General features: G+C 37.2%; 1 protein-coding gene across 1 annotated transcript; it reads right to left on the reverse strand.

The window, feature by feature from the left end:
* Positions 1-4,532: 4,532 nt before the first annotated feature.
* On the reverse strand, positions 4,533-47,765 carry CLCA4 (chloride channel accessory 4). Its single transcript, XM_037816035.1, has 14 exons — positions 47,607-47,765; positions 43,675-43,815; positions 43,394-43,541; positions 40,897-41,005; positions 20,980-21,157; positions 20,413-20,631; positions 19,312-19,539; positions 15,020-15,197; positions 13,546-13,652; positions 9,723-9,938; positions 8,851-9,118; positions 6,831-6,998; positions 5,322-5,552; positions 4,533-4,960 (listed from the first exon to the last, which is right to left on the reverse strand). Exons 1-14 carry the CDS (start codon positions 47,763-47,765, stop codon positions 4,533-4,535), a joined length of 2,778 nt encoding a protein of 925 aa, XP_037671963.1.
* Positions 47,766-72,089: the final 24,324 nt, after the last annotated feature.

The raw sequence follows: 72,089 nt of genomic DNA on the forward strand, positions 1-72,089 counted from the left end.
TTCTTAAAGTTAATCCATTCCTGTAGGTATGAACCCATTGTAAGGAGGCCCTTTTGATGAGGTTACTTCAGTTAAGGTGTAGCCCACCTCAATCAGGATGGGTCTTAATAGGATTACTAGAGTCCTTTAAAAGAGAATGAAATTCAGTCACAGAGGGAGCAGCTAGAAGCTGAACATCAAGAGACTCCAGAACAGAAGACAGTGTCCAGGAGACACCTCCATGTGCCTTGCCATGTGACCTAAGGACCAAGAAGCACCAGCAGCTATCCCCAGAATGCCACAGTTTTGGGGAAGAAAGCGTTGCCTTGATGGTGTCTTGATTTGGACATTTTTCCTACCCTCAAACTATGAGTGATTAGATTCCCAGTGTTCATAGTGACCCATTTCAAGCTATATATATATAGCTTAAAATATCAAATCGTTTTATAAAGCATAATAAAATTTAACAGCCCCTTGATCCACAGAGTAAATCTCTCTCAGCCATGTGTTACTTATTTCAGTTACTACTCTTTCTCTGTGCTCTACTTAATAGTCAAGATTCTTGAAAGACTGGTTGAATACACTTTGTCTATTTACCCACACACCACTGTTTATTTCTCAAAATTGCGCCATTAAGGTCTCCAATTGTCTCTTTTGCTAAATTCAGTGACTACCTCTTTGCAATAGTCAAAACAGTTTACTGCTCCTTTCTTCTTGAATCATTTCCTCTTTTCTTACCTGTGATATCACACTCTCTTGACTTTTCTCGTATGTCTTCAGAGGCTCCTTTTCAGATTTGTTTTTTTCCTTTGGGCAGCTTCTCCTCCCCTATGCAATCTTTAAATATTTGAGTACCACAAGGAATCAATCCCAGGCTGAGCTATGCCATACCACAATGGAGATGGGTGAGAATGGCAACTTGGACTCAGCTTACATTCATTTTACTAGGGTTCATTACTGAATTAGCAAATAAGCAGTATCAACAATAAACAAAATATGAATTAAAATGGATATGTGGGCACAGTGCCCCAATGACTCCATACTTCCTCATGGAGGTAGGCCAGAAGTTAGTTCTGTAGTCCATGCATCAAATGTGGAGTGGTTAATTTATCAGGTCACCCAGGTCCAGCTTGCTGCCTTATGAAAATTATTAGGCTGGGGGAAGGGTCCACTTACAAAAATTCCTTGCAATGCTATAACATGTCAGAGTTGCAAGTTTCCATGTTTGTAGTGGCTTTGCTGAATCAACATGGATTAACTAGTTCTACATTTCCCAGGAACCCGTATGATTTGGGTTGGAGTTGTTGAAAAGGAAACTTGCATGAAATTCAGAAGGCAAAAGTAAACAACAGCCATAACCGTCAGAGGGTGAAGTGATTAGAGGAGGTGAGAAACAGATGCAGATGGGCTGGCATTCTTGCTCTTTCCTACTCCATGCCTTAATGGATCTTAAATCCTATTACTAAAAGGCTTATAGGGAAGGTAACACAGAGAGATTTTGGGAGGGAGAAGCCAGAAGCTGAATATTAGTGAAAACTGGAAGAGAAGGGAGAAGCCAGAAGAGACCACCATGTGCATTGCCATGTGACAGAAAAACCAAGGACCAAGGATCACTGGCATCCATCCCAAAATGCTACAGCCTTCTGGGAGAAAGCATTGCCTTGATGATACCTTGATTTTGGATTTCTCCCAGCCCTAAGACCATGAGCCAGTAAATTCTCATTGTTTAAGCCAACCCACTGCATGGTATTTGCTTTAGCAACAGGGAAACTAAAACAGAAGGACACAGGGAAGGTATATGTGTTGTGTAGTGTTTCTCTTACTGACACAGAATTTTGGTTCTTCATAGGGAAAGGGAGTGGATATATGCTTACATTGAGCTGAAATAAGGAAAAAGTGTGACAAATATACCTGGTGTAATGCTCTTCCCTTCTCCCAAACTTCTTCCAAATTCACGTGTGCATCCATAGTCATTAGTACTTGCTGAGCTGTTGCCAGCCCACTGTGTAACTAAACATGCAATAGACCTTCTGCCTCAATAGCCACATCCCCAAATGCCCTAGTGGACACTCATTCTCCAGTGAATAGCATGAGATTACATCAAACCATCTCATAACCGGGGGTCTCCTATTTATCTCCTTTTCCCTTTCTCCTCCGACAGTTCCTATTTAACTACAAGTTCTTTCTTGTTAAGCCTGCTAAGCAGGCCAAAAAGTCTGGTCTGACTTTGCAGACTGTTAGGGAATACCACTGGACTCAGATTATGTGGCTTTCATTTTGGTTTACTTCCAAATAGGCAAAAATTCCTATCAAGATGACATGAGATGAGCATGCAAATGGGTGGATATAGTTCTTCAGTGCCTCTCCAGTTCCTCAGGGAGCTGAGTTTTGGTAGTCATATTCTTCATGCAAATGAGAAAACACCATTTGTAGAAGCAAGGAACCCATAAGCTTGTATACTTCAACTCAAAGACATACCTTTTCTTATGAGGGAAATCGTTTCTCCACCATGGTATGTGGTAGTAACATGCTCCATGTGCTGGTTTGAATCTGTTATGTACCCCATAAAAGACTATGTTCTTTTAATCCATTCTTGTGGGGGCAGACCTAGTGTGGGTGGGATCTTTTGATTAGATTGTTTCCATGGAGATGTGACCCCACCCATTCAAGGTGGGTCTTAGTTTACTGGAGTCCTTAAGAGAGCTCAGGGAGAGAGAGAGCTCAGAGCCAACACAGACCCAGACACTTAGAAATGTAGACAAAAAGATGTTTGGAGATGCTAAGCTAAGAGATGTAGCCTGAAGAAGCTGAGAACCCACAGACACTTAAAGAGAAAGCCACTGGAATCAGAAGCTGAAAGCAATGCAACCCAGGAGCAAAGGACAAGCAGACAACAGCCATGTACCTTCCCAGCTGACTGAGGTGTCCCGGATGCCATCAGTCTTTCTTCAGTTGAAGGTATCTTCTTGTTGATGCTTTAGTTTGGACACTTTTATGGCCTTACAACTGTAAATTTATAATCTAATAAATCCCCTTACTAAAAGCCAATCCATTTCTTGTATATTGCATTCTGGTAGCTTTAGCAACCTGGAACACACGGTGTTCTATGTCATACTGCATCACTGGGGCCTCTGGCTGGCCTGACAATGGGCTACCACATAAACCTGCTCTTCTCAACCTCACCCATTACTGTATGTCATGAATATTCTGGCAACTCTGAAATGTGCATCTCCAATGCATACTTAATGTCTAATACTAGGCCTTTGAATCCCACTGTTGGTGTAACACTAGTTGGTATTTACTCACAGGTTCCTCAAATGTAACATACTCACATTGAGTTCTTGAGTCCCTCCATTAAAATCCTTTTCTCCTAAATCTTCCCCATCTCAGTAAATATCACTTCCATAAATCTATATTTTCAGTTAGAAACTTAAGTTCCCTGTTGGCTGACTCTTCTTCATCTGTCATGTCCAATCTATGACCATATGTTCTCTATTCCAACTAATTTTATTTTGAATGTGTCCATTTTTCCCATCATTGTAGCCAAACCACAATCATCTCGCCCCATGGACTATTGTCATAGCCTCCTAACAATACTGTTTCTATTCGTGTAGCTTCAGATTCCTTCACCGCTCAGCAACCAAAGTAACTGTTTTGAAATGTCAATTAGATCATACTTAATGATTGGCAGCAATTCCCTCTACACGTCAGTGAAACTCAGGATCTGTTCCATGACCTAAAGTCCTTTCAGGATGCAGTGGAGGATTGTACCTTGAGCATTGTCTTTCAAATTATTCAGATATGAGTTTGAATTCCAGTGTTGCCTGTGAATTGTTGGAATCATAGTGTTAGCTGTGACTCTGAGTGATGAATTAAAATCATATGTTTAAAAAATATTTAGTTTTCTTTCTTTGAAAACAAGGGCATATGTAGTAGCTTTAGTAAATTCTCTTCTATAACAAAAGAAAAAGTACACAGGGCAGTGTGACTTTTTTAGGGAAAAGGAAAAGATATAAATTTATATTGAGCTTGAAAGAAGGAAGAGGTATAGTTTGACAAATAGTGACTGATTTCTGTGCTGGTACTCTCAATTTCTATAAACTGCATTAAATATGATGTTAGCTATTGTAGCCTATAATTGGAGATTCTAGGTGAATCCAATATCATCAATTTATACTTAGTAGGAGGAAAACTAAATTCATGTTTTCCCAAATATGGCTCCTTTGCTTTTTTACACTTGCATTTTGTCTGCCTAAATGGATAAATTTAACCTCTTGATGAGGTTTGAAATATCATTCTAGAAAACTTTTGTATCAAATACACACAACCCAACCAGGAATCTGTATGAAAAAGGATCTTTATTCATCACTATATATAATAAAAAATAATGAGTAAATACATTTATTACCTTTAATATTGACATCAATTTTCAAATATTCATGGATATTTAATCAAATTATCCTTTCTAGACCTCTTAAAATTATTTTTATGACTTCATGATCAAACAAGGTAAATTAAAAATTAACAAATATCCTTCAATTTTGTTAGTTTTGTTAAAACCCAGTCCTTGGTCTCCTTGCATTTCTTTTCTTGTTTAAAATACAAATGGTGGTACTTAAAATAATACTAACAACTGCAACAGACCCAACTACTGACAATATCAGGACAGAAATGTTAACTCCAGAATTATAAGTAGGATTCTGATGATTATCATCAGGACTAGGATCTGCTTGAGGAATAAACAAGGCTACTTGTGCGATGTTGGATACTTTTGATGTCAAATTGCTTTTATCTACACTTTGAATGGCAATGAATATGTGGGTTACATTTTCTTCTGAGATATTTTCTGGTTTAAATGCAAAGATTTCCTTGGAGTTGGCCTCGCTTGGTATCAGACCAGTAGTGTTTACTTGAAGGGCACCATCAAAATTGTCTCTCAGATCAAGGATACTTCCACTTATTCTTATGACATACTGTCGAACTAAGGAAAAGAGGTTACATGTAATTTAGAACTAGAGCATATCATTTTAAATTCCTTTTTATTTACTGTCCGCAAGAATGTTGTTTAGTTTTTCAAGCTCATCCTCATATTACTTATTCATTTTTCACTAAAAGCTGAATTCTGACTTTTAAAACTCTGCCAAATCCTATCTTCTTTTGTGAAAACTTCAGACCAGGTTAAAATGAGTCAAGTTGGATTGATAAACAAATATCAGATTATAAAATTAATACTTTGCTGAGCTGTCAATTGAAAGTAGTTTTACCCCATCCCCTTTTTCACACTTGCTTTTGAGAAGAGCAACTTTCACTTAAGTCAAAACCACAGAACACTTCATCCTTACCTTTTCCAACATCAAAATTGTCTCCTGGTGCTGTCCAGGTTAGACTAATTTGATCCCCATCAGGGCTTGCATCCAGGTCTGTGATCTGACTTGGTGGGTACAGATCAGGCAAGGGAAGTTTTGAAACATTCGAAACCACAAATGCACCTCCGGATGCTGTTCTGCTGAAACTCTCCACAGTTGTCTGAATATCCTCAATTTCCGGTTTTGGTGGGTTTGCTTCAATTTTTCCTGCATTAAAAACATCCTAATTTATAACGGGCACAACAGTACTAGTGTTTTCAGACCTGAATGAATTGAATTCTCCTATCCATTGGTCTTTTCCAGTTTTTTTCATAGAAACAGTCACATTTTTACCAAGTGTGGTGACACTGTCATAAGTTAAGTTAATTCAGTAAGAAAAAAATTACACTTAAACTGTAACCCATAAATAATTTGAAAGTTTATGAGAAATCAGTTACTCAGCATTATTTTTGAAGGCCTGTGTTCTAGAGTCTTCCAAGTCCTGGTATTTTTTTCTGAATAGGTAAACTCTAATTCAGCAGAACTTTACTTTCCCTTTAAGTGTGTATTATTAATTCTCATTATCACCATCCTTCTGTCAGAAAGTCTATAGGCAGTTTGGTAAATCAAATACTACTTGTGTATGGTTGACGCTGTTCTTAAAGAACCGTGAGATTCATTGACCCAGGCTTTGCACTGTCAAATTCATTGGTGGCAGAATTCTTCTTTTAGCATCCTGACTAGGATGCTGTAGGGTAGATTCAGATAACTAATCCTTTTGTAACTAAGGGTGCACAGAATGGGAATAATGTTACATAATTCAATAACTGCCACTTAAAAAAAAAGGAATTGCTCTACCTCCCAAATTAACTCCAAGCTGGCAATAAATCTGGGTAAATCTTTATCAGCCCCTTCCATCCACTTGTACCAGGTCCCTCCCTCTCTGCTGTAAGTACTAAGGAATACTTCTGATTATATTCTCAGTGCCAATAAGGAATACTTCCAATTATACTCCCACTGCCAATAGAAAGCTCCTAAAAATCACAGTTAAGGGACAAGACAAAAGCTAGCAAGGAATGTGCTCTTATATCTTATTGTCACCTTACCCATGCAATTTTTTCTTTTGACTTAATAAAAACACCCCAAATAAATGTTTACTCTTTTAGTTATACTTTACATCATAAGTAATTTGAAGGATAAATTCTATTATTGGGTTGAATTAGGCTCACAACATACCAGCCTGTTTCCGACCTGAAAATTAGGCTTATTTTGCTGATATAGGTAATGTGCTCCCAACTAATAATAATAGCTACCATTTTTTGAACCACCAGACACTGTACCAAAGCTTAGATTAATTTAGTGGCAAACCTCAGTATGACTGAGAGCCTCATTACAGAAATGGGAAAGATTATACTTGGAGTTGTAAAATGTTTGCAAAATTAGTCATATCAACTCACAAATATTATTCTAGCCAGCCCTGGATTTCTGATATCACAGGTAACTCACCATCCACCACCCAGCCTGGTATGTAGAATGCTCTGTTCAGTGGACGCTTTAAGCTTCGCACAGCATTTGTTCCTCCATGAGCCCGTATTTTTAAACTGTATCTGCCATTTTCTGTATAATTTATAAAATACCTGGAGTAGACCCCATCATTTTTCAAAGAATCAGCACCTAGTTACAGAAATGAATGATTAAATTATTATTTTTGCATAGAAAAAGAGAAATTCATGCATTTTCTAACTAAAGCATATGGCCTTTATAAGTTAATATATACCCTGGAGTGGGCCACCAGTTTAGAACTGACCATTGGAGAATATCTTCATTTTGTTCTGCCAGAAGACAGTATCTTATTCAGCTGATATCCTTGAGTTATTATGATATACAGATATACATATATATAATTTTATATATACATACATAATATACACATATTTATGTATATATAATAAATACTTTTCTGGCTCTTTTCATCTTATATGCAGATTATTATAGTGTCCTTCTTATAGATTTCTCAACCAAATGATCTACTTTCAGCTTACATATCTAATTATGTCATTCCCTGTTCAAATCAAAGGGGTCTCCACTGGAGAACACACGTTTTTGCTTAGAATTTAATCTCACCATACTCAACTACAAAGTATCTAATTAGACTTACCCTCATCCACTTATCCTCACTTCTTTTTCTACTGATTCATTAACTCCCTGGCCTGACAGTGGAAAACCCTACCTACTACTAGAATAAACATTTGGGGGAGCTGGAATATTGTATCATAAATATACTTGATATCACCAGCATTGGAATCATCTGTTAAATTGCAAATACATGTCCCAAGGGGTTTAACACTCCAAGTCAGAGAGTCTTAAAGTTAGGACCTTGGACCAGCAGCTGCTGTGTCACTGTAGAATTTGTTAGAAAAGCAAATTTTAAGGTCCTAATCCAGATTCATTAAACATGGGGTCTAGCCATCTGTGTTTTAACAAGCCTTTCAGGTGATACCTCTGCATGCCTGACATCTGAGAACCACTACTCTAAGTCATTGTTAATCACCAGTACCTTCTTAATCACCAGTAAAGTCGTTCCAAATTAGCTAAATAGTCATCTGGTAAACATTGAGAAATGAAAAAAGATGCAGCATGGGAGGGGTTGGGGAAAGGGGTGGAAGAGGCAGGGAATAGTTGTGAAAATATCGTCATAATTGATGAAAGTAGCAAGTGTGAAGGTAGGGAATTGGGCGGTGCATGGAAGACCTTCTAAATTTTCTACCTTCTAAATTTTTTTCAGGGCCAGTCCTAGTTGAAGATAGAATTATAAAATGGCTGAATTAATTACATTGCAAAAGATACTAATAGAAAACTGTGGTAATTCAGATAGTTATCAATATGGTTATTTCCTCTCTCACTGACCTCCCAACAGAAGGCTCAGTTTCTTGAGCAGTCCAGAACCTGGGATACTAGTCTTTAAGCACCACTCACCCATACAGATCAGGGAGACAGAGTTTGGCCAGTACTATGTCTTGTATCCTGTCAATCAGACCTGGTACCTGGTATTGCTGTAATGATTTCTCCTTTGTAGAAGTTCTGCCTGTCATGGGCCTCAGTTCTATATTTACACTTCTGATCTTGCTGTTGGAAATTACTCTTGCTGTCTCACTCAACATCCCCTTCCCCCCTTCTCCTGGACTTAGAACTCTTCCACTTAACCCCATCTGGCATCTGGCTTCACTCTCTCTGGACAGATTTCCTTGATGGTAGCCACCTGAAAATACTTCTCAGCATTCTTGATACTGTCCTCAATCTCCTAAATGGAGCCTTCCTAATTGGTCATAGCCATAGGCTGTCTAGATGACAAACAATGATGATTACATTAGGTACATTTAATGAATTCTAACTTTATATGTATTTCCCTGCCTGTCCTTCTGTTCCTCCTTAATCTGTATCAGTTCTTCTGGCGCCTGTCCTACTCCCCAACCATGCCATAGGGCCCCATAACAAATGCTGAGTTATGATAAAACCTGTGAATTACCTGCACCATTATCCAACAGTTCTAACACTTCCATGTTTCCACTCTCTGATTCAATGAAGGCAGTCACATTGGCTCCAAGAATGGGCAGATACCCTTGTAGAATTTCTGCATAAACAATCATTGGGCTGGGGAAGCTGTTTGTGTCTTTATTCATTTTAGCCTTCACTGTGATTGGAGTTACAGAAGAATTGGCTGCCCGAGAAGTTACTGTTATCGTTAACGTTTCTGGTTTTACCTTGGCTTGAAGACTGTAAGTCCAGATGCCCACCTAAAAGATTCAATGGAAATGTAGTAAGGATCTAAGATCAAGCTATTTTCTGTATTTCCATTGTCCAGTTGTAAAAGTACATCTTATAAGTGTGGTATAAAATAAACAGGTTTGGGACAGTTTTTGCATCATCTCAGATGAGAGCTGAGGCATTTAGGTCAGGGCACCCCCATTACTATCATGTATGGTGTCTATACCTAGTGAAATGTCACCTGGAAAAAATAAGTTTTGAAAAGTTTGCCCCTATTTGGCCTTATTCTTTGACAGAGTACACAGATTCTATAATCTTAGGGAGGCCTAATAAGCAAGGAAGTTGTAACTCTATACACCAAATTGCAAAGACTCCTCACATTTCCTCTTTGAAGTTCTACTTAGCCAATCTACATTTTTGCCATTGTTTTCCATTCTCCTGATACATACATTCTTTCTTTTCTTTCCACTCCCATCACAATTTTCATTATCATACAAACATAGAAAGTACATTCTATTTTTTCTTAATTTTGAAGATGATACAAATATTGACATTTACATTTATGAGACTGAATATTTTATTTTCAGTCTTTAAAAAATTTTATGAGAGGAAGTCTAAAAGCAGATTGCTTACCATTGCAATTCCTGGAATGCTGAGATAGGCCATTTTTGAATTGTCGTCCAGTGTGAATTTTGCCGTTGGTGTTCCACTGGGATCCCAGAGAGAAATACTGGGAGGCTGATAGACCCAAGTGATGAGAAAGAATGTGTCCTTTCCCACTGTGCTATCAATTATTACAGTGCCATTCATCCAGAGATTACTGTCGAGTTTTAATCCTGTACTTTCGAGCTGTTTAAATATATTTTAAAAATTAATGACTGGAGAAGAGAGTAATTTTATTGTTTTCTTTTTTAATGATAGTTCTTAATTTCTGGCCTGAGAATAACTTAAATATGGTATACCACCTTAGGCTTTTGAACACTCTGGAAGCTGACAGCTGTCAATCAGAAAGTGTGGAAATATAGGGTCTGAGGAAAGGAGAGGGTTTGAGAAAGCATTAGAGCAAGAACATGTGTTTTACTGTTGGAGAGATGACCTTATTATTATTTCCCAATTGTCTTGGCAAGCACTCACTCTGGTCTTTAACATTAAAGTTTGCCAAAAACATTGAGAAGAATTAGCTGTAGTGTGCATGTGTTTCTGTGTGTGTGCGTATGTGTGTGCATGTGCTACCTTCAGTTTTTCCATCTTCATGATGACCCCAAAAATATTTCTTGGTGGCTAGATTATACAGAGTGTGGCGGTCCTCAAGTCAGAAAACATAGACAAGCAAATAATTAAGACATCCCTCATGGTTATTTTCCTGGTGTGAAATCTTGAAATAATTTTTCATGCATGGTAGAGTGAGTGGCTCTTAGGCCATAAATGCATTCAACAAGAAGAGAAAGAGGGCAAACCTAAGTCAATGAAGGTTAGAATCCTGAAAAAAAAAAGGAAGAGGAAAGTAAGACCTTTCACTGAGAGGAGCTTTGAAGAAAGGGTTTTTCAAAAGTCGTTGTGCATAGATCTTAGTCAAGAAGAGCCAACTTTATCTGTTGACCAAAAAGAGGCTTTCTGGGGTTGTAATTTCACTTCTAGACCAACTACTACTACAATTAGTCCAAAGCCAGAAACACCTTCACGCTAGTGCTAAAGGAAGGGAGTGAATTCTATCACTGAATCATCATTGCTCTGACAAAAGTCCCAGTTCTCCTTTAACTGCACATGTCTTTTAGTTGACAAAGTATTATTATATTATTATAAAGTTAAATCAGAATGTGAATGACTTTTTTAGACTCTCTATTTCAAAAGGCTAAGAAAGAAAGAGGGCTTTGGCTGCATAGCAGGACTAGAGGAAGATAACTAAGTAAAAAGGGGGATGCAGCCTTTCCTCTGTATCCCACCTGCCACCAGCCAAGTCCAAGTTCCAATCAACTGATGTTAGCTTATTGTAATGGGTCCTAGGTGGCCTCCATACTTTCCCAAATCCTACCCCCAAAGTACACAAATCTACATTAAACTTGTGAAAATTTGTGGGGTTTTTTTTTGTTCTTTTCCTATGTAAGAAATAACCACAGGCATTTGAAGTGAGGGGAAGATAACTTGCTTCTTGCACCTTCCCCACCTTTTAAGAACTCTATTCTCAAAAGTTTGAGTGCCTCCTGTACCAACTGTCTCCTTTACAGCTGACTATGGGAATATTGACCTCTTACATTTTTAAATGCCTTTTGGAGAATACCATTTGAATGCCCTAACATCCACTCAAAGTTAGCAAGGCTGAAAGAGAACATAAAATAATATCTTCAAAATCAGCCCTCCCTTCCTACTTCTCAATTTCAATCAGTGATATCATCATTCTCTCAGTCAATCAGGTTGAAAACCTCAAAAATGACCTCTATTCTTCTTCAGTTTATTCTTCATCTAGCTGGTTAGATCTCCAGACAAATTTGAGTCCAGATTACAGTGTAGAACTATGGTTCAGATCTCCAGACCAGTACATACATATTATACTACTCCCATATCCTATAACTTCTGTGCTCCTTTTTGTTGAGGAGTAGAGGAAATAGGTTTGTTTCAGTGACTATGGCAAGTTTTAATGTAATATTTTGAAGGAAGACTCAACAGGTTATGTTAACATTGTTCATTGTTCAATTAAAATATATTCAAAGGGTTTGGACCTAAGTAACAAAATGATGGTGCTACTGAAGTAAAGAAGATAAGAAAAAGAGTTGAGTTTAGAAGAAAGGTGGATAAAATAAAAAGCCAGTAAAAAAATTGTCTGAAGAGATAAGAGAAAAACAAGGCTTATAAATACGCAATCATAAGTCACTCTCTGTGTGCTGGTTTGGATGTGTTATGTCCCCCCAAACACCATGTTCTTTAATGCAATCTTATGGGGGCAGAAGTATTATGTTGATTAGGTTGGAATCTTTGGATTAGGTTGTTTCCATGGAGATGTGACCCACCCAACTGTGGGTAATACCTTTGATTAGATTATTTCCATGGAGGTGTGACCCTGCCCATTCAGCATGGGTCCTAATTAAACCACTGGAGTTCTTTAAAAAGAGCCACACAGGCCCAGACACTGCTATAGCCAAGAGGGACAGTTTGGTGATGGTCATTGAAAGCAGACTTTTGCTAGCCCAGAGTTTGCCTGGGAGAAACTAAGAGAATATCCCAAGACACCTAGAGAGAAACGTCCTTGAAGAAAGCCATTTTGAAATGCAACCTGGGAGCAAGAAGATATCAGCCATGTGCCTTCCCAGCTAACAGAGGTTTTCTGGATGCCATTGGACATCCATCAGTGAAGGTACCATATTGTTTATGCCTTACCTTGGACACTTTATGGCCTTAAGTCTATAATTTTGTAATCAAATAAGCCCCCTTTATAAAAGCCAATCCATTTCTGGTATTGTGCAAAATGGCAGCATTAGCAAACCAGAACACTCTGTTTCTCCTGCTCAGTTTATTTTCCAAAATACATTCCTTCCATGTCCAAGTCAGTTTCTTGAGTTCAGTTGTTAATTTTGTATCTATTTCTTAGCATTGAAGGGACTGAAAACTTGGAAGCATGAGATTTTTAAATGAATGCCTAGAAAAATGGGGCTATATTATTTGGCAAGTCTAAATTTGGGGATAAAATGCTATCCCTTAATCCAATTTCTATGGTAAAAGAAAACACACACACACACACACACACACACACACAATTGATATGTCTGCTAGTGCTGGTTTTTCACAATCTTTCTTTCAAATTTACGTATTTATTTATTTGATTAGTGCAACTAGAAAGACTAGAAATGCACAAATTTGAAGTTATTTTTTGACTTTTTTTTTAATATTCCAAAAGCTTAAAATTTGTAGTGTGTCTCAAGGAATTTTAGGTCAGAGATATCAGAGATAGCACATGGTTTCATTTTCCAAATGAGGAAATTGAGACCCTAATTGTTTAAGGGACTTGCCTCGGTCTCTTGATTCATATCAAGAGTACTGCTCCTACTTTTCTAGTGTGAAAATTCAGGCTTGGTCTTAATGATAAAATAGAGAAAACAATTCTTGAAAATGGAAATTAAAAGTAATATCTATTTAGAAAAAAATAGTGAATCCATTTTATGCAATGGCTTATTACATGGTAAATATTTGTTAACATTATGAAATCAGAATTATTAGACATGCTTTTTTTTGTATAATTTGTTTCCACTTTCATGCATTTACTATTGTCGTGCACACGAACTCTCATTTTACCATGTTGGGTTGATTTATGAATATTTTCTATTCCAGACTGAAGTTTTGATTTTAATTTAACATTTACTATCAGAAAAATATAGTATTCAAAATATATAATCAAAAAATTCTCTTTCTTAGTCATGGCTTAGTGCAAACATGAAAACCCCATGTTCCTCCAGGGAACTCTGACCTGAAGAGACTGCTGGGAGACATCGGCATTTGCTGATGCAAGGGCCCCGAAAGCATCAACAAGGCCATTGCTCTGGGCTTCATCTGAAGCATAATAATACTGTCCTCCTAAAATGTAATACATTAGCAAAGTTATTCTCTAAAAAATAAGTACTTATCACACTATAATGATTAGTAAAGTAAAAATATAAACAAAAATCCGTTTCAGTAAATATTAAAATAGACTGAAATCAGATAGTTGTAAAGATTTACTCTCAAATGTTAACTCACAAATGTCATATCAGAAGTGTAAGCTACCTTAATACCACATTTCTCTGGAACACTTTACTAAATGAAGTACATCAAATCACCATAGAATACTAAAAAGTTGTTACAATTCCACATATTAAAGCTCAGAGACTTTACACAGCCCTTAAGTGGCTTTAAGGTATAGTTCTAACAATACTGATGTTCAGATTTTCCAGCCGCAGTATCTCAGAATCACAAAATTAGAAAGGTTAAAGAGCAGCTATAATTGGGTATTGTGACAATAACTGGTGAAAAAGGAAATAGATAAACTGGAAACATCAGAGATAAGTCCAAAAAAGTACTACTTTTGGGGGCTACGTGGGACAGAAATAAATTTTACAATGGCCATGAAAGCACTCTGAAAACAATGGAAGTTTATAAAACTTAGAGAGCAAATATATATATTTAAAGAGCAATATATATATATATATATATATATATGTAGCCAACTCATTATGATAATTAATATTTATAATTATTATCCATATGTCATCCTGACAGTTTAAAATTATGTATTCTCTACCATGTTTAAGAAGGCATTAGAGACATGTAATCCATTTTCATCAAATGTCTGTGGATCAAAGATAACAGCTGCCTTAAATTAATTTTTTCTGCATTTTTTTTTTCTAGAAACCTTCTTTTTATTTAGATCTTTTCAGCTTGAACTTCTGTTAACCCCATCTCCTCATCCCACAGCCAATGCTCTGGTTTCACTGAATTTCCCACAGTTCCTTCAACATGCCTTGCATCGTCATCCCACATGGTTTTTTTTGCTTATGGCTTGATCTTTTTCTCGTAATCCTTTCTACTCCCAGAGAAATTCAACACCTTGTTCAAGGCCAAGCACAGAAGTCACCTTATCTCTGATGCCTTATTTCCCTGACTCCAATCCAACCCTGAGAGAATTATTGGTTTCCTCTGCTCTACATAGAACTTTATTCCTATTTGTTCCTCTTGTAATGAAGGAATGTTATCTGATTCTCTTATGTACTTAATAGTTTTGTTTGTCTTTCCATCTAGCTGGATAGTGAGCAGCTTGAGAGCAAAGATCATGTCTAGTTCAATTCTGGTCCCTAGCTCCTGGAACAGTGCCTTTGCCAGAGTAGAAGCTTGAGAGTGGTTGAGTTTTTGGTCTCTACATTTATGCATTGCTATCAAAGGACTAGAAACTATAGGTCATATTTTACCTGTTACATTGCTCATCTGTCCTATTGTTGCATCAGCAAGTGGTCCTAAAGCAATCGAATGAATGATGGCCCCACTTTGTGTCACTTCTTCCATACAATTCCTTACAGTACTGTCCTCCCCATCGGTCAGCAGCACTATTTCAGATCCATCTATTTGGGGATCTTTCTCTCTAATCACCTGTAAACATAATTCAGGGCATTAATTACCAAATGTCCATAGATCAAATGGACCAATTGAGAATCAGAAAGGAATGAATTTGTGAAGAATATGATATACACTCTGTTTTAAAATCATAGATTCTTTTTTTTTTTCTTTTTTCTTTCTACCTGCTACAGGGAATGTTTACTTTATAGAGTTCTGTGGATGCAGAGTTATATAGAATACTGCTTAATTAAATGGGAGTGGTATTTCAGCCCATGGGACTCTAGTCAACCAGACACCAAAAATATAATTTGGGAAAGTGGAATTAAATATTCTTCTGCTTTGTTTGACTGGACTACCCTGTGACAAACCTTTAGTGTACAAAGTCAGTTTTATATACAGTTAGATTTGTTAAGAATCAATTTGAATACAACAAAAGCCAATGTATGACCTTTCAGAAAGAAAAATGTAAGAAATTCAGAGTCCAAACTAGGGAACCCTCATTATGCTTAAACATATGATACATGCAAAGTTCTAAGCATCTTGAGGTGAGGTACTTTTTCTATAATTTTTATTTTACCTGCAAAAATAACTAGTACAGAACCAATCAGCTGCTCAAAGAATTATGATGGTGCTCAAAGACATGAATGATATTTATTGAGTCCATTTGTAGTCTGAACCCTTTTCCTACATCAAACTACAAAGTCAAACAATTTGAAAATTCAGAGTTCTGAATACTAGCCTTCTGCAGGATAGGATGAAGAGAACTTAGCCTGGGTTAGCAACTATATTTCATCTTCTCTGAGACTTTTAATTGGTAGTGGCTTCTTGTGGCACACCATTTTGAGGAAATGAGTCTGGGTCAAGAGAAAAATAAATGACCTAATGGATTCACAGTGGCTTTCTTGGGCATGGAAGGGAAGAGTAGAGGCATGTGTAGATTTGCAGAAGAAAACTTGGAATGTAGAAATCTCTAATAAAGCTGATGTCAGGGAACAAAGTGGTTACCTTCATTACAATTTTTGCATGTTTTGAGGCAAGGAATAACAATTGCATATATTGTAATATATGGGACACATGCTCTGATGTGTATTAAACACAAACTGTGAAATACAGGGGAATGCTTATATAACTACTTAAAATAGAAACTTTAAAGTACCACAGATTTTCCCACTGTTACAGCATTCCTATCCCATACGGGCCCACCCATTTGAGTGTAAAATGAAGATCCAGTGATGAAGTAGAGTTCTCTCTCCTTCACCTCTCTTTTTCTTTTATTAGTGTGTTTCCTGAGCACTTACAATGTGTCAGTCCCTGCTGGATGCTGGGCATTCAGCAAGAACTACTTTACATGGTACCTGTGTTCATGGAGCTTACAGGAAGGCAGACATTAAGAAACTTTTCCTTTAGCATTTCATGAGCATTTCAGTTAAATACTTACGGAACTTTGTTATCACTTCACTTTCTGAGTAGATTTGTAATGTTAGGCAAGAAATCACTTAACTTCTCCAAGCCCCACATTCTTCACATTTAAAATGAGAGAGTTAAGCTAGATGCACCTAAGCTCCCTTCCAGTTCCATATATTTATGATTCTATTCTATATGAAGCATATTTAGTCCTTTAGTGCTATTAGCAATGTGAAAAAATTGAATTCAATTTAAAAATATTTACTGATCATTGGGACAGATTTAGGAGCTGTGGAGATGAATTAAAAAGTCACAACTAAAATATAAGGTGGAATATTTTACAGCTCAAGAACAATAACAAAATATAATGCTACCATGTTTGAACCTTTCCCATGCATTAAATGTGTTTATACATTATGTAATTTAATCCAAGTCCAAGCTCCCAACCTATCTCCCTACTACTATTCTTGCTCCCTACAATCTATTTTACATGGGGTGGAGCTGTCTTCCTAAAAGCATCATCTCTCTTTGGTGCTTTAGTGCTTTCAATAACTTTCTCTTGTGCATTAAATAAAATACAAATCTCCTATCATAGCTTTTAAAGTTTTGAAAGATATAAACTTTGTCTACCTCTCCAATCACATTTCCTACCCCTTCATTCACTAAATTCCAGCTCGATTAACTTCTATCATTTCTTAGAGTAATCCAGTACTTTTCCACATGTTTCCTATGGGATTTTGTGCTTTTCCTTCTGCCAGAACCATTGGTTCCTTTTTATCCTTCAAGTCTTAGCTTAAATGTTAACTCTTCAGAGTGGGTCTTACTGACCTCTCTACCTAAAGTGGGCAGTTCCCCTCCTCTCGCAGTTACTCTCTTATCATTTCACCCTGTTTGGTTGCTTCACAACACTTTCTCTGTAATTATTGTTTTAATTTGTTTGTTTATTTATTATCTGTCCCCCACTGAAAGAGCATGTGCCAGTAGATCAGAGAATTTATCGTATCCCATTGTCTTGCCCAGTGCATTTCTTGCCACTTAACAGCCAGTAAATATATATTGAACATATTGAATAATTGAATAAATAAACAGTTCTACATCCTAGCTTTCATTTTCTAGTTTTACTGACGAGGCAATTGAGAGCTAGAGACAGTTGAGGCAATTGAGAGCTTGAGAACGGGAGAGGTTAAGAATCATGCTTAGGGTAACAAAACTAATAAATGAGAATTTAAACCCAGCCTTTATGTTACAAATTAATGGTTAGTTTTATGTGTTGACTTGGCTAGGCTATTGTAACTAGTTATTCAATTAAACACTAACCTAGGTGTTGCTGTGAAGGTCTTTTGTAGATGTGGTTATAACATCTACAATCATTGACTTTAGTAAAGGAAAGTATCCTCAATACTATGGATGGGCCTCCTCCGATCAAGGAAAGGCCTTAAGAGCAAAACTGAGATTTCCCTAAGAAAGAAGAAATTCTACTTGTGGACAGCAACATAAGGTCCTCCCCAAAAGTTTCCTGTCTGCTGGGCTGCCCTACACATTTCAGGCTTGCCAGCCACCACAATGGTATAAGCCGATTCTTTGAACTAAATCTCATTTTCTATCTCTCTATCTCTGTCTCAATCTCTATTAGCTTTAGCTTTATCTCTATCTGACTGGTTCTGTTTCTTTCGAGAACCCTGACTAATACATAAACCTCTGCTAAAATGCCATGCGATTCATGTCAGAGGGAGATTCAATGTTGTTGGTAGTAACAGAAAAGGCTACATGAAGGAGAAAGGATTTTGAATAATTGGTAGGATTTTAACACACAACAATGGGAGAGAAGGGAGCATTTTAGACAGGAAATGCATGGGCAAATGCACGAAAGCTGTCAGTACACAGTAGACTTGGAGAACAATGAGTGCAGAGATTTGGTTGTAGCATAAGCCACGAGGAGGGAAGAACTGAGAAATAGGGCTGGAAAGATATGTGGGGACAGTTTTTAACTTTATAGACTGTGAAGAGAAAGTAAAATTTCTAAGGAGGAAACTGACGGAATTGATATTGTGAGTTCAAGGTGATCATTTGGTTAAAAGTAACATTCATAATAAGTTAGGTGTGAATTTATGTCTAGTATATGATATAGTAAATATTGATCTAAGCATGTTAAATGTAAAATGTATCTAAGAGTGTGCAGGACTCCAGGAGTGTAAAGAAACTGGAAAACTGCTTAAGATCACATGGCTAGTAAGAAGCAGAGCCAAGACTCTAACGTCAATGCTCATACTCTAACAAAAATGCCTTACCCTAAATATGTCTAAGAGGCCTTGCTACATCTGCTCTAATAGATAAACATCAGGTTGCCCTGACTGAATGTCCCAGAAACTGATATGAGGATTGGCCCAAAGTGTAATCATACCGTATAACTTGCTAATTTCCCTAAAAGTTGGTGGCTTTTGCTGCCCAAGTACATTCATTTATCTACCAAACATTTATTGAGCAACTACTTTGGCATAGTAACAAGACAACCTCATTGAACATAAAATCTTGTGGGACTTTTATAGACATTTATTAACACATCAGTTTATTCACTGATTCACTGATTCATTTTTTTAAAAATTGAGTTTTTTCTATGTGCTTAGAACTCTGCTTCTTAGAAATAATTCTTTAATTAGGCAGTAAGTATGTGCAGCAACACTTAGCATAGAAATGTCTTGAAATACAAAAAATGCATAAACTATATTTGCAGGAATATTTTCACCTGAAATGCTGTTTTTATTCCAGAGCAGATGGATGTTCCTCCTGAAGCCTCTGTAGGTAACAGCTCCAAGAGCTTGTTTCTTTCATTGCTGCTTATTATTTGGATTAGCTTACTTCTGATGTTGGCATTACTGTCAAATTGAACCATTCCAACCCAGGATCCATTTTCAATGGTCTGCAGCAGGAAATATTTGGCTGCTTGATTCATTCGATTTAGGCGATCGCTACCCTGAATAAAAAGCACAAGAAAACAACCAAATAATGTTTGACAGGAAGATAATAGGAGATAACATGAAAATGAGTGAACATAATTTGTTGATAAGAATTTTCTATGAGTAGTGATTGTTTTTTAAAGAAAGAAATTATCAACTTTTGCAAATGATAATTGGAAAATAGTTATGTGTATTATGGGATAGTATAGCACCAAATTTTGAAGGATGAGTATGAATTAACCAGGTGATGGGGAAAGGAGGAGAAAACTTTCTTTATTCAACTATAAACTCCTCGAGGATATGGGCCACTATTCCCAGAGCCTAGCACAATGCCTATCACAGAGTAGACACTGAATATTGTAGAAGAAATGAAAAGCTGGATCTGGCCATATATTCTTCATGGTGATGATTTTAGTCTGTGTCTTTGAGCATAAGGAGGTCATTTATAAAGGTTGCACAAATTAGATAAAGCCATGTTAAGAACCCTCCTAGTTGATCATGTTCCTTGACCTGGAATATGGAGTTCAGCAGCCCTGAATCCACTCTATCCTCATGTCTACCAAGTATTTCCAGTACGTAAAGTGGGCATGGTTAGAAACAGTTTCTGTATTTCAATCTCTAGTTCTGATCCTCCAACTAAAACTTTACTAAAGGGCCTCAAAACTCTTCTCAGTAAACCCTCCATTTTTTGGAATTGGGTTAGTTCTACTTAACTCCATTGGCTTCTGTCTTTCATTAGAATATTTCTCTGCCCCTCCTGAAGTCATGACCATTGGAGGTGATGGAACTTTAGGCCACCATGAAATTTAGAACAACCGAGATGCAGATAGAGTGTAGAGTATTTTTAAGCTAGTTCCCTTCATCTAGGAAAAATGGGCCGCGAAGCTTACCCCCATGCTTCCAGACTTATCAAGAACTAAGCACACAATTCTTTGCATGATCCTCAGCAATGAGAAGACAGGGGAAGGAGGTGGTTCCTGCATTGGCACGGTGTGGTTAAAATCCTCAGATTTGCTGATCACCTCCCATGTGCTTCTGAAGTCACACTTGTTGTTTTGTAAACTTGGAGCTTCTTGGTTATGGTTTTTTTCATTACAGAATTCAATAACCTGAAAGGTTAATAAGATGAAAAATGTAATTTTTACTTACCATGCATTTAAAATATAACTACAAAGAAAAAAAATAAAAAATCTCTTCTGCAAATATATTTATTGAATGAAATATGATTCAATGAGGAATCAACATTAATAGGACTTTATAGTAAGGTGAATTTTCAATTATAAAAATAACAACAGCAAAAAACTAATACTAATTGGGTGCTTACTATATGCTACCCAATATTGAAAGAACTCTATAGTAGTACACTTAATCCTTCAGGTCACCTGGACAGATATTTTAAAAACATGATAGCATGTCCTTTGGTTATAAATTCTAGACACAATGATTGGCATACTTACAGATTCAAAACTTTGCATAAACATTATGGATGCCTTTTCAGTTTGATCTTTATCAGGGAAAAACTGACAACCTTTTTCATACAGTCCGGTCTGAGAATCGCGTCTGCATGTTCTAGTTATACAGCTGTCTCCTTGACACTTATGAAATCTATTTATACCAGAAATACCTGTGGAACACCTGAAAATGCATGACAGTTAGTTTTTGAAGCAGCCTAACCGTTAACATTTTTGAAAACATTATTCATTATATTATGATATTCATTATATCAAAGTTTTAATTCTTTTATGAGTACCACACAAACCCTATTCTGAGAAAAAGTTAAGGTTTCCTATCAGAGCAATATCTGTTTTTCAAGAAATTGTAGGGTTAAATTTTAAGTGGAACTTCCAAATATATGCAATGGCTGAGTTCTCTACTGTGATTAAAACAGCTGCTGTCTTGCTTAGAGTAATGGCTGGAGGCTCCCCTTTTCCATATACCTCTCCTGCTGGTCTTGTAGTGGTAAATGAGCTGTAGGCATCTGGAGGAGGGAATCTGTGAAAGCACTTCCTCCGTGTACCATCTTGGCTTGAAGTTATTTATAGATTTCTTGTCAGAGAATATATCCTCAAAAGATTTGGTTGTGGCATAGCTACAATTATTTTAATTAGTGAAAAAGCATTGTTAGGGGACTTCTGGGAAGATGGCAGAGTAGGTGAGGCAAAACAGGTTTCTCCTCCATCAGAGTAACTAGAAAGATTCCTGAGGACATGAAGGACCGTGGTTCCAGGGTGTGACCAGCCATAGAGGGTCACTCACAGTATATGGAAGGGACACCAAGAAAAATGGAGGAGAGATGGCAGCTGGAGGGACATGGTAAGTGTGTTCCCTGTCTGAACCGCCCCCTACCCAGGCCAGCAGCAGCAAAATTGCCTTCAGGCAAGGGAGTGAGCAGCGGCTCTCCACTCCCGTTCACCTACCTTGACAATTTGCTGGGGGGTGATCCTCCACAGTCAGACAGCAGGGAGCTCCCGTGAGGGAATCCAGTAGGCTGTCATTGCTCTCCCCCAACAGAAGTCTGGGGAGGTGCAGTGGCAAGAAGTGGGGAGGGGAGAGGTGCCATACTGGTGATTGGGAGTCCTTCACACATCCCAGAGACTTGCAGGTGCAGGGCAGGCAGAGAACCAGCAGGCAGGACCCATGTCCCATCTGCGGGGTGCCCTGGATCAGGCTCCCTGCCTACCTCTTTGGGGCCCACATTGCAGCTCCAAGACAAGGATTCTCCAGAGCTCAGGGAGATCTGGAGCACTGACTGGTTCCCCTCATGGATTGGACTCCACCCACCATATAGGAGAAGTTTAGGGAAGACCTCCTTGAGAGCACCACCTACTGGTAGGTTAGGGAAACTGCACTCCAGCAAACCAAGTTATCTATGAATACTCAATTAATTCTGCACTTCCAAAAATAACCCTATCAAGACAAGCAAATGTCCCAAAGCCAGAAGAAAATTACAAAGCACTTGAAGGATATAGACAATATGGAAAAGCTAAATGAACAAATTAAAAATCTGTAAGAGACACAGAATTTGGAGCAATTAATCAAAGAAATACACAGAAGCATCATATTATGGCTCAGGATATAAAGGACATGAAGAAGATCCTAGAAAAGCATAAAGAAGAATTTTCAAGAATCAAAAAAAGATAGCAGATCTTACAGAAATAAAAGATACTGTTAATCAAATTAAAAATATTCTTGAAACACATAATACCAGATTTGAAGAAGAAGAGGAACACATTAGTGACCTCAAAGATTGGGTGATGGAAAAGTGAGAGCATAAAAAACAAATGGTGAGAAAAATAAAAACATTTGAAATGGATCATCGGAAAAAATGGACAACATGAAGTGCACAAATATAAGAATCACTGGTGTCCCAGAAGGGGAAGAAAAGAGTAAAAGGCTAGGAAGAGTATTCAAAGAAATTGTTGGTGAAAACTTCCCAACCCTTCTGAACTACAGAAATATGTAAATTAAAGATGCCCAATGAACTCCTAAAATAATAAATCCAAGTAAACCTACTCCAATACCTGTACTGATTAGATTGTCAAGTGCTGAAGAGGAGAGACTTCTGAAAGCAGCAAGAGAGAAGGGATTCACCACATACAAGGGAAACAACATAAGACTAAGTATTGACTACTCAGCAGGCACCATTGGAGGCAAGAAGACAGTGGTATGACATATTTAAAATTCTGAAAGAGAAAAACTGCCAGCCAAGAATTCTTTATCCAGCAAAGCTCTCCTTCAAAATTGGAGAGTTTAAAGTTTTCACAGGCAAACAAATGCTGAGAGAATTTGTTAACAAGAGACTGGCACCACAAGTAATACTAAACGTTACTCTACCAGCTGAGAAAAAAAGAATGGAGAGAAAGGTCTGGAGAAGAGCACAGATCTGAAGAGTATTAGTAAGGGTAACTTAACTGAAGAGTATTAGTAAGGGTAACTTAAAGGAAAAAAGGAGAGAGGGAAAAAAAGTAGATCTAACAACTAAAAACCAAAGGATAAGATGGCTGATTCAAGAACTATTTTCACAGTAATAACTTTGAATGTGAATGGATTAAACTCTCCAATTAAAAGGTATAGACTGATAGTATGGATTAAAAAATATGACAGCGGTATGTTGTTTACAAGAGACTCATCTTAGACCTGGAGATACAAAGAGACTGAAAGTGAAAGGATGGAAAAAATATTTCATGCAAACTGCAATCAAAAGAAAGCAGGGATTGAGGGGAGGCAGGGCAAGATGGTGGAGTAGTGAGGTGTCGATTTCAGTTACTCCTCTGGGGTAGTTGGTAAAAGCCAGGAACTGCATGGACTGGACACTGCAGATGAATTTGAGGTTGGACATACTTCATACAACACTCACAAATACATGGAACAGCTGAGATCAGTGAAATTTGTAAGTTCTCATGGCCATGGGGCCTGCGCCCTTCCCTGCCAGGCACAATCCCATGGGAGGAGGGGCCATTGGTGCTGGGAACCAGGAGGGAGAACTGCACATGAAACACTGATTAACAAACTCAGACTCTGGAACAAAAACTGTAACCATGGATAAACTGACATCAGACACCAGAGAATCTGGGAGCAGTCAGCCCAGCAGAGAAGAGACAGGGCTAGCAAAAACAGCAAAAAACAAAACAAAACAAAACAAAAGCCTAACAACAATAACAAAAAAAACAAAACAAAATGAAAACAGAGACTTTTTGGAGTTCAGGTGAACTTAATACAGAGATGGGCACATATGCAAATCCAGGGGGCAAGGATCCTTGCCTGAGAAGCTGGTTTCTCTGCTTTCTTAATTATTCCTTAATCACCCTCAACTCCTTGTCTTTTAGCATTTCAATAGCCCAGTAGATCTGCAAGGACTATAAATCATACTGGGCCCTTCTTTCTCTCTCTTTCTTTCTTTCTTTCTTTCTTTCTTTCTTTCTTTCTTTCTTTCTTTCTTTCTTTTCTTTCTTTCTTCCTTCCTTCCTTCCTTCCTTCCTTCCTTCCTTCCTTCCTTCCTTCCTTTCTTTTAAATCTTTTTCTTTTTTTCTAAAACAATTATTCTAAGAAGCCCATTACAGAAAGCCTCAAAGACTTGCAATTTGGTCCCAGCCAAGAGCAGAGTTAAGATAGCTCTGAGAGACAAAGCAGTAAGTCTAGTGGCAGAAAAAATTCACCAAACACCATAACTTCCTAAGAAAAGGGGAGTGTGGCTCTCCTTTTGGGAACTCAGATCCCAGGGGCTGGAATTCAGAAAACGGCTTCAGTCAGCCATGCCTTGACAGGGTCAGGGTCACCAGGAGAACTAAAGGCTCCATGCCTCCTTACACTGGTGGGGGAACTGTGGACTGGCAAGCGCCACTTGCTGGACAGCATAGGAGAAGCACAGAGTCTAAAGGCCTCACAGGAGGGTTTCATTCTCAAGGAAACTCCATACCCTCCTCCTGAGACCTGGGCCACTCTGGACTGGAAAAACCTGACTGGGGTTGACCATATCTGAGGAGACTGTCACACAAAAAGGATACACAGAGGCAGGCCAAGAAACAGAAAAATAAGAGGTGAAAACTCAGATCAACTAAACAGAATCTAAGTTAAAGGTCTAGAATAAGCTGAACTGAACGCCAAAGGTTAGAGAACAAAGCCAATCAACAAGAAAACCCTAGGTAAAAGAGTGAAAACAAGCTCCAGAATAAACTACTCAAGAAAGTCAGATGCCTAGACAGCTTAAGATAATGAGCCATACTAGGAAACATGAAAATATGGACCAGCCAAAGGAACAAACTAATAGTTCAATTGAGATACAGGAGTTTAAGCAATTATTGCTAAATCAATTCAATGAACTGAAGAAAGAACTAATTGGAGATGTTCAAACAAATCTAAATCAATTCAGAAATCAAGTCAATGAACTCAGGGGAGACGTAGCAAAAATGATGAAGGATATAAGGAAGACACTGGATGACCATAGGAAGAATTCATAAACTTGAAAAAGAAAATGACAGTACATATAGGGATGAAAGGCATAATGGAGGAGATAAAAAGGACAATGGAGGGATACAACAGTAGATTTGAACAGGCAGAAGAAAGGATCAGCGAATTGGAAGACCAGAAACCTGAATTCACACACATGAAAGAACAGATGTTGAAAAGAATGGAAAAATATGAACAGGGTTTTAGAGAGCTGAGTGACAACATGATATGCACAAACATATGTGTTATGGATGTCCCAGAGGGAGAAGAGAAGGGGGAAAGAGGCAGAAAGAATAACAGAAGAAATAATCACTGAAAATTTCACAACTCTTATGAAAGACAGATAAATAGAGATTCAAGAAGTACAGCATACCCAAGCAGAAGAGATGCCAATAGACCCACTCTAAGACACTTACTCATCAGATTGTCCAATGTCAAAGACAGAGAATTCTGAAAGCAGCAAGAGAAAAGAAATCCATCACATACAAGGGAAGCTCAATAAGACTATGTACAGATTTCTCCGCAGAAAACATGGAGGTGAGAAGACAGTGGTATGATATATTTAAGATACTGAAAAAGAAGAACTGCCAACCAAGAATTCTATATCCAGCAAAACTGTCCTTCAAAAATGAGGGAGGGATTAAAATATTTTCAGACAAACAGACACTGAGAGAGTTTGTGAATAAGAGACCAGTGCTACAAGAAATACTAAAGGGTGTGCTACAGGCTGATGGGAAGAGACAGGAGAAAGATGTTTGGAGAAGAGTGTAGAAATGAAGATGATCAGGAAAGGTAAAAAGAGAGAGAGGAAAAAATAAGATATGACATATAAAATTCAAAAGACAAAATGATAGAAGAAAGTAGTACCCTTTACAGTAATAACACTAAATGTTAATGGATTAAACTCCCCAATAAAAAGACACAGACTGGCAGAATGGATCAAAAAACAGGACCCATCTGTATGCTGTCTACAAGAAACTCTTCTTAGACACAAGGAAAAAAATAGGCTGAAAGTGAAAGGTTGGAAAAAAGATATTTCGTGCTAACAGCAATCAGAAAAAAGTGGGAGTAGCTATATCAGTATCAGACAAAGTAAACTTCAAAAGTTAGATAATTGAAAGAGACAAAGAAGGGCACTACATACTAATAAAAGGATCAATTCATCAAGAAATCATAACAATCATAGATATTTATGCACAAACCAGAGTGCCCCAAAATTCATGAGGCAAACACTGAGAACACTAAAAGGAGAAGTTGATAACTCCACAATAATAGTTGGAGACTTCAATACACCGCTCTTATCAATGAATAGAATATCTAGACAGGATCAACAAGGAAATGGAGATATTGAATTGTATGATAAACGAACTAGACTTAACAGACATTTATAGAACACTACACCCCTCAACAGCATGATACACATTTTTCTCAAGTGCTCATGGAACATCCTCTTGGATAGACCACATGTTGGGTCACAAAGCAAGTCTCAACAAATTAAAAAATATTGATATTATAAAAAACACTATCTCAGATCATAATGGAATGAAGTTGGAAATAAATAACAGTCAGAAGACTGTAAAATTCATAAGTATATGGAGAACTAAGCAACACACTCTTAGAAAACTAGTGGGTAAAGGAAGAAATTACAAGAGAAACTAGTAAGTATCTTGAGGCAAATGACAATGAAAACACAATAAAACTTATGGAATGCAGCAAAGAGGTGCTGAGAGGGAAATTTATTGCCCTAAATGCCTATATTAAAAGAGAAGAGAGAGCAAAAATTGAAGAATTAAGTGTCCACCTGGAGGAACTAGAGAAAGAACAGCAAATTAACCCCAAAGGAAACAGAAGGAAAGAAATAACAAAGATTAGAGCAAAAATAAATGAAACTAAGAACAGGAAAACAATAGAGAGAATCAACAAAACCAGAAGCTGGTTCTTAGAGAAAAACAACAAAATTGATGGCCCTCTAGCTAGGCTAACAAAGAGAGAGAGGGAGAGAGAGAGAGAGAGAGAGAGAGAGAGAGAGAGAGAGAGAGAGAGAGAGAGAGAGAGAGAGCGAGCAGATACAAATAAATGCAATCAGAAATGGGAAAGGAAACATAACTACTGACTCTGTAGAAATAAAGGAGATAATGAGAAGATTCTGTGATCAACTATATAGTAATAAACTGGACAACTTACATGAAATGGACAACTTCCTACAAAAGCATAAACAACCAACATTGACTTGAGATGAAATAGATGACTCAACAAACCAATCACAAGAAAGAGATTGAGTCAGTCGTCAAAAAGCTCCCCAAAAAAGAAAAGCCCAGGAGCAGATGGCTTCACATGTGAATTCTACGAAGCATTCAAGAAAGAATTAATACCAATCCTGCTCAAACTCCTCAAAAAAATTGAAGAGGAGGGAAAGCTCCCCAAGTCATTCTATGAAGCCAACATCACCCTAATACCCAAATCAGACAAAGATACTACAAAAAAAAAAAAAAAGAAATTTATACACCAATCTCTTTAATGAATATAGATGCAGAAATCCTCAGGAAAATACTCACAAATTGAATCTAGCAGCACATTAAAAGAATTATACACTACAATCAAGTGGGGTTTATTCCAGGTATGCAAGGCTGGTTCAACACAAGAAAATCAATTAGTGTAATACACCACATCAATAAATCAAAGCAAAAGAACCACACTGTGCCAGTTTGAATGTATTATGTCCCCCAAAACACCATTATCTTTGATGTAAGGTTGTGTGAGCAGATGTATCAGTGTTGATTAGATTGTAATTCTTTGAGTGTTTCTGTGGAGATGTGCCCCATCCAACTGTGGGTGATGACTCTGGATAATTTCCATGGAGGTGTTGCCCCACCCATTCAGGGTGGGCCTAATTAAATCACTGGAGCCATGTAAATGAGCTGATGGACAGGGGAACACAGTGTAGCTGTGAGTGATATTTTGAAGAGGACCTACAGCCAAGAGGGACACTTTGAATATTGCACAGAAGCTGAGAGAGTAGCTACAGATTAGAGACAATTTGAAGATGGCCGTTGAAAGCAGACTCTTACTCTGGAGAAGCTAAGAGAGGGCAAACACCCCAAGAGCAACTAAGAGTGACATTTTTGAGGAACTGCAGCCTAGAAAGGAACATCCTGGGAGAAAGCCATTTTGAAACCAGAACTTTGGAGCAGACTGCAGCCACGTGCCTTCCCAGCTAACAGACATTTTCTGGACACCATTGGCCATCCTCTAGTGAAGGTACCCTTTGTTGATGGACACTTTATGGCCTTAAGACTATAACTTTGTAACCAAATAAATCCTCTTTTATAAAAGCCACTCTATTTCCAGTGTTTTGCATTCTGGCAGCATTAGCAAACTAGAATACACATGATCATCTCGATTGATGCAGAAAAGGCATTTGACAAAATTCAACATCCTTTCTTGATGAAAACACTTCAAAGGATAGGAATAGAAGGGAATTTTCTCAATATGATAAAGGCAATATATGAAAAACCCACAGCTAACATCATACTCAATGGGGAGAGATTGAAAACTTTCCCTGTAAGATCAGGAACAAGACAGGGATGCCCACTGTCACCACTGTTATTCAACATTGTGCTGGAAGTTCTAGCTAGAACAATTAGGCAAGAAAAAGAAATGGAGAGGAAGAAGTAAAACTTCCACTGTTTGCAGATGACATGACCCTATATGTAGAAAATACAGAAAAATCTACAGCAAAGCTATTAGAGCTAATCATGAATACAGCAAAGTGGCAGGCTATAAGATCAACATGCAAAAATCTGGCATTTGACAAAATTCAACATCCTTATACCCAAGTAATGTGCAGCAAGAGGAAGAAATTAAAAGAATTCCATATACAATAGCAACCAAAAGAATCAAGTATTTAGGAATAAACTTAACGAAGGCCACAAAAGACCTATTTAAAGAAAACTGCAAGAAAGTGCTAAACGAAATCAAACAGGCCCCCCAAAAATGGAAGAACATACCATCTTCATGGATTGGAAGACTAAATTTAATTAAGATGTCAACTCCACCTAAACTGATTTATAGATTCAATGCAATACCAATTAAAATCCCAACAACTCACCTTGCAGAAATAGAAAAATGAATAACCAAATTTATTTGGAAACACAGGTGCCCCAAATAGCCAAAAATATCTTGAGAAAGAGGAATGACATGGGAGGTCTCACACTGCCTGACTCTGATGCATATCACAAAGCTACAGTGCTCAAAACAGCATGGTACTGGCATAAGGACAGAGATACCGACCAATGGAATTGAATTGAGTGTTCAGAAATAGACTCTCGCATCCATGGACAATTGATCTTTGATAAGGCAGTGAAGCCAAAGTCACTGGGACAGAGCAGCCTCTTCAATAAATGGTGTTTGGAGAACTGGATATCCATTTTCAAAAGAATGAAAGAGGACTCCGACCTCATACCTTACATAAAAATTAACTCCAAATGGATTGTTCTAGTTTGCTAATGCTGCCAGATTGCAAAACACCAGAAATGGATTGGCTTTTATAATGGGGGTTTATTTGGTTACAAAGTTACAGTCTTAAGGCCATAAAGTGTCCAAGGTAAGTCATCAACAATCAGGTACCTTCACTGGAGGATGGTCAATGGTGTCTGGAAAACCTCTGTTAGCTGGGAAAGCACGTGGCTGGCATCTGCTACAGAGTTCTGGTTTCAAAAATGGCTTTCTCCCAGGACATTCCTCTCTAGGCTGCAGGTCCTCAAAAATGTCTCTCTCACTTGCTCTTGGGGTGTTTGTCCTCTCTCAGCTTCTCAGGAGCAAAAGTCTGCTTTCAAGAGCCATCTTCAAACTCTCAACTATAGTTCCTCTCTCAGCTCCTGTGCATTCTTTGAAGTGTCCCTCTTGGCTGTAGGAAGCTCGCTCCTTCTGTCTAAGCTTTTATAGGGCTCCGGTGACCTAAACAAGGCCCACACTGAATGGGCAGAGCCACACCTCCATGGAAATTGTCTAATCAGAGTTATCACCTATAGTTGGATGTGTCACATCTCCATGGAAAAACTCAAAGACTTACAATCTAATCAACACTAATAATGTCTGCCCCCACAAGATTACATCAAAGAACATGCCATTTTGGGGGACATAATACATCCAAACCAGTACATGGATCAAAGACCTAAACATAAGTGCTAAGACCATAAGACTTTTAGAAGAAAATGTAGGACAACGTCTTAAAGAACTTGTCATAGGATGTGGTTTCTTAGACCTTACACCCAAAGCGTGAGCAACCAAAGAACAAATAGAGAAATGGGATCTACTCAAAATCAAACACTTTGTACATCAAAGGACTCTATTTAAAAAGTAAAAATGCAGCCTATAATGGGAGATGATATTTGGAAACCACATATCAGATAAGGGTTTAATATCTTGAATATATGAAGTGATCCTACAATTCAACAACAGAAAGACAAATGACCCAGTTAAAAAATAGGCAAAAGACATGGACAGACAGTTTTCTGAAGAGGAAATACAAATGGCCCAAAAACATATGAAAAAATGCTCAACCTTACTGGCTATTAGGGAAATGCAAATCAAAACCACAATGAGATATCATCTCATACCTACCAGAATGGCCATTATCCAAAAAACAGAAAATTACAAGTGCTGGAGAGGATGTGAAGAAAGAGGCACACATTCATTGGTGGTAGAAATGTAGAGTGGTGCAGCCATCCTATAAGACAGTGTAGAGGTTCCTCAGGAAGCTAATTATAGATCTGTCATATGATCCATCTATCCCATTGCTATGTATATACTCAAAGGAACTGAAAGTTAAGACACAAACCGACATGTGTAAACCAATGTTTATAGTGGCATTATTCATGATTGCCAAGAGATGGAAGCAGTCCAAATGTCCATCAATGGAAGAGTGGATAAGAAAACTGTGGTATATATACATGATGTAATATTATGCAGCTGTAAGACAGAACAAAGACATGGAACATATAATAACATGGATGAACCTTGAGGACTTTATGTTGAGTGAAGTTAGCCAGAAACAAAAGGAGAGATACTGTATGGTCTCACTAATATGAGCTAACATTAATGAGCAAACTTTGAGAGTTAAAAGCTGATAACACAGGCTACCAGGAGAAAGAGGGTAGAGATCAGGTATTTGATGCTGAAGGACTACAGAATGTTCAGCAGGATTGATTGTATAGATCCAGAAATAGATAGCACAATACTGTGTGATGGTAGCACAATACTGTGAGTACACTGAACAAAGATGTCTGTGAGTAAAGCTGAAAGAGGTGGGATAGGGGAATGTATGACATCAGAGGTATAGATAGATGATGAAGACTGGGACTGTATAACTTGGCAAAAACTGTAGTGGGCAATGACTGTCACTATATGTACAAATATAAAAATGTTCTCACATGGGGGAGAACAAATGAATATCAATGATGCAGAGTGTTGAAAAAGGGGCGTTATTTGGGAAAAAACATAATCAAAGCAAACTGGAGTCTATGGTCAACAGTAATATTGTAATATGCTACCATTAAATGTAACAAAGGCAATATAGCAAAGTTAAATGTGTATGAGAGGGGGATATAAGGGAGGGATATGGGATTCTTGGTAGTGGTGTTGTTTTCTGTCCTCACTATTATATTGTATTGTATGATATTTTATTTTTCTTTTTTTGTCTTTTTTATTATTCGCCAAAAAAAAACCCTTTTTCATAGTAATCAATATGTTCAGGTGTTGACTGTGGTGATAAATTTCCAACTATATGATGATACCATGAACAATTGATTGTACATTGTGGATAATTGTATGCTCTGTGAATATATCTCTATAAAATTGTAGGAAAAAATATAAATAGGAGTAAAAGTGCTGGAGAAAACACTGAGAGAGGGATGTACCTATTTACTGTTGATGAGGGGACAGAATGGTGTAGCCTTTCTGAAGGTCAGTGTGGTGGTTCCAAAAAAAAACTAAGTATGTGGGGGCCATATGTCCTGCAACCTCATTATGGGGTATGGAAATGGAAGATCTGAGAGCAGAGACATGAATGGACATTTGCACATTGGTGTTTATGGAGGCAGTATTCATGATTTGCAGTGGGTGGAGGTGGCCTAAGGGTACATTGACTGAGGAACAGAATGGTGAACTGTGGTGTGGGCATACAATGGAATACTGAGCACTACGAGAAGGTATGAAGTTGTGAGACATCAAAGGAGGTGAACGGATCCTGTAGACAGCATTTTGAGTGAAGTACACCAGAAACAAAAGCAAACACTGTTAATACCTCACCAATACGGACTAACTACAAGGTGTAAACTCAGAATTGGATCTTAGAGCACAGCCTAACAGGGAAACGATTATTGTAATAGTCCCTAGATTGTAAGCTCTTACAGCAGTCAAATCTATTCCTGAATTGTAATGGCTGTCTCCAAACTCTGAAATGTTGATCCATTTGTGTGTAACCTGATTGGTCTCTGGAACAGAGACATTACCTCCCAAAATACCAGGAAACTCAGAGCTAGAGCTTGACAGATATGAATGTCAGTATTAATGCATACAGCAACTGTTAAAAAAATAAAAAGCTGAAAAAGAGCCCCGACTTCAATTAGAGATATGAATGAAGCAGATCTGGTTAAGACTAGGGCAAATCAGGCCAAAGGGTAAAGGTTGAAACTGAGTGTGTGTTAAAACTTCAACTTCATGTGAGGCCAAGGGAAGAAATCTTTATTTGGTGTAGGATCTATATTTTCTAAACAATATAACTTCTACAGTCAGTTTGTTCAAACACCACAATTATATGGAACTTTGAATAGGAAGTGAGATGTGGTAGGTCTGTATAGGTTAGAGTGAAATAGCAACACATCCCAAAGTAATTTGGGTGGAGAATAAAAATATATATTTGGGGCCTCCCTTAGGGGCTGGGGGAGGATGCAGAGGTGTTGGCCTTCCTCACCTGGATTGTTGCTGATGTTCTCACAAACACTGGGGACTGATGGCTTGACATGCTGAGCCCTCTGTCTTGGGGCTGGCCCCTATGAAGCTTGTTACTGCAAAGGAGAGGCTAAACCTGCTTATAATTGTGCCTAAGAGTCTCCCCCGTGTGCCTCTTTGTTGCTCAGATGTGGCCCTCTCTCTCTAACTAAGACATCTTGGCAGGGATCTCACTGCCCTCTCTGCTATCTGGGATCTGACTCCCAGGGGTGTAAATCTCCCTGGCAATGCAGGATATGACTCCTGGGGATGAATCTGTACCTGGCATCGTGGTATTGAGAACATCTTCTTGACCAAAAGGAGGATGCGAAATGAAGCAAAATTAAGCTTCAGTGGCTGAGAGATTTCAAATGGAGTTGAGAGGTCACTCTGGTGGACATTCTTACGCACTATATAGATAAAACTTTTTAGGTTTTAATGTATTGGAATAGCTAGAAGTAAATACCTGAAGCTACCAAATTCCAACCCAGTAGCCTTGACTCTTGAAGATGATTGTATAACAATGTCGATTATAAGGGGTGACAGTGTGATTGTGAAAACCCTGTGGATCACACTCCCTTTATCCAGTGTATGGATGGATGAGTAGAAAAATGGGGACAAAAACTAAATGCAAATAGGGTGGGATGGGGGGATGATTTGGGTGTTCTTTTTTACTTTTGTTTTTTCTTCTTATTCTGATTCTTTCTGGTGTAAGGAAAATGTTCAAAAATAAATTGGGGTGATGAATGCACAACTATATGATAGTATTATGATTGTATCATATATGAATATATCTCAATAAAACTGAATTTAAAAAAAGAAAGCAGGGGTAGCTATGCTAATATCAGAAAAAATAGACTTTAAATGCAAAGATGTCATAAGAGATAAAGAAAGACTCTATATATTAATCAAAGGGATAATTCACCAAGAAGAAATAACAATTACAAATGTTTATGCACCCAATCACAGAGCTCCAAAATATATGAGACCAACATTGGCTAAACTGAAGTGAGCAATAGACATGTCTAATAATAAGAGTGGGAGACTCCAATACACCACTCTCTTCTATAGATAGAACAACTAGACAGAGGACCAATAAGGGAAGTGAGAACCTTAACAGTATGATCAATGAACTAGATTTAATAGACACATACAGATCATTACCTCCCAAAGTACCAGGATATACATTCTTCTCTATTGCCCATGAAAAATTTTCGAGGATAGGTCATACGCTGGGGTACAAAACAAGTCTTAATAAATTTTAAAAGATTGAAATTATTCAAAGCACATTCTTTGACCACAATGGAATGCAACCAGAAACCAACAACCATCAAAGAATTAGATCTTTCACAAATATATGGAAGTTAAATAACAACCAGTGGGTCAAAGAAGAAATTGCAAGAGAAATTGCTAAATATCTAGGGATGAATGAAAATGAGAACACAACGTATCAAAATCCATGTGATGCAGTGAAAGCAGTGCTGAGAGGAAAATTTATAGCTCTAAATGCATACATACATCAAAAAGCAAGAAAGAGTTAAAACTGAAGACCTAACTGAAGAACTGAAGAGGCTACAGAATGATCAGCAAACTACCCCTAAAGAAATTAGACAAAAAGGAATAACAAAGATTAAAGCAGAAATAAATGAGCTGGAGAACAACAACAACAACAAAAAACAATGGACAGAATAAATAAAACCAAAAGTTGGTTCTTTGAGAAGATCAGTAAGATCGACAAACCCTTAGCTAGACTGACAAGGTCAAAAAGAGAGAAGACCCAAATAATCAAAATCAGAAATGAGAAGGGGATAATTACTACAGATCCTGAAGAAATGAAAGTAATTGTAAGAGGACACTATGAACAACTGTATGCCAACAAGCTAGACAATTTAGAGGAAATGGACAATTTCCTGGAAACATATGAACAACCTAGACTGACCAGAGAAGAAATAGAAGACCTCACCCAACCAGTCACAAGCAAACAGATCCAATTAGTCATCAAAAATCTACCTACAAATAAATCCCAGGGTCAGATGGCCTCAGAGGGGGATTTTACCAAACGTTCCAAAAAGAATTGGCACCATTCCTGCTCAAACTCTTTCAAAAAATTGAAGAAAAAGGAACACTACCTTATTTTATGACGCTGATATCACTCTGATACCAAAACCAGATAGAGACACTACAAAAAAAGGAAAACTATAGTCCAATCTCCCTAATGAATACAGATGTAAAAATCCTAAACAAAATACTTGCAAATCAAATCCAAAGACACATTAAAAGAATTATACCCCATGACCAAGTGGGGTTAATTCCTGGCATGCCAGGGTGGTTCAGCATAAGAAAAGCAATTAATGTAATTCAACACAATAACAAATCGAAAGGGAAAAATCAAATGATCATCTCCATAGATGCTGAAAAAGCATTCAACAAAATTCAACATCCCTTTTTGATAAAAACACTTCAAAAGTAGGAATTGAAGGAACATTCCTCAATATGATAAAGGGCATATAAGAAAACCCATAGCTGGCATATTACTCAATGTTGAGAGGCTGAACGCCTTTCCCTTAGATCAGGAATGAGACAAGGATGCCTACTGTCACCTCTATTATTCAACATTGTGCTAGAAGTTCTAGCCAGAGCAATTCGCTAAGACAAAGATATAAAAGGTATACAAATTGGAAAGGAGGAAGTAAAGCTGTCAGTATTTGCAGATGATATGATTTTATATTTGAAAAATCCTGAGAATCCAACCACAAAACTACTTGAGTTAATAAACAAATTCAGCAGAGTAGATGGATATAAGATTAATGCACATAAGTCAGTAATGTTCCTATACACTAGTAATGACCTAACTGAAGAGGCAATCAAAAAAAAAAAAAATTCATTCACAATAGCAACTAAAAAAATCAAGTACCTAGGAATAAACTTAACCAAGGATGTAGAAGACCTCTACACAGAAAATTACAAAATTTTACTAAAAGAAATAAAAAAGGACCTAAATAAATGGAAAAATATTCCATGCTCATGGATAGGAAGACAAAATATTGTGAAGATGTCAATCCTACCCGAACTGATCTACATATTGAACACACTCCTGAACCAAATTCCAACAACCTACTTTGCAGACTTGGAAAAGCTAGTTATCAAATTTATTTGGAAGAGAAAGGGGCCTGAAATTGCCAAAAACATCCTAAAAAAGAACAAAGTGGGAGGACTTACACTTCCAAACATTGAAGCCTACTATAAAGCTACAGTAGTCAAAACAGCATGGTAATGCATAAAGATAGATCAATGGAATCAAATTGAGAGTTCAGAAATAGACCGCCAGATATACAGTTGGCTGATTTTTGATAAGGTCCCCAAATCCACTTAACTGGGACAGAACGGTCTCTTTAACACGGGCTGGGAGAACTGGATATCCATATCCAAAAGAATGAAAGAGGACCCATACCTCACACCCTACACAAAAATTAACTCAAAGTGGATCAAAGACCTCAATGTAAGAGACAGCACCATAAAACTCCTAGAAGATAGTGTAGGGAAACATCTTCAAGACCTAGTATTAGGAGGTTGCTTCTTAGATTTTATACCCAAAGCACAAGCAATGAAAGAAAAAATAGATAAATGGGCACTCCTCAAAATCAAAAGCTTCTCTACCTCAAAGGAATTTGTCAATAAGAGGCAGCCAACTCAATAGAAGAAACTATTTGGAAACCATGTATCTGATAAGAGACTAATATCTTGCATACATAAAGAAATCCTACAACTCAATGACAATAGTACAACCAGCCCAATTATAAAATGGGCAAAAGATATGAAAAGCCATTTTTCTGAAGAGGAAATACAAATAGCTAAAGAACACATGAAAAAATGTTTATCTTCACTAGCTATTAGGGAGATGCAAATCAAGACAACTTTGAGATATCTCACACAAATAAGAATGGCTGCCATCAAACAAATAAGAAACTACAAATGCTGGAGAGGATGTGGAGAAATTGGAACTCTTATTCATTGTTGGTGGGACTGTATAATGGTACAGCCACTCTGGAAGACAGTTTGGCAGTTATTCAGAAAACTAGATATTGAACTACCCTATCATCTGGCAATTCCAGTTCTCGGTATATACCTAGAAGATTTGAAAAGAGTGACACGAACAGAGGTTTGTACACCGATGCTCATAGCAGCATTCTTCATAGTTGCCAAGAGATGGAAACAATCCAAGTGTCCTTCAACAGATGAGTGGATAAACAAAATGTGTATACACATATGATGGAATACTATGCAGCAGTAAGAAGCAACAAGGTCTAGAAACATATGGCAACATGGATGAACCTTGAAGATATAATTCTGAGTGAAATAACTCAGACACAAAAGGAGAGAGATTGTATGTTGCCATCTCTGTGAACTATCTGAACAATGCAAAAGCAATGTCTTATAATATAGAATATTGGGGACCTTGTAATAGACAATAGCTAGTGAGGGAGAGTGATAATCTAATGTTTAGATATATTAATGATGGTGAATCAAAGGTATGGGAATGGATAGGGATGATGATTGTTTGTTAATGAGATTATAAGTATCACAGCTGTATTGTAGGCAAATAGGAATGAAAGGAGTTGTTAAAAGGCATGTTTCCCATAGATAAGCACCACAAATATAGATAGGTACTTGCGTGATATACTTCTAAGGTATGACATTAGCACAGAGAGTTGACAACAGAAAGGTACAAGGGAAAAATCTACCTATTGCATACTAGGGGCTACAACTATTTGGAATACCATACTGGCATTACACAAATACTAGGAACAAATAATTAAGGGCTGACAAGAACTATGAGATGTTTTGGGTCATGATAATTGTTTAAAATGAAGAGTGATGAGGATTGTACAACTAAGTGATGATAATGTGAGATACGGATGGATTATTGTGGATATAACATATGCTATGTGAATTTAGGAACCCCCTATTTTATAACTCAAGCTCTCAATATTGAGGTTTGCTTGGGTGAAACTTATGGCTGTAAAGAGGAGGTTGAATCTACCTGTAATTATGCCTAGGAGTCACCTCCAGAAAACCTCTTTTGTTGCTCAAATGTGAACTTTCTCTCTCTAAGCCTAACTCTGCAAATAAATTCATCACCCTCCCCCTGACATGGACAGGACCCCCAAGATGAATAAGCCTTCATGGAAACGTGGGACAAAGATTCTGAGAATGAGCCTGACCCTGACATTGGGGGATTGAGAATGCCTTTTTGACCAAAAGGGGGAAAAGAAAAGCAACAAGATAAGGTTTTAGTGGCTAAGATAATTTAAATAGTGAAGAGGTTGTCCTGAAGGTTACTCCTATGCAAGCTTCACCTAGATATGCCAAATGACCACAATATGATAAGCCCAAGTCAACAGTTGTCCTGAAAACCTTAAAGAATACCTGGATCCCTATCTGAGACTCTATAAAAGTTTCACTCACTTAGGTTCTTCTTCAGAAACTCAAATCCTTCAGAGTGCTCCTATGCCAGCTAAGTCCCAAAACCCAGAGGCAATAGCCTCTTTAAGAGTATCAACCAGATGTGTCCCCTTTGCTCATAAAGTTGACACCCCTTTTCAACATGAACAATTTAGGGTGGTCACTGCCTAGACATTCCTGAAGATAGGGAAAGTGATTAAACTAGAGGAAGGGGTAGCAACAGACAAGAAGGAATTGAACGGAAGATTAAGAATACTGAATCTTTACATAATTTTCTTTTCTTAGTTGTTAGGGTATTAGAATAGTTGGAGGGTAAGAATTGAAATGGTAGAACTGCAACCCATAGCATCCTTTGAAATTTGTTCTGTAGCTACTTGTTAAATTGTAATTTGACAGTTACACCTTTTTGTATATATGTTAGATTTCACAATAAGGAAATAACTGAAACTATGGTACTATAACTCATAATAACTTTGGAACTTTCCTATATATCTACTTGTTAGATCATACTTTGAAAGATACTATCCTTTTGTATATATTTTATATTTCATAACAAGGAAATAACTGAAACTGTAGAGTTGTGACCTACAATATTCTTTGAAATTTGCTAACTACTTATTAAATTGCCCTTGGAAAGTTATCACTTTTATGTATATATGTTATATTCTACAGTAAAAAATATGATACAAAAAGCAAACTGACAGGAGTTATAGTGTGGAGAGGGGGAAAAGAATGGATTTTAAACAAATCTGGCAAGATAGATCAGAATTTTGAAATTAGCATAGTTCTAATTGTATTAGACATACGAAGCTAAATTGTACCTTTTTTTATGCTTATGGTGACCTATATGGAACTCAAAATATTTTTCTGACATCATTGTATTAACTCTTTTCCTCTCCTATAAATAAATTCATAAACAAAGTAAAGAAAAAAAAAGCATTGTTATACAAATGGGAAAATGGCTGGAAGCAAAGAGTTAAGTGCTGCAAGAAGGACACTAGTTTGTACAATAAAAATGATGATGGAATTGGCCACAGGTGGCAGTAATTACAACAAATATGCTAGGATTTGAATATATTGCACCTTTTAAATGTGGTTCTATTTTAAATTCAGGAAGCAATGACTGCATTTCATTCAGTTATTTAAGAAATCTCCTAAATATATGTATGCTTATATTGTGTCCAAACTCATGGAAAATAATGAAGCTTTCTATTTTAAGAACCATGATGAATCTTCTGTAGCAGAGATGAAACATTTAGGTGGAATATCATGCTAACAAATTACTAAACTAGTACTCTTTAAATGCATGTCCTGTTAGTTTGTACACTGTGGTAGAGCAAAGGAATGGCCTTCGTGGATATCATGCATCTTTCAACCTATAAAGATGTGACAAATCCCTTGTTCCAGTAGGACATCAAACATTGATTAGGCTAATGGAACCTGATTTTAACTCAAATTTCCCCATCCTTTCTGCTCTCTGGATATCAGAACCAAAAGGATTGTCTATATTAACTATGATACTAGATTGGTATTTTAAATGCACATTATAAATCTTCAAGAAGTTCCTATTCCGCTTCTAGAAGCTGGTTAATTTCTTATTCACCCCACATTCATCACTACTTCTATGACTTTTTTGTTCATTCTTTGTGAAACCAGAAAAACTTTGTTTTTTACAACCCTTTACACAGAGTGCATCTTTAGCTCAAATGATTACTGGCAGCTATAGTAGAGAACTATAAAATATGTCAAATTAGTTACCAAATGCCCTTGAAGTTAGTTTTCTGTTTTTTAAATTGACAGCCAGCTCCTTTATAATACATTTTCTAAGGAGAACCAGAAATGCACCCTTTCTTGTTAGAGGATCCATTATCTGCCTCGTGACAAAATGAATGAATGGTATTTGGAAAGGAATCAAACTAAGGAAAATAAAGAACAGTTACAGCTTAAAGTTATTGAAGAAATTTAAATGATCATGCCTTGTTGCTTCAATTTTTCTTGTACTAGAGCTGTAGAATGGCTCATCTTCATTGTACTCATCAAACACTCCCCACCGGAGATGGGCCCACTCATGCACGAGCACTCTACCTGTGTGAAAATATTTCAAACATGTGATAATAATTCAAACGACACAATTTATCTTTCAAATATTTTAAGAAGCTTTTTATTCAGCCAGAAATATTTAGATTTTAAATAACTGCCAAACATTTATATTTTTATTAATAAATGCATATTTTATTACATATACAGAACTTTCAGTGGGCAGAGTAGACTGGGCTTTGGACTTTTGAAGCTATGTAGTAGGGAAGACTAGCGTATATATCATAATGAAATTATAAGCCTCATTCAGGACAGGAAATGTAATGCTCTTCTTTGTATCATTAATCCTTCCATTCATGTACCCAGTTATTAATTTATTCATTCAATTTTTATTGAATGTTCTGCCCCTTATCAGTTGTATAACCTGGGCAAGTTATTTAACCTGTCTTTGCTTCAATTTCTCATCTGTAAAATACATTCTCGATGAGTGTGATATTTCCTCCAAGGTGGTAAAAATTGGTTCTTGGGTGGTGTGCAAAAATACTTAGTTATTACAATGGTTTGTGACCCTCCAAAGCCCAACCCTACCCAAAAAACAAAACAGAAGATCCAGTATATGTGTGGTATTAAAATATAATGGGGGGAATTAGGAAGGAATGTCTAAAAAGTCTCCTTAGAGGCATGATTATGAAATTAAAAAGCTGAGACACATTGTAATATTCTATATATAATTGTGGTGAAGCTGAAATGAAATAGTAAGCATTAATTATATAACCTATAGCTTCTGTTGCTTCCTGCCATGTTGAGCTTTTGCATGGGTGATCCAAATGATCTCTCTAGGTATCTCTTGTTATTGTTATTGTTGTTTTGTTATCATTATTATTACAAAATGACATAGGTTTTGAGAGCACTTTTCCTAATTTTATTATTACAAAAGGTTTGTTGTTTTTAGTGGCATGGTTTTGCAGAATGTGAGCTCATTCACCAACATATTTGTGGCAGAAACGTCTACATAAATTGGAGGTGAAAAACTCAATAATTGTAGAAGGCTGGAGTGGCAAGTGTGGATAAAAATCAAGAACTCAGGTGGAGACATTGATCTGAAAACTTGGAGATTCTTCTCTTCTGAAACAGTTTAGAGGTGGTGATGGGTGAAGGCAGACATGAGTTTGGAAGGAGAGAGACAGAAGGCAGGGGCCTCTATTTTCTTAATTAGCACATCTGCCAATTGATGGAAATGAGAAGAATGGATAGAAATCTCAAGAAAAATGATAGAAGTTTTAGAACAGCTTCTTTGGGGTATGAGAAGAGGGAGCTGAGAAGAGGCAAGTAAAAATATCGTTGAACAGCTTTGAGGGCTTCACTAAACTTGTAAAGCATGTTTTTGTAACAATGCCAATTCGTTTTGCAATTTTCTTCCACAATCTTGAACATGTATTAACAGGAACCAAAATGAAACTTGAGTATATAGTTCAGAACTAGGGATTTGGCATGTTGAATGAAACATAGGGATAAGAGCAGTAAAGGAATTGAACTATTTATACTTGTAATTGACATGATTGATCTTTTTGGAGATGCCAGGTAGGAAAGAAGGTAGAATGAGAGAATAAACTGGCTGAAAGGAGTAGAGGTGTCATGGAAAACATACACGGTCAGGGTAAAGTTTGTGGTGGGAAACAGGTCTAGATAATGAGACAAGGCACTTACTGAATGCTTATTGAAAGGGCAATGGAAGAGGAAGAGAATTCTGGGATATGAGGGTTCCAGGTTTTCAATGGGTAGAAGACCTTTGAGCTGGGCCCTCCTTTAACAATGGCTTGTATTTTTATCTGAAATATGATGTGCTTTGAGTTCACTTGGACAAATGGTCTTAACTTTTAGGTTGAACTAGATGAAATTCCATTTTTGTATGTGAAATGGTTGATTATAAATGATTTCATCTGGTTCAGCCAAATTGAAAGAATAATATCAGAAATTAACAGCCTATGAGTGCTTTATCTTGACCACGAACTGGCATCATGGCTCTTTCCAGTTTGCCATGCATATATCTTCCATGGAGCAGGCACAAGATAGATTAATTTCCAGCATGGAGGACTGTAAAATTACAAGCTAAAAAGTATGCCATAAGAAAAACATGTATTATTGTTGCCATGTGTTCAGAATTTCCACCAACTTGCCAAGTACCAGACACTGTAAAGAGTCTGTTTATATGAAGTAACTAATTTAATGTTTGCAACAATTCTACAAGATAGGAATTCCTATGTTCACTGTTTTTTGCAGATTTAAGCAAAGAGGTCAGGTCACTTGTGTAAGGTCACACAGAACTTACAAAGTACGGGAGCCAGGATTTGGCTCCATGGTTCGCACTCCTAACCTCAGTAAAAAGTTGCTTGTTGCAAGCAGAGCAAAATATGTATTTTTAACCAAAATTCCTACCTGATGATCCATACTCATTTTCTTTCTTTCCAAGTACAAAGTCAGGAGTGAAATGAATGAATTCTCCCTTTTCTTCACAGGCTGTGAAGTGTCTGGTATAAGGTTCATCTCTACCTGGGACGGTAGGTGGTGCAACTAAAACATCAGCCTGTGAATGTTTAGAAGGATTATTAAAACATCAAAAATAAAAATGACAACATTTAATCTGACATAATCAATTTGGGGCAAAATTGGGGAATGATAGAAAATGTAATTTTTTAAGAGAAACTTTTGAGTCTTACGTGTGTGTAGCTCTCAATTTTTGGCCTCGTGTATTGAGGGTTTTCCTTCCAATTTTCAGGAATTAATATAGATACAGTTTTGAAAAACAATCTTTTTTGTGTGGCTTCAAACAGGTACGTAGAAGCTGCAGTCACCATTTTCTATTATTAAAAGAAAAAAAAAATAAGTGAAGAGCCAAGCAAGAAAGGACTGAATGAGTATGGGTTCATTATAGGCATTTCCCACTTTAAGAAAGAAGAAGAAAACCAACTGACTGATGAGTGGGATCTCTGCTTCACGATTCCAATGGTACCCCTTGGTGAATCCAAAATTACAGCTTAATCTTGCACAAGTAAAGGCTTTTAAGTCTTTTATAACCCTATATCAGTAGGCAAATGCTTCTCTTTAATGTTATGAGGAAGTGTTTAATACGATAAACATTGTGGACTTTGGAGTCATCTAGAGTTGGTGTCAGTCCTGGCTTCATTACTTTCTGATTGTTAGACCTTAGTCAATTTATGTAACTGCTCAGAACCTCAGTTTCCTCATTTAGTAACGGGTCTATTACTACCTACCTTTAAGATGGGCATAAAGATGGAATGAGGTGTAAAGTGCTCAATGCTTGGCAGTCAATAAAACTGGTTGATATCATTACCATTTATAAGAAGTCTTTGTAGAGAATGGGCTTAGATGATAAAAGCCGAGACAACAGTTTTTAGGAATATGTTAGATGAGAGGTTTCAGGGTTATAAGAATGATGACAGGGAGAGGTAGCTAGGTTGGGAGCCCTGGGGATGGGTGATGGAAAAAATCATAGGTGAAGCAGAGCTTTCTGCTCTGCCAACAAGATGAAAATAATATAACATTGCATTGTTCAGTATTGCAAAGCCCAAGGATACGGTGATGAATAAGATAAAGAGTACTTCCCTAGAACTTACTATCTAGTGGGGGAAATAGATGGATGAAAGGTACTTAATGGGGATCTATTCTACATGATCATGCCTATTGAATAACTGAGGAATCTTGGGCACTGAATTAAGATGCCAACTACTTCATTTTGCTGGCAGCATCGCCAGATGCAGTGTTATTTTCTTCAATGAAGACCCTCCTTCTCCAGGATGTTTCCTGGCTAACACAAGCCCACATGGAACTCATCTTCTTCAATTTCACAGCTCTGTTTCCTGTTCTCTTGAAAAGTCTAGTGCTCTGACTCACATCTACTGAATGAGGTCACCATACTGACTGGCTTCCAAGCAATGGGATCCATCCAAAGGGTAGAGTTCAGAGAACTGAAGGCCCAGAGGACTGCCTGAGAGTAAGGAAAAGGTCTTTGGAGAGCTCCCAAAGTAGGTTGGTTTCTTCAGCACTATCTTAAAGCAGATGACATAATTCTCTCTCTGCTCCCTAAGAATTCCTGTACACTTTTTTGTTTAGAGACCTTTAGACTTCAACAGCTTGTCACCTGCTGCGTGAAGTGATGGATCTACTATGGCTATGCTATTAAAGTGTATTTGGTGGTTTGAATTGAGATGCAAATTATGAAAGTATGGCTGTGGCATATGGCTGTGTGGGCTGTATACTGAACACCTCCAAGGGATGTTGCTTACTCTTAGTTTCCATGGCCTTATGCAACTCTCTTGGATAGCAGTATGTTCTTAGGTTGATGGAGGGATTTCAAAGGTCCCCATCAAAGGACTGTGATCCCTGGGGCATCCTGTGGGTGACCAATAATGTTCCCACAGGCTCTTCAAGCAGAATTCCTATGCTATTCCTTTTAAATTCCTTCTCAGAATTCCTATATCTCAGTTGGATCAAAGGAGTGTAAGGTATCAGTATTTTCAAAAGTAAATACTTTCAAACCAGGAGGAACATGAGGAAAAAGGAAAATTGAAAGCACTGTCTTATGTGCTAGATTATAAACTAATTCAGCACTAATCTTATTTTTGTCTCATAGTTCCCAGGAATGGGGTCAAGATCACAAACTGGTACACCACTTTCACACAAAAGTGGGATTTTTGCCAACTTATTAAAGCCAGGATTCAAATCCTGGTCTGTTGGATTTTGAAGTCAATGTGCTTTACCATTATACAATCCCTGGATCTTAGCTCTGCCTGTGCCACTTCTTGTGACCTTGGACAAGTTATTTAACCTCTGTTCCATAAAACGAGTATAACAATACTTCACAAGTTTGCTATGATGGTATAATGAGGGGATATAAACATAAGGGCTTTGTAGAAGGCTAGGAGAATGTTAAGAATCACTGTGTAATCTAGGCCTATCCACTTACAATGGAATGTCTAGTTATAGTGTGCACAAAAGAGGGCTATTTTAACAAATTATTTGACTTTACAAATAATTCTTCCAAATTCTGATTTTTAAGATTCAGAAAAGTTTGAAGCTGAATTGGCTGCACCTGACACTAAGAAGCCATCATTTAGAAGCAGCCGTATTAACTGATATTCAAGCATGTGTTCTTCAGTTAAAGGAATCTTACTCTTCACTTGGAATTTAAATATCTATAAGTGAATATCTCTTTGATGGTTAATTTTATGTGTCAACTTGGCTAGTTATGGTCAAACACTGGCTTGCTGTGGAGGTATTTTGTAGATGGGATTAGCATATATAATCAAGTGACTTTAAGAAAAGTTTGCCTTCCATAATGTGGGTGATTCTCATTCAGTCAGTTTGAAGCCTTAAGAGCAAAGAACTGAGAGATCCAGAAAGATGAAATTTCTCATCAAGGCTACATCCTCTACTGCTTTCTGAATTTGCAGTCCCCTGGCTTCCCATGCAGATTTCAGACCCAAACTTAAACATCTTTCTTACTGGAATTTCTTGCTTGCTGACTTCTAAGAAACTCAGACTCATGACTTCAACATTACTCTTACAGGAATTTCCTGCCCTGCAGAAATCCACCTGCCCTACAAATCCAGCCATGCTAGCCCTGCACCATATAAGCCAATTCTTTACAATCTCTCTCCCTCTCTCTCTCCCTCTCCCTCCCTCATCCCCACTCCATCTCTGTTTCTCTATCTACATGCTGTTGGCTCTGTTTCTTTGGGGAACCCTAATAAAACTCTGTGTTGCAATAGAGTTTATATAAGATGAGTGACAAATGGCAGCCACAGAATTGCTTATTCACAATTCAGGCCATGTCCATCAGCTTCTGATATTAAAAAAAGCCATGCAGGAGGGTATAAAAGTGAGCATTAGAACACAAGTGTAGAGGACTTGAATATAAGGAGATTAGCAGGGTCAAGGGAAATAACTCCCATGGCTGTCATCACCAATCTCAATCCCAACATGGAATGTTATATTTGGAAAAACTTTATAGATCAGAGTCCTTTGTTCAGTCCTAGAACATTCTTTTCTCCATCTGCACTTACCTAGTGAACTCATTTATTCTCTTGGCTTTAAATACTGTCTACACCCTGATGATTCCCCAATTTTTAACTCCACCCAGATTTACCTCTGAATTCAAATTCATATCTTCATCTATTTGGATATCTAATAGGAATCTCAAATTCAAAATGTCCCAAACTAACTCCTGATTTCCCTAACCCCCACATATATGGTTTTATTACCTATACCCTCTGAAAAGTGTATATATTCCATGAGGTCAGGGCTTTTTAATTTACTACTGTCTCCCTTAGCATGCAGTAAGCATTCAATAAACAGTTGTATAAAGAATGAACAAATCCAAGCTCTCATTTGCAGATGAAGAAACTGAGAATTGGATCAGCCATGTGCCTTGTCTTTGCTATGGTGCTGATACAGGTAGAAACCTGTCTAGAGCCTCTGCTCCAAAGCCCATTCCAGTATTGTCCTTACAGCACCCTGCTGCTGTTAAACCTTCCGGAATATTCAGAAGTTTCAATAATAATTAAAAACTATTAGCTTTTTCTTCTTCACAATCAAAAAAATCAATATTAGAATCCCATTTCTTCCTTACCTTTATTTGCTCAATTAGTTCCTCATCTTCTGGCAAACCAGGGTCAATAGCAATGATAATGTCTTCATAGCCATTGTTGTTCAGTCGAACAAGGGAAGTATTCAATCCCTGCAGCAGGTATAGAACTAAGAGGAAAACAAAATTTTTGAAAAACTCCATTGTTACTTGGCCCAAATGTTGGTTTGTTCAAGAGCCTGATCTTGATCTTCTCTTTCTGCATGTATATTTATACTCTTAAACTTTATAGCATTGGCTGATAATGGAATGTATAAAGGTCAATGTTATGTATTTGGATCTTCAGTTTACACAATCATTTTATTGTATGGTATTGTAAAAGCGATGAAGAAGCACAGTAGAAATCAGATCTTTTTAAAAATACATTGCACATTTTCCACTTGGGAAGCTTTTTATATACTTGCTAATTCTGGTTAATTCCCTAATTAAAGACATATTCTTAGTATTTCCTAGATGGGAATATGAAAATCAATAAAAATTCATAATAATATTTATAGAAACTGTAATGCTAGTGTTGTTACTCAGTGTTACAAAACAACTGAATTAGTATTTAAAGCATTTACCAAGAGTATAAATTATGGAAAAGAATGTAGGATTATTAAATATAAATAACACCAAATTGTGGAAGATGGTTTGGAGAGCTCAATTAAAGAATTTTAAGGACTTCAGTAAATTTGGAAAGATTTGATAGACTCAAGTTACTAGACATTAAATTTAAAAAAAAAATTCTGCCCAGAAATGAAGGAACAGAATTTGTGTTTATATAGAAATATTTTTTAAATCTGGTCATTTGCTAGTTACTATTGAGGCAAAGAGTGAAAAATATTAATAGTTTGTATCATTGAGTGCTTACCAGAGCATGGATTTCCTTTCTTAATCCTCACTGCAGCTCTCTTAAGGTAAGTATGAATATTATCATCATTTTATGTATGGGGAAACCGAAGCAAACAGAGGTGAAGTAACTCACCAACATAACACAGCTAGTTAATGTCTGAGTAAATGGTAGTATGCTAACTCCAGAGCTAATTCCACATTAAGGCAAAGTTGTTTTATTAGGAAATTAATGTAAAAAAATTTAGAAGTTGGGATGGGGGAGTGGGGGGATGGGACTACTTGGGTTGGGTTAGGAGTTGAGATTGTAAATCAGGAACATCTGGTCCTAAAGCAACAAGACAAGGATTCATCAGAAGCCCAAAATAGAACTGAAAATAGAATAGCAGAAATTTTCCTTAAATGAAGAGCTCAGATAGGAGAATACAGTGTTCAATTATGAACAGGTAAAATGATCAAGATAGAGGTCTTATCTTACGTGCCCAGACTCTGTTCTCTTAGGCCGCATTCCACACCTTCCTTCCATTTCCTCAGAAATATTATGAATTCACAGAATTAATAAATTGTGCAAAATAATGGGATGGAGTCGTTAACACTGGCAACTCCAGGGAGGCTGTGATTACCTGGAGTGGGTAGGGGGCTGGATATTAACAAATACAAACTATGCAGTCTTGCCCTAGTTCTTTGGCTGACCTGCCTTTCTGTTGCCCCTACATTTTTAATTCCAGCTTCATGGCTTCAAGCCAACCAAGTATGGTCCAAATTCATGGAATATATGCTCAGGAAATTCTTTTGCTTCTTTTTGTGAATTCATGAGTGATTATCATTTTGAACAAAAACAATAACCTAATATCATCATGCCTAAATAGAAGTTTGTCCAAGGCCTTTGAATTGCCAGAGAAACCTGGGGGACTGGTTCCCTTCTAGCATTTGGGGAAGTATCTAGGTTATTTTCAAGAAACTTGTGGTTGTAAGATTGGAAAGGAGAGGCTTCCTCTTTGCCAGATGAGTTAGGAAAAGACTCCTCTTCAGGTAGCGGGCACCTGCAATAAAGTGAAAACAGAAATATTTTTAACACTCCCCTTGTACTTGTTTCTGTGGGTAAAGAAAAGTGTGATGCTTGTTGGAGCCTGAAATAGGACCTTCTTTGGAATTTGAGACAAATATACCCTTGATTTATTTGCTATCTATCTCTCTTGCTGACTTTCCAACACTCTTCATAAAGAGGAAATTGGGCAGTTGTTCTGGTACCCTGAGAGCCATCCCCATCTGTGATGGTTAGGCTCATGTGTCAACTTGGCCAGGTGATGGTCCCCAGTTTTCTGGTCAAACAAACAATGGCCTAACCATTACTAACAGGACATTTCATTGCTGGTTAATGAACCAGAAGGGTGGTTTATTAAATCATCAGTCAATTGATTGCATCTGTGGCTGATTACATCTACAATCAACTAAAGGAATGTCTTCTGCAATGAGAGAATACAATCAGTTGGATTTAATCCAATCAGTTGAAGACTTTTAAGGGAGAAGAGAGAGAACTTGCACTTCTGTCTCAGCCAGCCAGCCTCTCTTGGAGAGTTCATCGAAGACCTTCATCGGAGTTGCCAGCTTGTGTCTTGCCCTACAGAATTTGGACTCATGCATCCTGCCCTACAGAATTTGAATTCATGCTTCTCCACAGTTGTGTGAGTCACTTTTATAAATCTCATATTTACAGTTATCTCCTGTTGGTTCTGTTCCCTAGAGAACCCTGACTAATACACTATCCATAACTAATTTGCCTCTAACTGATTCCACATCTGCTGGTCACGCTACACTGGCCACTGTTTCTATCAACCCAACCTCAGGTAGCTATTCTAGGCAGAGGCAAGTGGGTCCAAACTGAATGTAGCTCAGGCAAATAGGCTCAGTGCTGTCACTCAAGAGGATTGGGTTTCCATGTCTATTACTGTATAAGGAGGAGCTTTGAAATAATTTTGGTTTTTATGAATTCATTTTAGTGTATAATAGAAACACACTATTCAATACATCAAACCTGTGATTTCATATATATTATTGTTTAAATGATCCAAGTTTTTTTTAAAGTGAGTCATCTTAAAGCATAATAAAATAATAGAACAGGGGTACACAGACATGACAACAATCCTGAAGTGTGTGAGTGCATGCGGGAGGGTAGGAAACCTAGTCTAGATCATCTGAAAGGCCTCCCTTCAACTTTACAGTGCGGTTCAAAATCTGATATTTTAGGCAGGTCAGAACTCCTGATGCTGGGGAGTAATCAGTACCTACAGGAAAACATGATGAGAACCAAACTGACAGGCAGTTTTAGCTATCTTAACAAAACATAATCTACTAGGGTTAGTTTTAAAAACCTCTGCTTTTTGGTTATTATTGATGGTGTTGCCTTTTTATTCATTAATTTATTCTTTTATCATTGGTCCTCTTTCTAGTTTCTCAGGTTGATTGGTTAGCTAATTGATTTTTATTTATTTTATTGTTGTTTAGTAATAAATGCTGAAACATGTACACTGAATCCTATTTTGGCCATGTCCCACAGTGTTCTTGAATATCATAGACTAAATTTCAGATATGGTTGTATTAACTTTTATTTCACTGAATATGAAAACTCTAGGTTTACATGTGCAATACTAAACAAATGCCAATTATTTTATTTTTGCAAATATAACTATACATTGTCTCTGTCCTTTATTCAACTTTCCAAAATACAGTTTTAGTTAGATTTAGTTATCACATCATAACTCAAAAGGAAAGAAAGTTGATGGAGTTTTCTGTCATTTGGTGTGGACAGTTGGGTTGAACATGTAGGATCTTAGGAGAATTTATCTTCACTGTGTGAATAATTCCCTATCCTACTCTCCTTTTCCCTCACACAGCCATTTTATTAACGGCAATAAATCCAGGTGGATTCAGATTTGAATGAGGGTCTTCGTTTCCTAGCTGCCAGGTCTAGACTGGCACGGGGAGCATTAAAAATCCTAATTGTGTCTTCAGGTCAAGCCATGTATGCAAGTTTAAATTTAACTTTGATAATATGTCTGACTTTAAGTCTATTACAATTCAGTTCCAAACTCTGAGAGGGAAATAGTTGTGATTTTTTTTTCTTTGCCACATCAAAAGCCCCAATCCACTAAACAGAGAACAATTTGAAATCACATATTAGACAATCTTGTACATTCTTGGGACATCCCACCGTTAAGTTTCTCAATGGCCCCCTTTCCTACTTAGCACCCAGCTTTTCCCTTTCCTCTGCTCATCTTGTGCTTCTCATCCCTTCCTTCTGGGATTGTTGTTTCTGAAAGTCCAAATACTTTTTTCTGTATTTACAAAGTAGTATTTCAGTTCTCTCCTATTACTACTCCTGAACTTGCATATTCAAACCTGTCAAGGGGCCCATGGTGGTTATGATTAAAAAGAGCCACCTAGTTTTGCATAAACAAAAGGAAATCCACCTTCCTCTAGGTTCTCAACATAGGGTTGGACAGTTGGAGATGATCCCATTTTTTCTCTCTGTTTAAGAGGTTAATCTTTAATCTCTTTGTAGTATTAACTAGAATATAAAAACCTTGACTTTCAAAAGTTTTTCCTATTATACTTGGGCAATTTGACAGCTGTTTGACAGATTTCTTAGTCAGTAGTGTCTCCCGACTAGTTCATCTGGCACACCACCAAATTATCTTATATAAAATGTCACTTTTAATTTCTCAAATTCTTTAAGGGTTTATCATTCCCTTGGTACAATCCTTTACTTGCTATTCAGAATTCATTACAGTCTGATTTCAAATTATTATTTCCAGTATTATCTACCAATGCTACCTATAATAAATCTTCCCATCTAATCAAATGGTCTATCCAAATTTTATGAAAAATTATTTTTACATTCAACTATTATGCCCTTATTATGCCATTCATTTTTCTAATACCTGCTTATTTTTCAATACCTGGCTTAAAAATTCTCCTTCCTTATGAAGCCTTCCCTAACCAATACAGCTTATCCTTTCCCTTTTCTGTGCTTCTGTACTTTTTGAACCATACAGGCTTTTCTACATAGGAAATCCTCCAAATTTCAGGATTTAGGAGTAGAAGTTTTGAATATTCATTTGTAGAATGCCAGCGCTGAAGGTTGCCTTAGAAATCATCAAGTTCAACCATTGATTTTATAGCTGAGAATGCTGGTGTTCCAGGAAGGTAAGTGACTTAATGGCAAAACTTAACCTGGAGACTCCTGACTTTAGTCTGGTGCTCCTGCTGTGTGACCTCTTTCATTGTTTCCTACTCAGTCAGCACCACCCCAGCACCTCTGTTTTTCTTGGCTGCTGCTTCTGCTGTTGCTATTTATCGTGTCTGCTGCACCCTGAGCTCAAGGCACCTATTTTTTTTAGGAGGTGTAAGGTTAGCAGATGCTACAGAAATATTGTAAAACTACTCCCAAATTTAAAAACTTCTCTTCATATAATCAGAAGATCTCAAAGAGCCATAAGGAGAAAATCCTTTGAATGAAATTCCTTTGAATGAAAAGTTTGTACAAAGAATTTACGTCAGAAGCAAGTACTTACAGTTTCACCTATTCACAGTGATCTTTGGAATCCATTCTTTAGAAATAGAGAGGGAATCCTTTAAGGATTAGAACTGATATTTATTAAGCACCTATTCTATGCCAGATATTATTACCTGAGTTAATTTTCATAATCATTCTTTGAAATAGGTATTATCAACCCCTTTTTACAGATGGTGAATCAAAGACCCAGAGATGTTAAGTCAATTGTCCAAGATCACACAGCCAAGAAAGAGGAGGAGATGAGATTTAAACCTATGTCTTTATAACATGCTATGGGTAGTTATATTTTGCCTGTAGGTTACTTTGGGATGCAGTAGTGGATATTCTTGGTACTCTGCCCATATATTTTCAGATCCCTTTTACCTTTCCTCTATGCCTCTTCCTCCTCTTTCATTGTTCTTTTGCTTCCAGTGAGGCATACTTGCAACTCTTCTTTGCAGAACCACCCTCAGGCTACTGTAGCTTCTTTGCCCATTTATTAGAGAGCTGGAAGCCAATAACTGCAGGTGCAGTTGCTGTGCCTCAAGCAAGGACAAGTTTTGAGGTGTAAATTACACACTGGAGATCCCCTGTGGAATCAGGCTGACACTACCTCCAAGGGCTTTTTCCTGTAATCAGCTTCCAGCTTGGCTCCTTCCCTTTCTCTGTCCTGCTCCCCCTATTCTCCCTATTTCTTCTCCCTATTTCTATTCTCCTCCTATTTGTTTTCCTGGAGAATTTCCTTAGCAAATCACTTGTACACAAATCCTTGTTTCAGGGCCTGCTTCTAGGTAACTCAACCGAAGATAGGAGTCATGTCTTGACTTCTCAAAAAATAACATTTAGTAAGCATTTACTATATGCTAAGCATTATGCTAAGTTCTTTACATGTTTTTAACTCACTTAATCCTCTCAACAACTCCATGAGTAGCACCATTTCTTATTTTACAAATGAGAAAACTGAGCTTTTATAACTTGCCCAAGGTCACCCAGCCAGTAGACGTCAGAACCAGGCTAAACCTTGGTCTTATTTTCAAGCCATACATATTTCCTAAGGATACATCATTTCCTCTATTAAGGAGGCCAATTCATGGTTGGTCAAGTGCTCTATCTGAGGAATAATGATAAAAACAAATGATTATAATTTCAGTGAAAACAAAATTCTCACATATTTTACAATTCTCTTTTCCTAATTCAGAAGAGCTAGATTTCTGTAACTGAGGAGCAGAAATCTTGTCTGGGCAAAACACATTACATAACAGGACTTATAGTCTTCAGACTAGTCCCTTAAGTATTTATGGAATATTTACTTTGTGATAAGATCAGAAGATAAAACTGCTTACCCTTAAGGAATCCACAATTTAGTGAAGGAGTCTGACCCATGAAGACCTATAAAAAAGTGTGATAAATGCCATAATAAAGGTATATAATAGCAAGGAGGAAGGAGCAAGGAATTTTGAGTCAGAGATGGAGATGGAGTTAGGGAAAGATATCATTTAAGTGGGCTCTTAAAGAATAAACAGGATTTAAAAATTTTATTTTATTTTGTTTTACTTTATTTTGTATTTTATTTTGAAGGAAGAGCACAGTCCAGAGTAGTGCTCTAAATAGAGGTTAAAACCACAGAGGTAGAAAATGGCCTATGTATCTCTCTTAATAAAAATTCCAACATAAAGACCTAGATCACAATGTACTTGCTCTGTGTACAGAATAGCAGTTTCTTTTTCTGATGGATTGTCACAGTGGGCTGGGTTCACTACTGCCTATAAAATGACCCAGAATTATTTTACAATTATGGTGGTCACTCCCAAGTGGTAATTGTTTATATTCATAGCAATATTAAACATGTGACTCTAAAACAGAGGTTTAACATTTTTAAATGTTGCTGATAGAGATGAGAACTTGGAGATGTTCATAGAAGCACTGGGTAAAGGAAAGTGATTTCCAATGCGTAGATTAAGACCCTCAGGGGGACTTAAATTTTTTGAGATGACTATTCAAATACATATGTATTTGTGCATCCCTTTTCCAAGCTACAGATATCAGAACTTGTGAGACAGCAATAAAGCAAGTGGTGGTGAATATAAGGGTTTGTAGATGTTCTGCCTGAGTTCAAACCCCAGCTTCATCATTTAGTAACTGGGTAAACTTGGTTAAGCTAATTAGCTTCAATTTTCTCATCAGTAGAAATAACTGTTATTATCAGGTTAATAACTGTGTAACACAGTAATTGTTAGATATGTGGGTTGGGAGAGGGGATCCCTGACATTCTTTTGATATAAAAAAAATCCTTACTTGAAAAAGTTGGAAATTACTTAGTCTATAGTAGGTCTTTGCTTCTTCAAAGAAGTTTATGTCAGTTTGGATTATTCAGATTCTTTGCTCCTCCTACTCCATTTCCTGTAAGACTATTTGCTTACTTCACACATTAGTACCTCTAGCCTATGTGTATTCATTAGGAATGTTTTCAGTTATAAAACCCGATTAGTAGTGTCTTAAACAAATTTGGTTTATTTGCTTTACAAGGCAGTCCAGGGCTGGTGCAGTGGCTTAAAGATGGCATCAAGGATACAAGCTCTTTCTGTCTTTCTTCTCCACCAACCTTGAATTGCTGGCTTTTAATTCATGATCACAAGAAGGCTGCTGCAACTGCAGGCAGCATAGCTATGTTCTGACCAGGAAGAAGAGGGATGTGATAGCTCTAACAATGTCGCCCTCTTATCAGAAAAGCAAAAGTTTTACCAAAAGCCCATAAGATTTCTATTTCCATTTAATTGGCTAGACCTGATTGTGTACATCCTGCTATTCAAAGTATAGTCCATGGACCAGCTGCATTGTTAAAGCATGGAAACTCATTAGAAATGCAGAATCTCAGGCTCCACTCCAGACCTCCTGAGTCAGTATTTGCATATTAACAAGATTCCCATTTAATACATATGTTCATTAAATTTTAAGAAGTCTTGGTGTACACCATGTTGATCATAGTTTGTCATTGTGGAGTTTGACTGAATGCAAATGCATTATTATAAATCACTTCTTTGATAAGATAAAATAGGCTTATGGTGGCAGCCCTGGCATACACATATTCCTTCTTGCTTGACTGAAATTCTTTGCTAGGCATTCACACCTTTGTGTGCCTTTCATAGGCATGACTCTGGTTTTCGGTAACAGAGTTAGCTTGTGCTGTTCATGTCTTAGATGACTTTCTAATTATTCCTGCAAAACCTGCTCAGATGCTTTTCTTTTTTCTTGTTCCTGGCTGATTTTTGCCACCTAGGATATGGGTGGGGAGAGGGAAGTTCCTCTTTTAGTGAACTGTTTATCCTACAAATTAGTGATCAGTCTATTTTTCTTCATTCTACATATATATGCATCAAGGTAATCAAGTTCAAAGTTATTGAGCTCCTTATGAAATATATATATATATTTTGCATTGGGGTTTCCCTCTAGACAGAGTGCAAAAATTTAGCATCCGTTACTATAACTTTCAGATACTTTATTTGGAAGATTGTCAAAGTTCAGATCAACTTTAATTTTCTTTTAGGCAAAGTTCCTTTCACACACTGGTCAATGAAATACTTGCTCTGTTTTTTTGTTTGTTTTTTCCTTAAAAGCGAGGGTTTATTTCTATTTCAACAATACTCAAGGAACTTTTAAATGGTAAAATGGCCCAAACATATCCATGTTTAATTTAACATTACAGCCAGGTGGTGGCTGCTGCTGCCTGCGTTTCGAATGTGGTCCCCAAGTGCTCAGTCTGTTCCTGGGCGGTTCGCCGGCTCGCAAATTCTTCTAGTCCGAACATGGGGAAGTCCTCCGAGTCCCGGCGTAATTTGTACGAGGCCAACACTCCAGTAACAAAGAGAAAAGCAATGCCAAAAGCAATCATTAGTCATTACGACTGAGAAAGGTAAATGATCCGAGAAGACAGACGCCACACCAACGTCGAGAAACAAAACGATTAATGCCGAGTAGAATAAAGTGAAGGGTTTGCAGAATGAACGTGAAAACAGTTCTTGCAGTATGGTCTGCAACCAGATCCTTAAATTGGGAGCTTGAGTAGCCCGGATCATGATGGGTTTTATCTGGTATAAAATGCAGCTGTTTCACAACAGAAACAGCCAAACCTTTTCAAGATGAAAATCTCTTTATTTTTAAAAGTTTATTTACTTAGGACAGTGATTTAATGGCATATACCGCTAAAGGAGAAAACTTCATAAAGTAATAATGATGGTAGCGTAATACAAAATGTTTATACATTTGTCCCTAGATTCTTAAAAAATGTAGTTGAGAAGTAATGTGTTTCTTCATTAAAATGTTGGTGACTATTGTCATCGAGTTGCCTGGAGAGCTGGATAAAAATTTTGAATGACTAAAAAAAGTTGACATAGAGGGAAGATTAATAGGATCAAAATTAACTCTACAATTAAAAAGGGGACAAAGACTATTTTAGCATCAGTACAATAAGAAAAAACAGGGAATTTTAGGTATTAATCACAAAAAGTCAAGTATTTTAGCACCCAAATCAGTATGAATAAATGAAAAGAATATTTTCTTGCGGAAGTGTTCCTTACTCATATGATTTCAAAGCTTTCCTTCAGTTTAGGACTCATGAGGAGAATAAAGTTTAGAGAAGATTTTGAGTGGCCAGAAAGATAAGCACTGGGCAAAATAAATAACTAAATAACTAACTAAATAAATAAAAATCAGGAACTTAAGAAGTTGAAAGCTTAACATTTTTAAATTATTATTTCACACATTTAAGTTAATAAGTTGAGAACTTACCACAGGGTTCTTTCCTTTGTTAAATTTGTCTGAAACTGGGATTACAGATAGTTCAATAAATGTTTGTTGAGTCCCTACTGCCTATAAACCAGGCACTATGGTAGAGCTTAGTGATACAAAAATAAATCAAATATAGTCCTTGAGTTTAGTGAAGTCACATATTAGCATGGAAGTAAATAATTGCAATTTTTCTAGAATGCAATATATAGCAGAAACATAATGGGGTTGAGAATGCAGGTTCAGGAACCAGACTGCCTGAATTTGAATCCTGGCTTTATTGCTTTTTTACCAGTTGTGTGATCTTAAGCAAGTTGCTAAATCTATTTGTCCTTCAGTTTCCTCATCTCTAAAACGGGTGGGGTGGGGTGGGGTGGGAGATAAATGGTCCCTATGTCATAGAGTTTTTGTGAGGATTAAATGCGTTAATTTTGTAAAATGCTTTGAATAGTGCTTGGCTTATGGTGACTACTTGTTTAATCTAGTGAACATTATCATTGGCATTGTTTATAAGACACTAGTGTGTAGTTGAATATGCAGTAGGGATTTTGTCTTTTTTGTCCACTTCTTGCATCCCTACGGCTCAGAAATTACCTGACATATAGTAAGTGCTAATGTTTTTTGTTTGTTTGTTTACAGATTAGGAAACTAGGGCTCAGAACTAGTACAGAGATAAGAGTTGGGGTCAATGAGGTAGGAGGTTTGAGAACTCTTTACAGAGGAAGCAATACCAAAACAGAATTTTGAAGGATGACTGTTTTCCATGTAACAATGGAGGACAGGCACTCCTGATGGAGGGGACAATATTGCAGCCATGAAAGTGAAATGGTATCAACTGTATGGGAAGTAAAGATTAGTTTGATATTGTTGGATTACAAAGGATGAGGTTGAGGAGTGGCCTATTAAAAGGCTATAGAAAAAGAGAGGTTTATTCAAGAATTTATTTAGTAATTATTATATGCCTGATACTGTGCAATGTGCTAGGAGTTTAATAGTAATCATGGTACAGTTCTATGCTCAGGAAGCTTACATGAAAGACCTGAAACACCATGTAATAAGATTAGACTTTATGGAGTCAACTGTAGAGTTGGTAAAGAATCTTGAAAACACTTAAGAAAAGGTACAACCTGGTTGGATTGTATTGATGTCTAGAACTCTGGTAGCACATAGAGGATAGACAGGGCAATGGCTGGGGGTCCTTGCTCTTAGTGCTGCCTATAGGGCAATTAGTGATGAGTTTCACTTTAATATAGACGAGAGCGAATAATGCCCTAAATTAAGGTGGTGTCATTGGGAAGAGAGGAGGAATATAAATTTGAGAGGTAATTACAGGATACATTCTCTAGGACTTGGTGATTGATGGTGAAGAAGAGAGAGAAAAAATAAAAAAGTAACTCTTGGTTTTCTGGTTTAGTTAGTTAGCTTCCCCCCATCACTCAAAGAAGGAAATTAGAAAAAGAGGAGTTTAGGGAGTGGGAGGCAGAAACAAATCTAGTTTTGGAGAAGTTGAGTTTGAGACATCAAAGGGACATCTAGGTAGAAAAGACCTGTAAAGGACTATACGCATAAATGTGTGTGTGTGTGTGTGTGTGTGTGTGTGTGTGTGTGTTTACTTTAGTATTTGGGTAAAGTTCCTACAGAGATCTGGGAGCAATCATACTAGAATAAAAAATTCATTTGTTTATCTAACAAATCTGTATTCAGCTCCTTTGATAAATAAGGCCCTGTGTTCAACACTGGATAGATGAAATCCTTGCCAATGGATATATGTGGTGTCTTGGCTCTCGTCACTCAAGTCTGAACATCCATAAGTCAGGATAAAATATGATAAGGAGAGAGACATATCTTTTAAAATCAAATAATTCCAGTCCCACTGTATTAATGTATCTCTGTAACAAATTACTACACATTTAGTTGCTTAAAACAAAACAAGTTTATTATCTTACAGTTTTGGAGTTCAAAAGTACAAAATTGGTCACAGTGGGCTAAAATCAGGATGTGAGTAGAGCTGCATTCCTTCTAGAAGCTCTAGGGGAGAATCTGTTTCCTTGACTTTCCTTGATTCTAGAGGGTGCCTACATTTCTTGGCTCATGGCCTCTTTCTCCATCTTCAAGGTGTAGCCTCTTCAAATCTCTCTCTGTCTCTCTCTCAACCATGCTTTTATCATTGTATCCCATTTCCTGACTCTGACCCTCCTGCCTCTTTCTTTCCTTTATGAGGACCCTTGTGCTTCACATTAGGCCTTCATGGATAATCCAGGATAATACTCCCATCTCAAGATCCTTAACTTAATCACATCTGTAAAGTCCCATCTGCCATGTGAAAGAACATGTTCTCAGGTTCTGAGAATTGGGACTTGGACATCTTTGGTGGGGATGAGAGTGCAGTGGAGCAGGACATTGTTCTGTCTGCCACACCAACTTTTATTTGTGCTGTTCAAATTCATTTTGAGCATATTCAACTTCAGTATTTTCATTCCTCTCCAGTTTGTCATGAAAGTTGTTTACCTGGCTCTCCAAGCTGCACTCTGCTCTCTGTCCCACCCCAAGAAGTCTTCTTTGACCTCCAACGCCACAGAAATTTCTTTCCTCTGAGCTACCAGAATACCTCTGTCTGTTCCTGTTCTTTTGTATGACTCATACACTGGTGAATTACTCAGTCTGCTTGGTTCCAATAAATAGAAACTTATTTCAAATTGGCTTAAGGAATTAAGTGGAAGTTATTGACTCAGGGAATCCAAGAAAGTACTAAACAAGAAAGTTTGGGAAAGTCAGTATGCAGCTAGTTTTCAGGAGTAGTCACAACCAGGGCCTTAAATATTCTCTCTCTTTCCTTTGTAACTACTTTCCTCAGCCTCATTTTCATGCTTTCTTACAGCAAGAAGTAAAGCCAAGGGCAGGAAATGAGTTTTACACTTTAAAGCTTCTTCCACCAGAGAGGAACTGACTCTTTCAGTTTCTTAGGTAAATGCTTTGATTGGCCTGGCTTGGATTATACACATCCTTTGGACAATCAATTGAGCATCAGGGGGATGAGATACTATGGTTATCTCATCTTGGGTCAGTTTCCAATCCTTGAACCAATCAACTGTGGCCAGAATGTGGAGGAACATGTAAAAAAATATAACTTCTAAGGTAGTAGAGATCTGATTGAGGGAGGCAATACTCATTCTTTCAGAAATTCACCTAAAATTACCTTTTATCATTTTTATATGTCTTATCTCCCCAACAGAATGTTAAGCCCCTTTGAAGCTTCAGTTATGCCTTATATTTTTCCCCATCTCTTATACCTAAGGATTTTTCAAGGTATTTACTGGTTGCTTGATTAACTCATTTACTGACGGTTGTGTAGAATATTGATTGGTTGATCCCTTGATTGACTGATAATTGTAGAACACACTAGATACCAGTAGAGACAGAGAAGAGACTGCTGGTTTAGAAACATACAGAACTGGCTCTTGTTCTAACATTGCTACCTCTCTAAGTTTCTGTTTTAAGATCTAGCAAATGAGAGTATTTGAGTAGACGATCTCTAGGATCCTATTCAGCTCTAAAATTTTATTAATTTTATTAAGATCACATTCAATTCTTAATTCATCAAATACCAATTAACTATAATTTTGATCCCAAGTTAAAATTATGTTTTAGAATCCTGAATTCTTAAATTTTAGTAAGACTTCTGATATAAACCCAGAATTCCATTCACATTTATTTCTTTTTAGCTGCCAGCCTCTCTCTTCCTAGTTGTCCATGTACACTGGTCAGCTTCATTTTGGCTTCTCTTCCCATAAGCAGCAGAACTAAGAGAAAAAAAAATAAACGTAATCATGGTTCAGAAGTTCGAAATCTCAAAGGTCACTTTCCACTCTCTGAAGTTTGGAAAGGGACCACATTTTGCTCCCTGATTATTCTTTACTTTTAGCCTTTGTTAGCTGGGTCTTTGCCTTCATTATAAAGCTTAGAGTTATAAAAACTGAGTTTAAACTGAAATCTTCCCCTGAAAGACCAGTGCCCCAGCTAACAACCTCCTTCTCAGAACAATAAAAGGAAAAGGTAATAGGTTCTTAGATAAGAAGTTGAAGATTTTATTTCTTCGTTTGAAGGGAAACTGAAGAAACTTTTCTTCTTTTAAATCAGTTCAGCTTGGGGTTCTGGGAAATCTGTGGGGGTGGGGAATCCAGTTGTTTGCTCTAGGCAGATTTTTTTTCTGTTGATCTAATCTAGAAAGCGAAGGGGATATCCAATAATACTGGTCCTCTCTTAACTCGCCTCATTCTTTCTCTATCAACAAAAGTCCTTGACTCGTATTCTCAGAGAAAATAGGAACCACAAGACAAGAATGCCTTCAAATACTTCCCCTAACATCTACAAATGTATCTTTATCTGCACTGTCCCTTTCCTCAAGCCTCAGAAGACATTGATCATTTATCTTTTTACTCTCCCTGCATTTGTGCTATTTATCCCCTAGTCTCCTCCAATACCTCAACAATGCATCAATTGTCCCCTCTCTTTTCTGTATCTCCCTCTCTACTGTCTTCCTACTTCTAATACCCCTCAATAGCATATAAAAATGATACAGAACTTTTTCATATTAAAAAAGAAAACTCTGTATATTGTTTAATGCAATGAATAATTTGGAGTCCTTATCTTATGTTACCTCTCTATAATACTTTATATTGTTGATAATTCCATCCTTCTTGAAACTGCCTCTTCTTCTTGGCTTTCATGACACACTCCTGATTATATTTCTAACACTCTGGCTGCTTTTTCTTATACTCGGTCACAATTCCTCTTTTTCTAACCCCCTTACATATTGGTTTTTCTCAAGTTCATTTTTGACTCCCTTCTCTTCTCCCTTTCTGTGCTCCAGTTGGTGATTTCACTCCCATACATGGCTTCAGTTATCCCCAGTATGCTGATGACAACCATCTACATACACATCTAGCCTAGACTTCTCGACAGCAATCCTAGGTGCAACAAGCAATGGAGTAACACTTGCAATGTGTTGAAAGAAAAAAATAGCCTAGAATTTTAAATTATCATTGAAACATTAAGAGTGAAGTAAAAATAATGATGGAACTACAAGGCCTCCAACCACTTAACACAAATGTTAAAAGCACTTTTGGAGGCAACATTCCCACAAGAAGCAAATGAATCTAAGAAAAATCTATGATATGGGCAAAAAAGTGTTAGTAAATAATTTAGTAGAATGTGTTGTCTAAGAAGTGAACAGAAAAATCATCTATCTTACATAACTGAAACTCTAGAAAATACCAACTGTTGGAGTCCATAGGTAAACGAGAACCTGCTAAGGCACTTCTGTTGGAAGTGAAGGGGATAAGGGAGTGTGTCAGGGTCCTCCAGAGAAACAGAACAGACTTATTAAAGAAATTGGCTCATGCAACCATGGGGGTTGGCGAATCCAAATTCCATAGGATAGTCTGCAAGTTGGAAATACCGATGGAAGTGAGGTTGAATTACTCAGAAGAAGCTGGCTAGTTGAAGTCAAGGCAGGAGTTATTTCTGACTGAAACCTCAGTTCTGGCATTGAGACCTCTAACTAATTGGATGAGGAGTCCCCCTTCATTGCTGAGGGAAATCTTCTTTGTTGATTGTAGATGTAATCAGCCATAAATGCAGTAACTGACTATAGATGCTAATCTATGAAATACTTTCAAAGTAACAACAGACTGGTGTTTATTTGACCAAACAACTGGACACTGTAACCCAGCCAAATTGACACCTGAAATTAACCATCATAGGGAGATATAGTTATTGATTTGCTTAGGAATTCTATTACTACACGATATAAATAAATAAATCATATGAATGAGCCTTAATAAGTTGAGATAACAATCACAGAAGACTAAAAATATAATGTGTAATTTCTGTGCCAGCAGAATTAAATTCATTCTATCAAATGGAAGTTGGGAAAGAAGGATAACAGAAGAAACAAAAAAGGAAATATTTTAAGTAGAAAATGTTTAAAAAGATGGCAGAAATAACTACTAATAAGTAATTAAATCTATGTGAATTTATTAAACTCTTCATGAAACAGAAACTCTCAGCTTAGATTTTTAAGAAGATACAATAACATGCTGTCCATAAAGACACGTTTAAAATGATCCGCTATAACAATTACAAGATTATCTATGAGCAAAAGAAAATGTAAGATAGGTAATATGTAATGAAAAAGACAAAATTGTTGACCCTGGAATTTTAGTGTGTCTCATTATAAGTTTGCAGAATAGCTTGCTCATGATTGGAATCTCTGTCCTGTCAGTACTTGTCTCTCTCCTGATTCATCCCATTATATTGCCCAGTGCTACCTTTCTAAACACAAATATGATCTTGTCCTGCCTACTGGACGAAGTCCACGATCTTTGGCATGTTATTCAAGGCCTTCCTTGATTTGTAGCTTGGCTGCCTCCTCTAGTCTTAGCCCTTACCACTGCCTCCCTACTCTCTTCATCCTCCTCTTCTCCTCTCCTTCTCATACTTCAGGTATACAGCATTGTTTATATTTTTCTGAAGGGAACGTCTATCTCTCATTTCCATGCTTTTGCCTATATGGCTTTTTTTTTTTTTTCACTGGAATTTCTATTTGTCCTTCAACACTTAGATGAAGTGCTACTTCTTCTATGATGCTTTCTCCTATAAACTCCCAGAGCATCCTGTGACATCATGTCATGTCACATTAAGTTACTTTGTTTATTTGTTTGTCTCCTTCACCAAAAAAAGTATAAGTCACTGGAAGAGCAGGTGCTGTGCAGTCCCAACCTTCAGCATGGTACCTGGCATATGGTGTGAATTGTGCTGAATGAGTATAGGGATTCCAGTCAACATACATATTACAAGTGCTAGACTGTGCTAGACTCAGACCAAGAGGCAAGAAACAAACATTTAGGAAATAGGTATAAAAGTATAAAAGTAACAATGGATGGTTTACTTAGCTGAAGAAATAAGTATTTTTTCATAATTTATTTTTCATAATTAGGTAATTAGACTAAGCAAGTTATTTTCTGAACTGTTAATTGTATGAGTGCTTAGACAGGACTCTTTAGGTTACATGTGACTTGATAAGTTATACTGGGAGAATCTCACATAGCACTGCAAAGACGAAGATTCCCTTAGAGTTCAGATTCAGTGGGAACCGAGGAAATGGGGGATGTGAATGTAGCCAGGTTTCTGTCCATCTCTTGGCCTGCTGGCCTCATTCTCTCATACCAGCTTCCCCCTTTCAGAAGGAAACATGGACACAGACAAGTTCTGAGCCTCACCATGCATAATTTTGCTGCCAGAGAGACATCTTCTTCTCTAGTTCTGTTTCAAAAAGTCCTGGGAAAGAGCTCCTATCTGCCTTTTCTGGGTCAGGTTTCCACCATAGATGAGTCAACTATGCCCAGGAGAAGAGTTCAGATCTGTCTCTCCTGAGTCAGGTTTCCACCCTGAATGAATCAACTGTAGCAAGGAGCACAGGGTCAGGTAGCAAAATATCAGAAGTAGGGACATCTACACAGGGTCAAAGTGACATCCTCCGGCCTCATTAGGAGATTGTGACAAATGAATGATCCCAGGCCCCACCCGGTACCTGCTGAACCAGCATCTACATTTTAGCAAGTTCCCCAGGTGATTTGTTTGCACATTCAAGTTTGAGAAGCACAGGACACATTAACCCATGAGTGGCTGTTCTCTATACCTTGAGGCTGGAGAAATTAGCACCAGTTTTAGGAGATCTTTCAAAGAAATATTTGCAAGATCACCCTCTTTAAAACATAGGATATAATGATTTGAAAAGTTTTGGAATTTTTGTTTGGAGGAAATTTTACTGAGAAGTATTCACGAATTTACTCTGATATAGTGTAAATTAGTTAAGTGAAAAGAAACACATTGGAAGGATATTGTACTACAAAGACAAGGTTGCCCCTAGAGCTCAGGTTCAGGGGGAACTTGGGAAATTAGGTACATGAATATAGCCATTTTAACTTTCTTTCCTGTCCCATCACTTTTATAACAAATTCATCTACTTTCACTCACACCCAAAGATTTAAGTCCTGGCCTCGTGGCAATCCTCATTTATACGCCAATGACTTGTGTCTTCCTTGCGCCTACACTCACACTGGTTTTCCTCCCAGATGTTCCTCAATACTCAGCTAGACATTGACTGTAATAACTCTTAGAGTGGTGGTATTGATACACTTTCTGGGCTTGTATAACAGTGACCCAGTGTCAACCAGTCAGCAAGTTTGAGACTCTGGGTCCTCTGTATGCGGGGTGTGCCTGATGATATAGAAGCTTCTCCTGGAAAAGAATAAAAGGGAAGGTTGATTTGCACATCAAGCTACCAACAGATTTTTTGAATTTACCAATTTCCTGTTCAGGTGTATTCTAGGTGAGGTCTAGAAAATGCTTTTTGATGGTAAAAAATTTGTTGTTTGGTTGAATGAGCAGGAAACATTTCCAAGAATTAATCATTCTCTATCTTTTCTGCATATCGGGACTTTAAAAAAATTTCAGATTGTGTCTCAGTTACTAGTCAATATGAAGGCCAGCTACAGATTTCCAAAGGATTAAAGGACAGTTACAAAGGAACACTTTTTACACAGAGTGGTTTATGTCATTTATTGTTGATGAATTGAATCAAAATATGCTAGATTTTTTTCTATTAGCGCTACACCCTGGTCGATGATTTAAATCATTTTGGATGGTGTTTTTTTCCTTTCAAGACATAGAAGGAGTGTGAATTTAAAGTACTTAAAACCACTTATCATTTCAAGAATTCTGATTCAAAGTCTAATTGTCTAATTTGGTTCTCAAACCAGCTAACCCAACAGTTGCATGACTGAATAGGATTTATAGCAAGATGCCAGGCCTTCTGACTTGAGTCATTTGTATTAAGATAGCTTTGTTTAACATTTTTTGGGGAAGAAGGGGAAGGGAGCTAATTAGGTTAATAAATTTTAGATACTGAAGACATTTTCAAGGGCTTCATTTATGTTCAAAATAAAATAGAGAATTGAGAATTTTCCTGGTTAAAAAAACAGGATTCTGCACTGTGGAAAATGAGAGATTGTATTTCACCCAGTTTTTCTGCCCTATCCAAATGCCCATACAACTACAGATACTCTGGCATTTTGAAGTAGACATTGTTAGAATTTATGCAACGGCAGACAATCCTGTTGGATGAATCTCAACTGATTGTCCTCTTGGTTGTGTGCCATTTAATCTATTATTTATAGGATACTTCAAAGAAAGTAAGAAGTGAAAGAAAGAGGAACTGCATTTTAATAGAAGATGAAAAAAATAGATACAATTGATCTTGGTTGAATTATTATATGACCTACAGTCACACTGATGGATTATTCTTGTGAAACAGGAATTTTAAGAAATATGGCTAGTTGTGTCCATGTTTGAATATTTGCCATTCATTTTCTGAATACATATCTTTATGATTGGACTGTTTCCAAAGCAGAAACTATCCCTTAGAATAGTAATGAAACTGGAGTAGACAAAGACCATCTCCATTTGGTCCAAAGATTACCGGAAATCAACTATATTGTTTTTCCTTCAGGGTATAAGTCCCTGAGAGAACCCAGAATTAGCTCAACTGGAGGTTATCCAGGAAACTAACACAAAATCAGTTTAACTGGCAACTTTTACAATCTAGACCAGATTCTAAAATCAGCTAGGGGAAGATTTCCTAAAGTCTGTGATGGTCCCATGTGAAAATACTCTGGCCACTAAGTGCATCAGGCTGCTATATAGGCTTTTCTGGAAGAACCAATGTCAGAAATCTCATATTCCCATATTTCTCATCGTTATTTATATGTGTGATGGCCTTGATTTTCTGGCATTAATCAGAAATAATGTCACTGAACTTTCCAGATAACTGAGCTCTAACTCATTCAGTTAAAAAACTTACTTTTAACTATTTTCATGGCTCTCTTTCTAAAAGAGATATAATCACTAGGATATATATTGAAGGCAACTTGAATTATGTAGTGAGACCTAAATGTGAGGGCAGATAACAAGAGCCTTTATGAATACACTCCAACAGGCACCATAGTGAGGAGAGTGAGGCCAGGATCATCTATTCCAAATCATTAGCCGGTGGAACTGCATTTTTTGTTGAGGCACATATTTTCACAGAGAGGATGTACCACAATTTCAGGTTTTCAAATAATCAATTCCAAATAAATTTCTCTAGTAATCATTCATTGGGAAAAGGAGGAGAGAAAGCTCATTTCCTTCTTCACATTGTCCCTGCATGTTTCTTTTTTCTTTTTTTTAAATGTAATTTTATTGAGATATATTCACACACCATACAATTCATCCAAAGTATACAATCAGTGGTTCACAGTATAATCACATACATGTAGTTGTGCATTCATTACCATGACCAATTTTACTGCAGAAAAAGAAATAAAAAGAAACAAGAAAATCCCAAACATCCCATATCCCTTATCCCCTCCCCTTCAATAACCCCCAGTATTGCACTCTACCCAATTTTAAGACTTACAATAAAGATAGATTAACTAAGACAGTGTAGTATTGTCAGAGATAGATTTACAGATCAGTGAAACAGAATAAAACCTCCAGAAGTAGATCCATACAAACACGGGCAAATGACTTTTTTTTTCACTGCATAGCTATACACTCATTATCAAAGATCAGAGCATTGGATTACAACTCAACAATTTGTTTTATTTCCTTCTAGCTATTCTAATACTCTAGGAACTAAAAAAAATCTATAGAGAGAGTGTCAGTAGATATAATCATTTGTTAAATCCTAATTTCTCAGTTACACCTCCTCCCTCTCATTTAATCCTTCTCTCAGTCTTCAGGGATATCTGGCAATGGCCATTTTAACTTCTTCATCCTAGAAAGAGGTGTTCAATTCCAAATAAATTTCTCCAGTAATCATTCATTGGGAAAAGGAGGAGAAAAAGCTCATATAGAGTAGAAGAATGAAACTGGTTGATGTTCTTGGAGAGAATGGTACCTCTGGGTTTCAGGGCTTATCTGGCATAGGAACAATCTGGAGGCATTAAGTTTATAATACATTTATAAAGTATTAGATAGAGCCAAGGGTATTCTTTAAGGTTTTCAGGATTGTTGTTGGTTGGGACTTGGTATACTGTGGCAATTTGCAATATCTGGCTGAAGATTGCATAACAGTAACCTCCAGAATGACCTGTTGACTCCATTTGAAATCTCTTAGCCGCTGAAACTTTATTTTTTTCTATTTTCTTTCCCTGTTTTGATCAAGAAGGCATTCTCAATCCCATGAGGCCAGGGCCAGGCTCATCCCTGGGAGCCATGTCCCCTTTGCCAGGGAGACATATACCCTTGAGAGTCATGTCCCATGTAGAGGGGAAGGTAGTGAGTTTATTTGCAGAGTTGGCTTAGAGAGAGAGACCACATCTGAGCAACAAAAGAGGTTCTTTGGGGGTGACTCAGGCATTATTATAAGTAGGCTTAGCTTCACCACTGGAGAGAAAAGTTTCATAAGGGCAAGACTCAAGATCCAGGCCTTGGCTTATTAAATTGGGAGCCCTTATGCTTGAAAGAATATAAGGAATTTGTTGCGTGGGGAAGTTTAATAGCTCCACATGTTTCCTCAGTCACTTATGGGGACTTTGCAAATACTTTTTTTTTATTTTCTGCCCAAAATACTCTGGAATGTATCAGGGTATTATCTTAACCTCTACAAAATAACAAGATCTCTTTCCCCATTCTAGGTAGCATGTCATTAGGTTGTTTAAATAAACCAGACAGGTTAAATTAGGTAGTACGCTACAGAAAATTTAAATTTTGGACCAAATAAACATCTCTTCCTTTGGACTCACAGAGAAGTTGAAGTTTTAAAATATGGACAATATCATCCTTTACCCTGTATTCTGATTTACCTTAGTCTTAACCGGATCCATTTCATTCATATCTCTAATTGAAGGCTCATCTCTTTTTCAGCTTCTTTAACAGTTGCTGTATGGAGTAATGCTGACTCTCAGAGCTGCAAAATTCTAAATCTCAGTCTCAGGTGTCACACAGATACCCAAAGTTCCAGAGAACTACCAGATTATAAACAAAGAGCACAGCATCTCAGAATTTAGAAATAATAGTTAAAACTCAGGAATAGATGTGACTGCCGTAAAAGCTTACAGTCTAGGAACCTTTACAATGAGCTTTATCAAACATTCTGTACTCCTTAATCATCAATTGCCCCATCTCTGCCCACTTTCTATCTCCTGATAACCTATGCTCTTGAATTCAATTCTCAGAGTTTGCACTTTATAATTAGTTTATATCAGTGAGACCATACAATATTTGTTCTTTTGTTTCTGGCTTATTTCACTCAACATAATGTCCTTAAGGTTCATTCACCTTAGAGAATTCCTTCTTTCAGCCTCACACTTTCCTGTAGCCACTCAATATTCCATTGTATGTATACACCACAGTTCACCCTTCCATTGTCAGTCGATGTACCCTTAGGCCACCTCTATCCATTGCAAATCCCTAATAATGCCGCCATAAACACCAGTGTGCAAATGTCTATTATGTCCATGCTTTCAGTTCTTCCAAGTATATATCTAATAATGGGGTTGCAGAATCATATGACAACTCTATTCTTAGCCTCCTGTGAAACCACCACACTGCCTTCCAGAGTGGCTGCACTATTCTACTCCCTTACCAACAGTGGATCGGTATATCTCTCTCTTCACGTTTTCTCCAGCACTGGTATCTTTCTGCTATTTTTAAAACAGTTTTATTCACACACCATACAGTCCATCCTAAATATACAATCAATGGCTCCTGGTATAATTGCATAGTTATGCATTCATAACCACAATCTATATGAGAAGATTTCCATTTCATCCACAAAGAAAGAAAAAGAGGAAAAGATAAAAAAGGAGAACAAGAACAATAACAAGAATCCCATACCCCTCTCATATATCCCCCTTATTGACATTTAACTTTGATATATTGCTTTAGTTGCAATTAATGAAAGATCACTACAATTTTACTGTTAACCATAGACCCCAGTTTGCATTAATTATATTTTTCCATATACCATCCATTTTTAAAACCTTCAATGGTGACATTCATTTGTTCTCCCTCATGTAAAAACTTACTTATATTTTTATATTTAATCACCATTAATTTCCACTCTAGGTTTTGCTAAATAGCGTAGTTCCAGTTTTTATCCCCTGTTGTTCCTTCTGGTGTCATACATTCCCCTAGCCTTCCTCTTTCAACCATACTCTCACTCAGCTTTGTTCGTTATACTTACAGTATTGTGCTGCCATCTCACAGTATTGTGCTATCCATTTCTGAATCTTTACAGTCAATTCTGATAACTATTCTGTACTCCTTCAGCATCAAATTCCCAATCCCTACCTTCTTTCTATCTCCTGATAACCTGTGTTCTCAACTTTAAGTCTCGGTTTGCTCATTCTAGTTAGTCAATATTAGTGAGAACATACAGTATTTGTCCTTTTGTTTCTGGCTTATTTTGCTCAACATGATGTTCTTAAAGTTCATCCACATTGTTGGATGCATCTTAAATTTATTCCATCTTACAGCTGTGTAATATTCCACCATGTGTATATACCAGTTTGTTTATCCACTAATCTGTTGTTGGACATTTGAGCTGTTTCCATCTCTTGGCAATCTTGAATAATACCACAATAAACATTGGTGTGAAAATGTTGGTTCATGTTCCTGCTTTCAGTTCTTCCAAGTATATTCCTAGTACTGGGATTGCTGGATCATACAGCAATTCTATACTTATCTTCCTGAGGAATGGCCAAACTGCCTTCCAGAGTGGCTGCACTATTCTACATTCCCACTAACAAAATGAATAAGTGTGCCTATTTCTCCGTATCTTCTCTAGCACTTGTAGTTTTCTGGTTTGTTTGTTTTTTTGTTTTTTTTTTTTTTTGATAATGGTCATTCTAGTAGATGTGAGATGATATTTCATTGTGGTTTTGATTTGCATTTCCCTAATACCTAATGAATTTGAGCATCTTTTTGTATGCTATTGAGCCATTTGTATTTCTTCTTTGGAAAAGTGTTATCCATGCCTTTTGCCCATTTTTTAATTGGGTTGTTTGTCTATTTGTTGTTGAGTTGTAGGATCTCTTTATATATTCTGGATGTTAAACCCTTATCATGAGGAGAACCTAAGATGGCAGCTAGGAGAGACAGGGCAAAAAAAACAGTGTGAAAATACTAGATAAAAGTCAGAAAGTGACCCAGACACCAGTTCCAGCAATGCACCAACTGGACAAGGTCTGCTA

The sequence above is a fragment of the Choloepus didactylus genome, chromosome 2, assembly GCF_015220235.1.
Source record: "Choloepus didactylus isolate mChoDid1 chromosome 2, mChoDid1.pri, whole genome shotgun sequence".
Taxonomy (NCBI): domain Eukaryota; kingdom Metazoa; phylum Chordata; class Mammalia; order Pilosa; family Megalonychidae; genus Choloepus; species Choloepus didactylus.

Excerpts from the sequence above, each read along its gene's own strand:
- CLCA4 (XM_037816035.1), bottom strand. The coding sequence starts at position 47,765 with ATGGAGTTTTTCAAAAATTTTGTTTTCCTCTTAGTTCTATACCTGCTG. Across the intron at positions 43,816-47,606 it reads AACTAATTGAGCAAATAAAG|AAAATGGTGACTGCAGCTTC; the intron begins GTAAGGAAGAAA and ends TTTTAATAATAG. Across the intron at positions 5,553-6,830 it reads ACCAGGCTGGGTGGTGGATG|GAAAAATTGAAGCAAACCCA; the intron begins GTGAGTTACCTG and ends TTTTTAATGCAG.